At 48.8% G+C, this 71,077-nt stretch overlaps 1 protein-coding gene and 1 long non-coding RNA gene across 3 annotated transcripts; one reads left to right on the top strand and one right to left on the bottom strand.

The window, feature by feature from the left end:
• Positions 1-15,423: 15,423 nt before the first annotated feature.
• LOC112410827 (uncharacterized) lies at positions 15,424-22,281 on the top strand. The gene is made up of 5 exons (XR_003005506.1): positions 15,424-15,480; positions 17,154-17,236; positions 18,287-18,585; positions 18,888-18,959; positions 20,492-22,281. It is a non-coding gene; the product is annotated as an uncharacterized LOC112410827 (long non-coding RNA).
• Positions 22,282-27,626: 5,345 nt separating this feature from the next.
• Positions 27,627-45,954, bottom strand: NCF4 (neutrophil cytosolic factor 4). Of its 2 annotated transcripts, XR_003005502.1 has the most exons (11): positions 45,741-45,951; positions 39,916-40,000; positions 39,363-39,516; positions 37,098-37,168; positions 33,722-33,849; positions 32,618-32,675; positions 31,847-31,945; positions 29,533-29,663; positions 29,188-29,253; positions 28,398-28,522; positions 27,873-28,009 (listed from the first exon to the last, which is right to left on the bottom strand). XR_003005502.1 is itself a non-coding variant. In XM_024761517.1 (10 exons), the coding sequence occupies exons 1-10, from the start codon at positions 45,770-45,772 to the stop codon at positions 27,814-27,816; spliced, it is 1,020 nt and encodes a 339-aa protein (XP_024617285.1). In that variant the 5' UTR covers positions 45,773-45,954; the 3' UTR covers positions 27,627-27,813. The 2 variants fall into 2 exon arrangements, 1 of the variants encoding a protein (XP_024617285.1); XM_024761517.1 differs by lacking the exon at positions 28,398-28,522 and having other exon boundaries at positions 27,627-28,009; positions 45,741-45,954.
• Between the last annotated feature and the right edge of the window lie 25,123 nt (positions 45,955-71,077).

The following is a 71,077-nucleotide window of genomic DNA, read 5'->3' as shown; positions in this document are numbered from 1 at the left end:
CCACCCTCCCTATCCCACCCCTCCAGGCGGTCACAAAGCACCGAGCTGATCTCCCTGTGCCATGCGGCTGCTTCCCACTAGCTATCTACCTTACGTCAGAATTCCTTTTTTTTCAAGGCTGAATAACTTTCCATAGTATGGACAGACTATGTATGTTTTGTTTATCCAATCATCTGTCAGTGGACATCTGGGTTGTTTCTACCTTTCAGATTACTGTAAATAATGTTGCTATGAACACTGATGCATGCACACCTGTTCAAGTCCCTGCTTTCATCTCTTTCGAGAATATTCCCAGAAGTGGAATTGATGAGCGTAGAGTACTTTTGTTTAAATGATTGAGGAGCTACCATTCTGAATTGTGCCTGTTTTTGAACTTCACTTGTATGGGATCACTTTATACTTAGTTGCATCTTACTTGCTTCAATTAAACAAAGTGACAGGCAAAAGCTTTCTGACTCCAGACTCGTCCACAGCCTGCTCTGTTCTGTTATTCATTCTAACTCGCTCCTGCCATGGGTAACCCCTGACTCTCAAATTCTGGTCTAAAGACCACCTGCAACTTCTGAGGTGCTGTGGAAAATGTAGATATCAGACCTCCAGATAAAATGAGAGTGAAGCAAAATCACAGATTATATCTCCCAGATACTAATCAAAATGAACATGAAAATCAGACGGAAATGTACCAGTAGCAACCAGTCTAGGATGTGGAAGTGACCTTCTGCTCTCGATTTTATGACGCAGAAGCAAGGAAATCTCGAAGAGGCCAGCAAGCCAGCACAGGAAGCTCCTCTGGCCCTTCAGTCAGAAGCAATACTGAGAAAGAGGGTGAATCAGCAAATCTGAACAGAAAAGCCCTTCAAAGTGGAGAGGAGCTGGTCAAGGGACAAAGTAGACACCCTGCAAAAATCTGGGGAACGGCCCGCAAGGCTCCTGCATACCACCTGCACTGGATCAGAAACAATCAGGCCAGCCTCTGCTGCTCCCCTGTGGCATTCCACAGTGAATCAAGCAGACAAAGACAGCACAACATCTATGACTTCAGTTGGTGTGATGCTCTAGGTACGACGAGGGTCCCTTTCACGACGAAACCCCTAGATCCTGGCTCCACTTAGTCTTTAAGCGCACTGCTGGACTCCTGAGGGGAGAAGGACTTCTCTAAGGCACCCCTTCTTTTCAAACAAAAACCAAAACAGCAACAAAAATCAACAAAAATAGTGAGCTGAAACCCGAGTACTGAGCAAACTGGAAACGTGGTGTCGAATTTGCGATCAGTGCAAATGCTGACTAACTGCTCTGACCATTTGGAATGGATGCCTTGGGCTCCCAACAACAGGGGAGGCTGAACTCAAGAGTCTCACCTTGAACTCAGAGCCCAGGAGGAGACCGCACTCGATTCTAGGGTAGGATAGCCTCTGCCTCCTGGCGGGAACAAATGTAAATCCCCCTGGAGGAAAGCATTCTTGGTTTCCCATCTATAAGCTCACAATCTCACCAAACTCATCAAAAGAAGCTGCAGAAAGTCAGCAGAAACAACAACCGTAGATATAGACCCCCTAAGAAACAAAGGCTTTGGAATAATCAGATATTGGACATAAGATATATGTGTAAGAAAGACAGAGAGAAAATCTGTAGTCACACACGCTCTCTCCTAACTTCCCTCCCTCTCTCTTTTCTTTCTTTTCTCATTATCCTTATTTGCTCACCGGCCCATGTGTAGCCCACCTCTGTGCTGGGCTGTTACCCTGCTCTGACATCCACTGATACAGGGTAGAACTGGGCCCTTCAAAAAAGATATGTTGCTGCCTTAACCCCTAGTACTTCAGAATGTGACCTTCCTTGGAAATAGGGTCTTTAGAGAAGTAGTCAAGTGAAAATGAGGTCATTAGGGTGGACTCTCATCCAACACGACTGGCTTGCTTATAAAAGGGAAATGTGGAGACAGAGATACGCACAGAGGGAAGATGTATAGACACACGGGGAGCAGAAGGCCGTGGGACTGTAATGATGCATCTCCAAGCAAAGGAACATCAAGGATTGTCAGCCAACACTGGAAATTTGGACGAGGCAAGGAAGCATTCTCCCCTGAGTAAGCTCTGCCCCGCTGACACCTTGATTTTGGACTTCAAGTCTCCAGAACTGTGAGACAATAAATGTCTGTTGTTTTGAGCTACCCAGTTTTGGTACTCCGTTACCGCAGCCCTAAGAAAGGAATTCACCCTCCTTGCATGAGTCCTGGCTGCCTTCCGGCCCTCATCAGTAACTCTGACTGAAAAGGAAGGAAGGGAGGGAAGGAGTCTGGAATCAGAATTTGAATACAGGCCCATCTGTCTCCAGAGGCCATGTTCTTAATTATTCCACTCTTTTTGTGCTCCAGTAGGAAAGCTAAGTAGCTGAAACAGAGATTGTGTGGCCTGTAAAGCCATATTTACTATCTGGTCCTTTATTAAAAAAAAAACTTTGCCAACCCCTGTTCTGTAGTAGATAATCAAAGAGCATCTGATGATAGTATGAGGAATGGAGGGGCGACTACTGCCCAGCGACTCAAGGGAAGGCTTCCAGGGGCAGGGACAACCGAGCGAAGGAGGATGTAAAATTTTGACATTCACTCACATATCCATCCATTCAAATAGCACTGAGCACCTGCCATGGGCTAGGTGTTGAAGACGAGTAAAAGCTGTTGCTTAGCCCCATGGAGTTCATAATCCAGGGAGGGTCATGGGCAAACCTCTCCCTCCTATGCCTGTGAGGACCTCCCACTCACAGTGGAAGCACGTGGAAACCGGAGATGCATCTCCTAAGAGATCAGAAAAGGCTCCACAGAGGAGGTGTTCGCAGAGCTAGATCTTGGAGTTTATGGAGGCTCTTGCCAGGCAGGCTTCTTGGAGGTGAAGGCTTTTACTGATCGTCTCTGGGGTCTACTCACTGACCTGGCTCACTTAGGAGGGCACCAAGCAGTCAAAAGGGCTTCCACACACACTTCCAGGCTCCCCGGCAATGAGTGGCACCCCAAGGTCAGAGCTAGTTAGAGGTTGAGTGGAGGCCAACACTACCTCTGATGACTCTGAGGAGAGTCAGGGATCCCAGGAGCAAACGTGAAATCCCGAACCTTCTATACCCTTTCCTCCTGCTGCACACTCCAGCTCCCGGGGCCTCGGGAAGAAAGATGACCAAGGAAAACTCAACATCGCCCCATCCCTTCACTAGGAAACTCAGTGACAGGAGGAACCATAATGGTCCCGACCTTCTCCTGCCTCTGCCTCCCCAATCCCTGCAGAGTTTTCATTTTAGCATATTGCCCACGGTCTACAGCAGTTGCTTGCATTTCTGTCTTCCTTGGAAGCCTGACAACCAGTCAGGAGCAGGGACCATACCGTTTATATTTCTTATTCTGATGCCAAGGATTGGTCGATACCCAATTAATGTCTGTTGAATGGACTAGAATGTAGTTAATTCAGCAGAGGGGACAGGATGGGATGGAATCAAATAAGCACAGTAAAGGCATCAAAAGACGAGCTCAGTAGCTCACAGGTGGCCTCCCTACATCAATCTCAAAGGTCACAGGCTCCTCCAATCGTCCTTTTTTGGGTAAGTTCTAAATTCCCTTTGTAGGTTTTGACTGGGAATTTATCTACCATCATACTTTTGACAAAACATTTTATGGTATCTAAGTGACTTCCTTCTTCTTTCTTAAGCAACTGCAACCACCAGAACCTCAGCTCATTATCTCCTCGGTCCAGCCAGCCCCTGTCCTGAAGGTCTTTCCATACAATTTACATTCAGTACCTCTGACCCTCTTGCCTTCCCACCTGCTAATAGATCTGAATTTGTGTTGATTCTGCTCTGGCAAAAACTCAGCCTTCTAGAACTTTCTACCTGCCTCTCTGCCACACCCTAGTCAGGCCTTATTATGTCTCCAAGAGTTTCCCATCAGACGGTCCTGCCTTGCGCCACTCTCAGTGCCAGCCCTTCTTCACAGGGCTGCCGTGTTGCACAACTCCAGAAGACACCATTCACTTGTGCTGTATGGGATTTGGAATGGTATGTCCTGAGACATTGCAACACTGTGACCCCGAGTGGTCACCAGAGGGCTCTGTCAACCTCGTTGCTCAAAAAAAGCATCAACCCTGGGATTTTCATTACCCAGGGCATTAACTCTGAGTCCATCGGAGTAATTTAAAACACGCCATGGATCTACCCTTCCAGACTTACATGTCACCACTTGCAACTTCCCCCCAACCGGACCGTCCTCTCTAAGTGTACTCTGAAACCCATCATTTCTAAGACCTTGAGTCATTATTTTCCACTTCTCTCTTTTGTGTTTTCAAACTGGTCCTCTAAGCCATAAACATAAACAGGCTTCTGTCAGCTTTAAAAACAACCCCCTCCTTTGCCCCAGCATTCCTCTCAATCACCATCCTCCTCCTCCTCATTCACTTAACCAATATTTTTGAACACCCACTGGGTGCCAACCCTTTGTTCTAGGCGCTTAGGATGTATCAGTGGACACAGCTGACAAGGGTCTCTGTCTTCGGGACCGTTTTTGTCTCACGAGGGAGAGACACACTCACCAAAGATCATAAGTTAGTGAAGGATAAATGCACGTAATATTTTTGAAGGGGATGAATGCTACCATGGGAAAGACAGGTGGAGCAGGGTAAGGGGATTGGGTGGGTGAGGGAAGAGCAGTTTGCAGCATTAAATGGGATGGCCGGGTCCACCTCCTTGGGCAGAAGAGACACTTGCCACTTCTAAAAATTCCTACCCCCAACATCTTCTTAAAAAAATAAAATAAAATAAAGTCAGTCTCCCCAGCTGTAAACCAGGGACAATAGCGCCTACCTCATAAAGTTTCTAAACTCAATAAAAAAAAAAAAAAAAAAAAAAAAAAATCTTGGCTACAGTCACCACCATCCCTTCTCACCTCCCACTTACTCCTCAGCCCAGGGAAGTCTGCTCCATATACACTGCCTCTGACAAGGCCAGCAAGGCCCTCCACGTTGCCAAATCCATGGTCACCTCACTGTGGAAATAGAGCTTAGACACTGTTGAACACTCGGTATCTGATGCATGTTTGTGCCTTGGCCTTGGAACACTACGCTTTCCTATTTTCTTCGATTTCTCCTTCATCATCTCTTCTTTCTCTGCCCACCCCTTAAGTGACAGCGTTTCCAAGGCCCATCCCTGCCCTCGGCTCAGCTCAAGCTTCTCTCCCAAGAAAGTTTCATCCATATAACATGCTGAGAAACCCAGATCTGTTTTATCCCCGAACCCTGGAGAAATCTACAGGATCCTTTCTGCTTAGGAAAGGTGACGCCCTTGCTCTCTAGCCAGAAACTTGCTCCTCATAACTAAGTTGCAGGAATCTGAAGGGTCCCTGGCAGAGCAGGAAGAAGGAAGTGGAGGATTTAGGTTAGAGCCCATGGTCTAAGGTAAGAGGAGTAATAGGAGAAGGATTGTGGTGGGCTGCAGAGACCCTGTAATTACGGTCACAAGTGAAGCCCAAGTAGAGAGACCACCAGCGAGAGCTCCTTGGGGTGTGAATGGCCATTTCCATTGGTGTGTGTTCTGTTCCAACACATCCAACAGAATGGTGTGTTCTGTTCCAACCCTGCAGTCATGGTAAAGGCAGGTTGCCTAGATTGCTATGAACCCCGGCACAGGGTGTTAGAAGAGAGAACATCCTTCTCTGTCTGCGCTGGGTTTTTGCTTTCTGTGGTTTCCCTCCAGGCGGCCATAATGAAAGAGGGAGCAGGTGTGTCAGTGTGGCTACGGAACCATGTGACTTATGACAATACCAACTCGACCAGAAGGAGCAATGGGACAGCTGAACCCCCAGTGCCTCTCAGGCACTAAGATCTAGTTGTCTTCTAGTAGAAGACACCATTTTTTTGGCCAAACCGTGTTGCCTTTCCACCTCACCACATAAGCCTGTGATGAGCAATTACCATATTGACAAGGAAATGAGGCAGAAACAACAAACAGTAGATACTGACCCTCAAGAAGCAAAGATATTGGAATAATCAGATCTTGGATATGACATATTCTTGTCCCAAGTCCCAAGGAGGCAGAACTTGATCAGCCTGAGCTATGTATGGTAATTCTCCTCTTGCCAGGGATTGGCTTAAGGAAGAGACATGTGCACTCAATCTGGCCAAAGAGTCATGAAGGCTAACCTTGGTTTCCAATGGAAGACATCGTTCCTACCTCCTGACATTGTCCTCTGCCTGTGACGTCTGGAGCCACGCCAGCCATCATCCCCCACATTCTGAGCTGTTGGAGCAGAAGGAGGGAAAGCACATGGGTTCCTGATGAGGTCGAGACCCTGCACTGACTCACACGGTACTGTCCCCCCTCCAGGCACCATGTCTTACTGCTCAGCTACTTTCAGTGGTTTTCTGGTTGCTTGCAGCTGAGGGGGCCCTCTTTGCTGCACCCTTTTATATACTATATATTCTTCCCCCATTCATGGCATCCTTCTCTGCTCCACAAAACCTCCCAGATCTTCCCCCAAAGTGACGCCAACCAAGTCCTTGTGACTCAAAATGTGGCCCCTCGATCACCAGCAGCAGCATCACCTGGCATCTTATCAGAAAAGCAGAATCTCAAGCCTCACTGTAGATCCAGCGAACCAGAATCCATATTTTAACAAGATTCTCCGGGTGATGTGTAAGCGCATCAAAGCTTGAGGAGTAAAGAATGACTCCAGATGGTGCCTCACCTTGACTACTTGTCTCTTTCGTGTGTATTAAACTTTTCTTGTTGTAATGCCGTTGTTACCAATGGCAGGGCAGCCAGAGTGGAGCGTGTGCAGGGTGGCCCTGAGTTCCTTGACTCTACCAGGCTAGGCTGGAGCTCTGCTCCAGGGCCCCTCACTCCTGAGGGTAGAAGAATGTAAGCTGATCCTCAGTGATTGCTTGTCTTCTGGCCTCATTTTGGGTTTTTTTTTTCCACACAAGATCTGACCGCAGAGCAAAGGCATGACTTAAACTCCTTAACTTAAAGGTGCTTAACTTACACCACTCAATTTACCTATTTAACTTGATGCTTTTCCTTGCTTTCTATCACAGACAGCTCCATTTGATCAATACCCCATGCATCCCCCTAACATTTTGGTATTTCGTGTCTGGTGCTCAGATGCACCCCCATCTGTGAGCCTCAGACCTCCAGCAACTCAGCCTCCCACACAGCCTTGTGCAAAGGTGCCGTGGGGCATGACTACAGGCCAGTGTCTACCCAAGGGACACCATTTTTTAAAAACTCCCTTGTTTTGAAAACGTTCCCCTGAAATTCTGTGTATGAATTTGATATTCCTGAAGAGATTCTGGTATCTGAAGCTTCTCATGCATTCAGCTCTTTTGCGTGATGTCTGAGCTGATCGGTGGTAAACATTGCCATGAAGTAGCAGCTATGATCATAATTTCCTTACAATCTGAAAACAACCGGAGGGACCTCCCAGGCGGTCCAGTGGTCAGGACTCCGTGCTTCCACTGCAGGGGGCATGGGTTCAATTCCTGGTCGGGGAACTAAGATCCTGCATGCCTCGAGGTGTGGCCAGAAAATATAATGAACAAAAGAAAACAAAGCCAAAGAAAAGAAAATAACAGGAAATTTTGCTTCTGTACAGGCAGCCAAGAAGTTATGAGGAAGTAACTGTGTGTCTGCAAGGAATTGGGGGTATCCTCCTTGATCACTTAGTATGTCCGGCCGAGAAACTTTGACAGGACTGCACAAGATGGGCAGCGTCATAAGCCTGCCATTCACTTTGATATGATCCCAGATATCCACTCTTTTCCATGCTTTCTTCCCCTGAAGGACAAAGCACTACATTGCAAATGGCTTTCTGAACCTTAGGACCCAGCATGGCCTCGTGACCGTGGCAGTGTCGTGTGGAGGCATGGACAGTGGTCCTGGGTTCCCACGTCTCCAGAGAAGAAACAAACTCTCTCTTCCCTCCAAGGAGAAATGGAATGGGGAGGTACTTAGACAGGTAGAAAGATATACACTAGATGGACTTTTCCAAGTTTTTCTGTGGGGATATACTACTCTTAAAATCATTTAAAAATTACAATAAAACTCAATTTTTAAATATCACCTCGGGTGGGAAGGAGATTGTTATGAGATCAAGTGGGAACCTTCACTAAATATAATTTTAATTTTTGATTGTATTACCTATTCAAAATATTTACAAAAAATATAAATTCTATTCATCCTTAAAGCTCATTTCAAACCCATTTCAAACTCATTCCATTTCTCCATGAAACTTTCCTTAATTCCCCACCCAGACAGGTTTCCCCATCTTTAACCCTCACAGAAACATGGATTCTTTGTTTGTTTGGGTTTTTTTATTGAAGTATAGTTGATTCACAATGTTGTGTTAATTTCTGCTGTACAGCGAAGTGATTCAGTTATACATATATATACGTTCTCTTAAAAATTATTTTCCATTATGGTGTATTACAGGATATTGAATATAGTTCCCTGTGCTATACAGTAGGACCTTGTTGCTTATCCATTCTATGTACAATGGTTTGCATCTGCTAACCCCAAACTCCCAATCCATCCGTCCCTCTTGGCAATCACAAGTCTGTTCTCTAAGGACATGGATTCCTTGAATAAGATGTTGTCAGACCCTTGACATCTGCCCTACATTGTGCTCTACCTCAGACGTCTAGACTTTGCAAAGTTACACACCGGTATAAAGCTTCCCATCCCAGTTTTCCCCAAATGATTACAGTGGCCACCGTAGGGTTGCCAGTATTTGGGTGCAAGGGCGGTGCTAGGTACGGACATTTTCAAAAGCAACCACGGGTCAGTCAGTTCCCTTTTTGTTCAAGGCTGCTTGTGTAGCTTGCCATCAATTCCTGATTCTTACATTGGGGATGTTCATCTTTTTTCTAGTTCCCTTCCTGGAATGTTATGTAAATAAAAGAAACTATGGAATTAAAAAAGTCAAAACCAGTCACCACACCACCTACCACTGTTGATTTCACTAGAGAAAGAATGTTTTCTGTTTTGGGTTTTTTTTTTTTTTTTTTTTTTTTAAGGAAAGGATATAATCTCAGAATAAATAGTCATAAATTTTAAATACAATTGTTTTAATTTTCCCCATTACACTTCAGACAGGTGAAAGCTTGATCGGGGCCACAAATTTGGGAACAGTTTTGTTTGTTGCTCTTCCTGTGAGGGTATCTCTGCAGGTAAGCTTTGTTCTATTCCTGGATTCTAAGTTTCTCAAAGCTGCCTCATCTGGTAGAAACAGAGCTTGGGAGAGGCCCACATTGCTTCTGCTTACTTCCACAGATGGGGCTTTGTCTCATGGCCAAACTCAGCTGCAAGGGAAACTGGGAAACTCAGTCTTTATTCATGGCAATTATGTATGTTAGTTTCCTAGGGTTGTGGTTACAAATGAGCACAAACTCTGTGGCTTACAATAACAGAAATCTTTTCTCTTTCAATTTCAGAGCCCAAAGGTCCAAAATTGTTGTGTCATAGGGCTGTGCTCCATCTGGAGGCTCTAGGGAGGAGCCATCCTTGCCTCTTCCAGCTCCAGGCGTTCCATGGCTTGTGGCTCTAAAACTCCAATCTCTGCCTCTGTCTTCGTATGGTCTTCCCTTCTCTCTGTGTCTGTCCTCTGCCTTCTTCTTTTTTTAATTTATTTTTATTTTTTTTTTATTTTTTTTTGCCTTTTTTTAAAAATTTTTTTTTTTTGCCTTCTTCTTATAAAGACACTTGTCATTGGATCTAGTGGCCACTTGGATATTCCAGGATGGTCTCATCTCAAGATCTTTAACTTAATTACGTTTGCAAAGACTCCTTTTCCAAATAAGGTCACATTCACGTGTTTTGGGGGTTGGGATGCAGACATATCTTTTGGGGAACCCGCTACACTCTGTATCCAGCACAAATTATTTTATTAGGAAAAGGGAAATACAGACACTGGGGAGCAATGAGCAGTCTGTGCCCTCTGCAGGGTGATGGGAATCCTCGGGAGCCCATAGAGCCAAGCTTTGCAGAACTGGGAGAGTAGATGGGGACTTGCGTGCGGCTGAGAATTTGAGACAGCTCTAGGGACTGGTTACACTGTCAGCTGTCCAGCAGTAGCACCTACCACCACTGTGACGACTCCCCTCTATTTCTGCCCCCTCCGTCCTGTCCCTGCCTGTTTGCACCCTCAGCCCGACTCCCTGTATTACTCATGGCTCCCACGGGCTCTTCCATCGCAGGGTCTCTCTCACCTGCTCTCTCTCTCTGTGTCCTAGGCTGGGATCCTGTTAGGCAGACGCTGAGCTGGTGTTTAGCGTGTTGTGGGGTGTTTATTAAGATGTGTCCTTGGGATCAAAACCTGTAAGAGGGAAGGACAGGAAGCAAGACTAACAGCAGAAGTTGAGCTCCACTGCTGACACAACCACAGCCTACACATGAGTCTATATTTACTCTAACCCTGGGCCACTTCTCTTTCCATACTAAGTAGATAGCCAAATGCTCTGCTCAAAAATGCCCATTGGGAGGATTTTTCATTGGTTTTTCAAGACCACTCCTCAATGGGACTGCAGTGCAACTGCCATGCCCTTTCTGCCCCTCCTGCATCAGAGTGGACTTTAGTCACTAGTGATGAACCTACACTGACACCTCATGATCACCCAAAGTCCGTGGTGTTGTACATTCTGGGTTTGGACAAATGTCTAAAGATGTGTATCCATCACTACAGTATCTCACAGAACGGCTGCACTGCCCGAAGGATCGTCTGAGCTCCACTCATTCATCCCTCTCCTAGCCCCTGGCCATCACTGATCTTTTGACCGTCTCCGTAATTTTTCCTTTTCCAATATGTCATATAGTTGGAATCACACAGTATGTAGCCTTTTCAGATCGGCTTCTTTCATTTAGTAATATGCATTTAAGTTTCTTCCATGTCTTTTCACATCTTGATAGCTCGTTTTTTCTTTTAGTACTGAATGGTACTCCATTGTCTGGATGAATCCCAGTTTACTTATTCATTCCCTTACTGGAGAGCATCTTGATTGCTTTCAAGTTTTGGCAGCTCTAAATGAAGCTGCTATAAACATCTATATGCAGGTTTCTGTGTAAATGTAAGGTTTCAACTCCTTTGGAAGAAGTGGCTCCCTAAGTGACTGTACCATTTTGCACTCCCGTTAGCAATGAATAAGCATTCTTACTGTTCCGCATTTTCACCAGCATTTGGTGTTGTCAGTGTTCTGGATTCTGGCCATTCTAATAGGTGTGTAATAATGTCTCATTGCTGTTTTGTTTTTTTTTGCGGTACACGGGCCTCTCACTGTTGTGGCCTCTCCCGTTGCGGAGCACAGGCTCCGGACGCGCAGGCTCAGCGGCCATGGCTCACGGGCTCAGCCGCTCCGCGGCATGTGGGATCTTCCCGGACCGGGGCACGAACCCGCGTCCCCTGCATCGGCAGGCGGACTCTCGACCACTGCGCCACCAGGGAAACCCTCTCATTGTTTTTTAAATTTGCATTTCCCTGACGACGTATTATTTGATGTCCGTATATCTTCTTTGATGAGGTGTCTGTTAAGGTCTTTGACCCATTTTTTAATCAGGTTGTTCGTTTCCTTATTGTTGAGTTTGAAGGGTTCTTTGTATAATAGTCCTTTATCAGGTGTGTCTTTTGCAAATATTTTCTCCCACTCTGTGGCTTGTCTTTTCATCCTCTTGACACTGTCTTTCCCAGAGCAGATTTTTAAAAATTTTCCAGCTTATCGATTTTTTCGTTTATGGATTGTGCCTTTGGTGGCATCACCAAACCCAAGGTCATCTAGAATTTCTCCTGTGTTACCTTCCAGGGATTTTATAGTTTTGCATTTTATATTTAGGTTTATGATCCACTTTGAGGCAACTTTTGTGAAGGATGTAAGGTCTGTGTCTAGATTTAATTTGTGCAGCTCCATTTGTGAAAAGACTATCTTTGCTCCATTGTATTGCATTTACTCCTTTGTCAGAGATCAATTGACTATATTTCCGTGGATCTATTTCTATGCTCTCTATTCTGTTGCATTAATCTATTTGTCTGTTGTTTCAGCAGTGCCGTGCTGTCTTGATTACTGTAGTTTTTACAGTGATTTGAGGTTGGGTAGTGTCAATCCTCCAATTTGTTCTTCTCCTTCAATATTGTGCTGAGTATTCTGGGTCTTTTGCTTCTCCACATTAGCTTTAGAATCAGTTTGTTGATATCCACAAGATAACTTCCTGGGATTTTGATTGGGATTGCACTGACTCTATAGATCAAGTTGGGAAGAATTGACATCTTGACAATATTGAGTCTTTCTATCCATGAGCATCTCTCTGTTTACTTTGTTCTTTGATTTTATTAATCAGAGTTTTCCTCATAAAGATCTTGTGCATATTTTGTTAGATTTGTATCTAAGTATTTCATTTTGGGGGTGCTAATGTAAACGATAGTGTGTTTTTAATTTCAAAGTCCACATTTTCATTGCTGATATACAGGAGAGTGATTGACTTTCAACTTTTGTATATTAACCTTGTATCTTGCAACCTTGTTGTAATTGCTTATTATTTTCAGGAGATTTTTTTTGGTCAGTTCTTTTGATTTTCTACATAGACGATAACGCCATTTGCGAACAAAGACGGTTTTATTTCTTCCTTCCCAAGCTGTATACCTTTCTATTTCCTTTTCTTGTCTTATTGCATAACCTAGAACTTCCGGTGCAATGTTGGAAAGAAGTAGTGAGAGGGTATATCCTTTCCTTGTACCTGATCTTAGTGGGAAAGCTTTGAATTTGTCACCATTAGTGTGATGCTAGTGGTAGGCTTTTGGTAGATATTCTTTAACAAGTTGAGGATCATCTTGAGCTTTCTAGGTTAGAGACTCTGTCATGGGGAGGAACGTAGGAATTCAGCTGTCAGGCATAAGAGAGCCCCGGCTTTCAGAAACAAGGCTGGACCCAGAGGTGAGAACAGAGCCTCAAGGAGGGGTGGGGAAGAGCTGTGACCCTGTTTGTTCCTCCTCTTGTGGGTTAGGAATGGTTCTAGGGCTGAGGATGGATCTGAGCCTCCAGCTGGGGAGTGAGGAGGTTCAGCCTTGGGGAAAGGAGGAACTGGGACTATCTCTGAGACCACTGACCTGTGAGGTTAAAGGGCATGCTCCAGGTGAGAATGCAGGGACCCCTGGGAGGCATCTTGGGGAGAGGCCTAGACAAACAGATCCTGTGAGTGTGACACGAGGCATGAAGCTCCCTCTGATCGAGGGCATTCTGAAGGCAGAAGTCTGATAGAACAGTCAGGAGAGGTGGGTGTGGACTGATGGCAGCCTAGGCTGGGATCCCGCACAGCCTTGGGGAACATGGGGCACTGGCACTGGTTGAGGGAGCCAACAGAGAGATGGGAGGGAGTTCAAGGCTCACGTGGCCTCCTTTTCCCATCCTGGGGACCGCCATCCAACCCCACCATTGGCAGGGACCTGCCCAAGACTCAGGGAGTGCTTAGACTCTGTTCCTAGATTCAGACACATCTTCCCCGGGGTTCTGCATGAGATTCTGCTTCTCTCTAGACTGTGGTTTTAGTCTTATCTCTAGGCTGCTCTCTCTGTTGCATAATTTGATTCTGTTGAATTGATGGTTTCTTGAGTATGACAGAGGAAATGGCAAGCATGTGTTTTGGGGTGATTAGCATGGGAATGGGGGAGCTGACGGGACACATGGGTCCTCTCACACCAGGCTGTCTCAGGTAAGGGGGGAGCTTTGGAGTTTGGTGGGAAGGCAGATGAGGAGAGCTGAGTAGATTCAGACTGCATGGGCTCATCAGCCCTGGGGTACAAGGCCATCAGGGCCTCTCCCATCTGGGTGCTGCCCAAGACCTGACCCCCAGCTCTGATCCTTCCCCCCAGCCTGGCCGATGGGGTGGCTTTCCATGCAGTTAGTTCTCCTGTAGGCTTCAGAGATTCTCTGCATCACTGTCTCTCTTCAAGGGGCCACTCCCTCTGCAGCCTCCTTCTCCCTCAACACCCACTAAGGCAAGAGGCCTCAAAACTGTCATAAGGGCGTTCCACATTCTTAGGATTTTGTTTCCCTGCTGATTACGAGATAAAACTTGACAGGGGTAATGAATCTGGCTCATTGAGAGAAGTCACAAAGGTTCTGGAAATTCCACGGACATTCCTCTGCACAGAATTGTCAGTGGTGCTCAGTGATGTTATCTCAACTTTGATGGCCTTGCGGAAGGTCCCTTGTCCTTTTGTTTTTAGGAGGAGAAACCACACCCAGCCTCAACGCTGCCTGAGAGAGGGCCCTGAGGAGGCCTTCATTCCCAACTTGGCCCTGAACTATCAAGAATGGAAGAAAGGTCAGCTGTCTGGTGGCCCCAGGCCAGCTGGAACTGGTTACCATCTTCCCCAAGAGACCATCAGGGCCAGATGCAGCACATTGACTTTCTGATTCATCCCAGTCACTGCCAGAATTCCAGGCTCCCAAGGCTTCCCCTGTGACCCAGAAATTCATTCCCAAGTTCTCTGTATGCTTCCTAATTGGACCCCTTGTCTGATCCCTCAGCCTTTCCAAACCCTACCCTGCACTCCTGGGAACTCCTGGTCTAGCAACAGCTCAGGCTCTCTTCTCTGACTGTTCCCTTAATTCCTGTTAAGGGTTGAATTGCAACCCCGCCCCCACCCCATTCATATGCTGAAGTCCTAACCACCAGGACCTCAGAATGTGCCCTTATTTGGAGATAGGGTCTTTACAGAGGTAATCAAGTTCAACTGAGGTCATTAGGGGTCAAATGAGGTCAAAATGGACCCCTAAGGCAATAGAACTGGTAACCTCATAAAAAGAGGAAATTTGGAAAGAGGCATGCATACAGAAAGAACAGTCTGTGAATATAGACACTGCCATCTGCAAGCCAAGGAGAGAGGCCCCGGACAGACCCTTCCTTCACAGTCCTTAGAAGGAACCAGCCCTGCCAATAACTTGACTTCAGGCTTCTGGCCTCCAGAGCTAAGACAGATTTTGTTGGTTGAGCCACTCAGTCTATGCTACTGTGTTAAGGCAGTCCCAAAAATGATGATACCCGTCCAGCTCTGACTCAAGCCTGCCCTCCCCTGAGGACATTTGCTTCCTCTCCAACTCTCTCCAGCAGAGGACTTTTTCTCCCATTCCTGTCTTCTAAAATCCCCAGCTCATTTGAAGTTCACGGCATCAGACTCTACCCAGCTTCCTTCCATGTTGCTGGCATCTGCTGATGCTACAGTCGACCCCTGTCAATCACTGATGGCTTGAGGACCTGGTTTGCTGTCTCCTTCCCTCCACTCCTTAGGGCATCATTTCCAAGATCCAATCCATCCAGTACCTCAGCCTCTTGGTCACTCATCACATGAGTGGCAGAGCTGTGGTTCAGAGCCTGTTTCTTTCTACAATCCCACAGCCAACAGGTGAAGTACCTGGATTCTGGAGTCCATCTACCTGGGATTGATTTCCGTCCCTGCCACCTAGAGCTGTGAGTCCTTGAGCGCTGCCATCTTCTAACCTCTCTGTGTATCAATGTCTTTGTTTATAAAGTAAAGATAAGACTAGTGTCTTCTTTATGAAGCTGTTTTGAGGACTAAATTAGAACATTCAACTAAGAAACTATGTGGCACATAAAAAACTCATAGTAAATGAGTAGTATTAGTATTTATTAATATAGCCTGGAAATAAGAGCAGTCTAGTAGGTAGAACTTTGTATCCCAAGAGGATGACAGCAGAGTGAGAGGACAAGCGGAGGAATTGTTTACTTAATTACTTTATATGCTATGTACTTTATATACTAGCTACTTTATATACTAATGGTAGAATCAGGTCTGGAATACAGACTTTCTGAGTCCCAGAAAATGACAATGCAATAAATAAAATTAATTTATATTTATTGTATAAGTCAAGGTCCGATCCAGAGACAGAAATTACATATTTAACTTTGCTGTGTAGCAGAAACGAACACAACATTGTAAATCAACTATACGTTGATAAAATAAACTTTATTTTGATTCATTTGTCTTACTTTTTAATTAATTTTTATTGGAGTATAGTTGCTTTACAATGTTTAAAATAAATTTAAAAAAAAGAAATCACACGATTTATTTGACCAGAGAGAATCTGACATAAATAATTGTTAAGTATAAAATTGTTAACCTGGTAACCAAGAGGTTAAAAAGAGAGAGCGAGAACTTTACGGTATCATGGAGGTAGCAACTGCAGAATGTAGCTACCAGCCCAAGTGCTTGGGGAAAAAAGGGAAGAGCTTGGAATTATAAAAACATAGGAACTGAGAGAAGGGACCCCATTCAGGTGAAGCTCAGACACCTGAAGAAGGGACACTGTTCAGCTGGTGCCAGTGTCTTGGGAGGTCGGGGGCAGAGTTGCCCAATGAATCTGGTCCTGCCAGTGCTGGAAAAACCACAAAATGGAGAGGAAACAATTGCCACGGCTGGGGTGAGGTAGAGTCCCCAGAGTGAGGCTCATGAGAACAGCTAGGAGGCAGGAAGGGGCAAGTCCTTTCTTCCTCCTCCAGCCTCAAAGCATCTCTCTTGGGTCCCCGTTAACAGACACTAAGAGGGTACCAGCTGAAAAAGCAGAAATGTGGTTGGGGAGTCCCAGGCTCAAAATGGCAACAAAGCAGAGGACAGAAGGACCGATTTGGAGCTGAGAGACAACAGCTTAATAACCAGCACAGGCAGGTCATCGATACGGGAGGAAAATAAGGAAATGTGTGTGGCAGGGTGGGTTGGGAAGGGACTGGGTTGTCCAATCAAAAGATGAATTTCATATTAATGTCAATAATTTGTGCACTTATAATGGCAAGTTATATCCTATATATTTTATATATTTATTGTATATTTGAAGGAGATACAATTTTTAAAAATCTTGCCTTCTTCCCCCCCCCCAAAAAAAAAACCATCACTGAATTCCTATGGCTAAGGGAATCCTTAGCCTAAACAAGGAATCCTAAACAGGGAATCCCTTGTTTTTTTATTTTTTTTTTAATTTTTTAAAATTTTATTTATTTAAAAAATTTTTATTTTATATTGGAGTAGAGGTGATTAACAATGTTGTGTTAGTTTCAGGTGTACAGCAAAGTGATTCAGTTATACATATACATGTATCTATTCTTTTTCAAATTCTTTTCCCATTTAGGTTATTACAGAATATTGTGCAAAGTTCCCTGTCAATCAATTATGGGGCATACTCATGAATAAAAATATGTTCTCGATGTACTGGTAAGTGAAAATGCTGGTTGAAAAATAATACTTTTTGTCCTCAAATTATAAATCATGTATTTTTGCAAATATAAGAGGAAATGTAAAAATATAAAAGGAAAAGACTGGAAGGGCATACATCAAAAAATGTCAAAAGTTTTTTTCTCTGGCTAGGACTATGGGTGATTTTTGTTTACCTCTTTTGCTTAGCTGTGGTTTCTAATTTTTTTTTTTTTTTTTTTGCGGTACGCGGGCCTCACTGTTGTGGCCTCTCCCGTTGCGGAGCACAGGCTCCGGACGCGCAGGCTCAGCGGCCACGGCTCACGGGCCCAGCTGCTCCGCGGCATGTGGGATCTTCCCGGATCGGGGCACGAACCCGCGTCCCCTGCATCGGCAGGCAGACTCTCAACCACTGCGCCACCAGGGAAGCCCCTGTAGTTTCTCATTTTTCAACATGTATTATTTTTTTAATTATTTATTTTTGGCTGCATTGGGTCTTTGTTGCTGCACACGGGCTTTCTCTAAGTGCGGCGAGCGGGGGCTACCCTTCCTTGCAGTGCACGGGCTTCTCATTGCGGTGGCCTCTCTTGTTGCAGAGCACAGGCGAGAGGCAGGCGGGCTTCAGTGGTTGTGGCTCGAGGGCTCTAGAGCACAGGCTCTGCCATCGTGGCACACGGGCTTAGTTGCCCCACAGCATGCAGGATCTTCCCTGACCAGGGCTCGAACCCATGTCCCCTGCATTGGCAGGCAGATTCTTAACCACTGCGCCACCAGGGAAGCCCTCAACATGTATTATTTATGAACAGGGCAAGAAAGGAGAACCAAAAGCTTCCTGGTCACTGAAACTGCTAATGTATCTAAAGACAGCTGGGCCCATCAGGAAGGAGGCGTAGAGCCCTTGGCAGGGCAGACAGACAAGGGCAGCTATGGAGTCCAAAGCCATCTAAGTCCTATTCAGAGGATTGGACCCTGGGAAAACTAAGGCACAGATCTCTCCTGTGAGATGAACACCATCAACCATCACGCTAAATAATTAAACATGCTAATCACCCACTTATCTCCCCATTCCAGGCCTTGAGGATTAGAATTCATCTCCCCAGGATGGCTCGGAGAGAATACTGGATAGAGATTGCAAGTGTTTCGTGTCCCTGCAATTATATTTCTTGCTGTAAATTGATAAGCCGAGGTGACGAGGAGGGGGAAGGGAGCGTGGTCTGGCCTGGAGCTTCTGGCTCTCAGGGCCACTGCTCTCTACCCTGACCCGTGAGGCCACCACTTGGGCTAGTTAATGGAAGACCTCGGGCCCCTAGGAAGCAACGAGTTCCAGCCACTGCCTGGAGTTGTCATCAAAGACAAGTTTATTCCCCAAGGTAATGTAACCTCATCCTCTATGCAAAAGAACAAATTCTCAGAACTCTAAGACAGAAAGAAACACTGGATCACAAAGGAGAAATGTTCTTCCCCTGGAGCCATTTGCTCCCCAGCTTGAGACTGGGGGCAAAACTCCTAACAGACCCCTATATCTCCAATTCTTGAACTTCACTGGGTGTCACAAAGAGGGAAGGTGCTGATGGATGGTAAGCGCTTAGATCAGTGTCAGGCACATGATAAAAGTTCAAGAAATACTCATCGTGATCATTATTTCTCTGGTTTATTTCTGTTCCTACAACAGACCCACGTGCCACCAGAAGGGCCACCCGGCTTCTGGGTGTCTGCATGCAGAGACCAGGATAAGTATTTGGAGGTAGGTTTATCCTCTGACACGCTACTGAAAGCCCAAGGGTCAAGATATTCTTTAAATTTCATGATCTTCAAATGCAACAACTCCAAGGAACAGTTGGAGGAAGCCCTTTTGCGATGCCATTCCCCACGAGAGCACATTTGGTGTGGATTTGAAGCCAGTAGCCTCCTCTGCCTAACCAAGGAGATTCTGACACTAGACCAGAGGTAAAAATAAGATCTCGAACTTGGTCCAAACATGGCAAGCATCCACAACTCAACGTTATAGGAATTACAGTGGACCTCTCTCTAACCCCATCACGATGTCAAGAAACCCAGGAATGGTGCAGTCCTCGAGTTTGACAGGAGAAAATATGATGTTTCAAAAATTAAGGGAAAATATTGGAAGGAACTGAAGCATTCAAAGAATTGGATTCCAAAAACAAAGGCAGATGCTCTCGTGGTACGATCAGGAGTGTTTAAAAGAAAGAGACAGACTGCCTGGGTCCAAATGCTGCTGTCAGCGGGACTTCAAACGGCTTACTCAGTCTCTCCATACCTCCGTCTCCTCATTTCCAAACTGGGGGTGCTATTTTCCTTTTTACACGGGACCACTTGGAAAGTTCAGTGCGGTGATCCATGGAATGTGCTTAGAGCTGGCCCTGGGCAGAAGGACGTGCTCAATATATGATCCTGGATGTTTTTGTTTCGGTTTTATTTTATTTTTTGTTTTTCTGTCTTTTTTCTTCCTTCCTTTTCTGTAGGTCACATTCTAGAATTTTCTCTAATTTAATTTTGATTTGTCTATACAGTTTTTGAGTGTATATCTCAGTACAGCCTTTTTAAAATTGAAGTATAGTTGATCTACAACGTTGTTTTAGTTTCTGGTGTACAGTCAAGTTACATATATATATATATATATACACACACACACACACATATATATTCTTTTCCATTGTGGTGTATTACAGGATACTGAATATAGTTCCCTGTGCTATACAGTAGGACCTTGTTGTTTATCTATTTTATATACAGTAGTTTGTATCTGCTAGTCCGAAACTCCTAATTTATCTCTCCCCCACTCCCTTTTCCCTTTGGTAACCATAAATTTGTTTTCTATGTCTGTGAGTCTGTTTCTGTTTTGTAAGTAAGTTCATATTTTAGATTCCACATATACGTGATATCGAATGGTATTTGTCTTTCTCTGTCTGATTTACTTCACTTAGTGTGATAATCTCTAGGTCCATATCCTGGATGTTTTTGACTGGGAGCAAATTTACCTTTTCCATACGGTCAGATTAAGTCAAGCAAATCATTTGCTATTCCTCAAGTATATTTTAATCTTTGAACCATTCACCTGATAGAAGTGGATGCTTTCAGTGCATAGAAAAAATATTTTACTTATTTTTATTTACTTATTACCAAAAAAATTATATTTTTCCAAAAGAACTTTACTTTTCCCCTTTGGCAAGAGATCTTAACACTTTCCAGCTGTTGATCTTTTCTGACTTGCAGACTTTCCATTGACTTCCTTCGCATCTTTCCTTAACTCTGCAGGACAGGTGCCAACAGCCTTGACGAGATATTCAGAGGAAAGTCTGGTTCATCTGGCTTCATCCTTTGGCCACCCATTCCCAGAAGGCTGGCAGCAGTGGCCCCTACCAGATGACCTCTGCTTTCCCTGGGACAAGGGGGCAGGTAGCACCACTGATGGGACATCACCAGGTATCTTTTGGCTTCAGGTTGCAGAAATGTTTTGTCCTTTTTGTACGACTTTCATCTCATCCGTCCCACGTTGGTTTGTTGTTTGGGAAGCCTCTGCCCCACCCGCCTCTTCCAAACACCAACCTGATCTTCAGACGTTCTGTGACTCAGTCATGGGGATTCCAGGATTCCAGTCGCCCAGGTTTCTGAGGTTATAAGACTTCAGCATCCACAGGAGCTAATGTTCCTTCTCAAAGCCCCCAATTTCCAAACAGGAAGGACATAAGCCCCGGACCAACGCCACCAAACATCCCAACGGGTGTTATTTGGGTCCAAGTGTACACTGTTTAATGTCAAATGGGTGAAAAAGTCAAACCAGCCTTACCGGAAACCTCCTGATGTATTCTGGACAGGCAGGAGAGGAAAAGGACATGGCTCATAAAAGTCCACTTAACAGTAATAACCGCGTCTCCAGCACAGTGCTTGGGCGGTTTCATGTTTATAAGGGCATCTTTCTTCCTTGAGGGAATTGTCGTAGGACGGGGTGGGTGGAGTGGGGTGGGAAAATATGATCACAGTGTCTGCGATTCCCTCCAGACTCCAGCCAACCTGCACTGCACCCCATTCCCCGCTGGACCATGGGCCCCAGCTCAAATGCTCAGAGTTTGTGTTAAGGCTTAGTGACTTCTTTTTAGGTGGTCTTCTTTTTATTAAGTCTGCATTTTTTGGGTGCGTGCTGTATGCCAGGGAATGTACAAAATATATTTCCTTATTTTCACAAACCCTATGACAAAGGGAGGTACTATTATCGTGAGTCCATTTTATACAGGAGGAAACTGAGTCTTTTACCCAAGTTACCCAGCTAGGAAGTGATGGAGACAGGAGCCATGTTTTCACTCACTGCGCCAGGCGCCTCCCCTGCTTTCACTCTCTTCACAGCCTCCCCCCAGCTTGTCACCGGCTTCACTTTCCTCCCCCTCCCCCTTTTCCCTTCCCGGTTGGCCCCCCTTCCTTCCTTTTGTCCATTCCTTGTTGCTCCTAAAGACAAACCTCCAAACCAGGACTATTGTGCGGGTTTACTGCACCAGCTTCTGGGGAAATGGAACATTAGGCAGAATTTCAAAGGAGGAAAGTCCCAAAGTTTACAGGTTGGGAAGAGGGTTCCAAGTCTCTCGCCACAACAGCGCTTACTTGGATTCCTGCCTTGGTCTTTCTTCTCCCAGGCCAGGCTCACCAATCCACAACCTCATCCCGGAAAACCCCATTTCTATCACGTCCGTCAGCCAGAAGAGTCGAGAAAACATATTAAGGTCACATTCACGGACTGCAGCCTTGGGCACTGCAAAGCATAGAAGTCACTCCCTCTCAGAAAATCCTCCTCCTCCAATTATTATGGAGACAGGAAATGTCAGCCCTCAGTCCTGCCATGGCCATTCTGGAGCCGGGAGACTCTCTTCATTTCCAAAAATGTACAAATTGACCCAAGGGAGGGTGCCAATGCTCTCTTAGCATAATAGATCAAATAATTAACACAAAATGAACACAAAGTTCTGAAGACTGGAGAATATGAATCTCCCGTGGAAACTGACTTTTAAACTTTTTAAAATTGAAGTATAGTTGATTTACAATGTTGTGTGAGTTTCAGGTGTACAGCAAAGTTTCAGGTGAATATATATATTCTTTTTCAGATTTGTTTCCCTTAGAGGTTATTACAAAATATTGAATATCGTTCCTTGTCCTATACAGTAGGTCCTTGTTGGTTCCCTATTTTATATATAGTAGTGTGTATATGTTAATCCCAACCTCCTAATTTATCCCTCCCCCTCTTACATTTTTAACCTCTAATATACCCTTAATGTCTTAGTGGTACATAGAAAAGAACATGTGTAACATGTATGTAAGCTACAAAGTATAACAAACAGCTGTGAACCTACCACTCACACCCTGAGTACTACAACACATTACCCACCATCTGTGTCCAGCTGTCTTCCTCCCCTACGTATTCCCTGCCTCCCTCCCAGAAGCAACTTCTATCCTGAATTTTGTGTTTGCTATTTTTTCTTCATAGTTTTTGAGCTTTATAAAAATAGAATCCTATCTTCTGAGACTTGATGTTTTTCATTCAGTTATGTTTCTAAAAATCATTTGTGTTGCTGTGTGTTTCACCATTGTGCTCTAATCAATGAACGAACCTACTATTCTCTGGACGAGAGTTTAGATGGATAACCTCTGTTGGCGGTTATTGCAAAGAGAGCTGCCGTCTCCTGGTCCCATGCAAGAGTTCACTCTTGGATCATAAAATACACAAATGTTCAACTCTCCAAAATAATGGAAAATGGTTTTCCAAAGAAACTGAATTAATTTACATTCCTCTTATTATTACTGAGCATCTTTTCATATATTAATTTGCCCTTTATTTTCTCCTCCCTGGTGGAATACATATTCATGTTTGTTGCTCACTTTAAATATTATAGAATTGTTTGTATTTTTCTTTTCAAGATGGGGGAATTCTTTAATATTTTAGACACTAATCTTTTGTCATTTATATATCTTGCAAATATCTTTTAGTTTTTGGCTTATCTTTTCCCATGCATCTTTTGATGAACAGAACTTTGTATGTTTGACAGAATGTAGTCAAATGTATTAATATTTATTTAAGAATTTCTTCCCTACTCCAAGATTAGGTAGGTAGTATTCTATATATCTTCTCAAAGCATTGCTTTTCTTTCCTACAACCTAATATATCTAAAACTGCCTTTGGGAATTGTTTGACTTAGGGATTCAGTCTCATTTGTTTGGGGTTCCGTACGGTTGAGCAATTTGCCCAAGTACCATTCTTTGATTTTCTTCCTCCTTTCCCCTACAGATCTGTAAAGCTACTTCTATCATATATCAAATATTATGTATGCATGGTATTCCTGGGCTGTCTGTTTTGCTCCGTTGCTAGATTGTCAATCCTTGTCCCAATATCACACCATTTTCGTTTCCATTGCTTTACAATGTCTTTTTTTTTTTGCGGTACGCGGGCCTCTCACTGTTGTGGCCTCTCCCGTTGCGGAGCACAGGCTCTGGACGCGCAGGCTCAGCGGCCATGGCTCACGGGCCCAGCCGCTCCGCGGCATGTGGGATCTTCCCGGACCGGGGCACGAACCCGTGTCCCCTGAATCAGCAGGCGGACTCTCAACCACCGCGCCACCAGGGAAGCCCTCATTGTAGTTTTGATTTGCATTTCTCTAATGATTAATAATGTTGAGCATTCTTTCATGTGAAACACTGCTTTTCATTAGAAGGTCAGGAAGGGGGCGTGCATAGCATTTTTCCAGGAAGGATGGTAACATCTCACCAGTGTTTTTGTTTGTTTGTTTGTTTGTTTTCCGCCCGTCCCTGCACTGAATATGCACCCCGGGCACAAGCAGTTACTAATTGTCAGGAGATATTTCTCTGGTTATCCATGCTGTCTGGTTTGTCTGGACAGCACTTCTTATTTGAACTGAAAAGGGCTGCTGCTTCACATTTGCTTTCTAAAAGTCTCTTGCAAAATGTCTCTTCTGGCCCACGCTAACCTGGATCCATGCAGGGAAGGAAGTTCTTGGAAATATAGTTCCAGCTTAGCTAAGTCAACACAAGTCCAAAAGTTATGTTCACCTTTTTGTTTATCATTTGTTCTTGCATCTCAGACTATCCCTCTACGGCCATTTTCCTTCTTCTCGAAGCATGTACTTTAACGATACTTTTAGTTCAGGTATCTTTTCTTCTTTTTTATTGAAGTATAGTTGATTTACAATGTTGTGTTAACTTCTGACGTACAGCGTAGTTCAGGTATCTCGATGGCAGATTCTCAGTTTGTATCCACACTTGACTTCATTTCACCTTCATTACTGAAAGAGAGTTTTACTGAGCATAGAATTCTAGTTTGAAAGTTATTTTGTCTCAAAAATCTGAAGATACAATTATATTGGCTTTGGCTTCCATTGATGCTGTTGAAAAGTCCACTTCTCATTCTAATTGTTGTTATTTTGTAGTGATCGCCGCTTTCTCTGACTGCTTTTAAGATCTTCCCTTGCACTTCCATGTTCTGTAGTTTTGAAATATTGCAGCCAGTTGTGACCACTTTTAATTTACCCAGCTTATCCAGACAAGCTTCATGTATCCATAGGTTTCAGTTTTTCATCAGTTTTGAAACAGTGCCTCTGCCGTCTATTTAAATGTTGCCTCTTTGCCATTCTCTGTATTTTCTCTTTCTGAGATTCTGTTGCGGAACACAGGCTCTAGGCACTCGGGCTTCAGTAGTTGTGGCACATGGACTCAGTGTTGTGGCTCGTGGGGTCTAGAGCACAGGCTCAGTAGTTGTGGCGCACGGGCTTAGTTGTTCCGCGGCATGTGGGATCTTCCCTGACCAGAGTTTGAACCCGTGTCCCCTGCATTGGCAGGCAGATTCTTAATCACTGCGCCACCAGGGAAGTCCCCATCTTTTTAAGAAAATTATTATTTACTTATATATTTATTTAGTTTGGCTGTGCCAGGTCTTAATTGCAGCATGCAGGATCTTTAGTCGTGGTGCGCGGAATCCTCTGTAGTTGTGGTGCGGGGAATTCTTAGTTGCGGTACGCAGACTCTTAGTTGCGGCACACATGCAGGATCTAGTTCCCTGACCAGGGATCGAACCCGGGCCCCCTGCATTGGGAGCATGGAGTCTTACCCATTGGACCACCAGGGAAGTCCCCTTTTTGCTTCATGTGAATCTGAGTGACTCCTGTTAACCTCAACTGGGGACACTTTACTCCAGAGGGGGGACTTTCTTCTGCTTCTGCTTGGAGACGGGGACACCACTCTCTCAGGGTCACTTCAGCCCTTATCCACAGACCTTGACCAACGCCAAAGCCCCTGGTCCAGGTTCCCCATGTAACGGCCTCCCCTGGGGCTCAGCATTCTAACAGCAGCACTGCCTTTGCATATTCCGGAACAATCTCCCAGATGCTGTGGGTTCTGGCCCCAGCTCTCATCATGGGATTTTTTTTCAGTGGGGGTGGGTGGTGGGGTGGGAGGGTCATTGGAGAACCACTACTTCTTATCGGGCTCGTGATTCTTTGAAGAGTGTGTGCTATCTAGGGTCTCCATGCTTTGCAGCAGCAGGGTCCCTCAGCGAGTCTGGTCAGGCAACATGTTAGAAGTCAAACAATGGAATTTGCCAGTACATAGTTTGCATGGTCTGTTTAATGATTCTTTTTTTTTTTCCCGGTACGTGGGCCTCTCACTGTTGTGGCCTCTCCCGTTGCGGAGCACAGGCTCCGGACGCGCAGACTCAGCGGCCATGGCTCACGGGCCCAGCCGCTCTGCGGCATGTGGGATCTTCCCGGACCGGGGCACGAACCCGTGTCCCCTGCACCGGCAGGCGGACTCTCAACCGCTGTGCCACCAGGGAAGCCCTGTTTAATGATTCTTAAACAGATGTTTCTAGTGCATTCTTACGGTTGAATTGTACTCCCCCAAAAGATATGAACCCCCAGTGACTCAGAATGTGACCTTACATGGAGATAGGGTCTGGACAGAGGTTATTAAGTCAAAATAAAATGATCAGGGTAGGCTGTAATCCAATATGACTGGTGTCCTTATAAAAAGGGGAAATTTGGACACCGAGACAGACACTCAAAGAGGGAAGAAAAATGCGAAGACACACATGAAGATGGAGGATTAGAGTGAGGTGTGTACACGCTAAGGGATGGCAAAGGATGCCAGAAAAGTACCAGCAGCTAAGAAGAGGCAGAGAAGGATTTCCCAGCAGGCTTCATGGGAAGCATGGCCCTGCAGACACCTTGATTTCAGTCTTCTAGCCTCTAGAACTGTGAGACAATAAATTTCTGTTGTGAAAGCCATCAGTTTGTGGTTATTTTTTTCTTTTTAATTTTATTTTTGGCCTCGCTGGGCGGCATGTGGTACCTTAGTTCCCTGACCAGGGATCAAACCTGTGTCCCCTGCAGTGGAAGCGTGGAGTCTTAACCACTGGACTGCCAGGGACATCCCTGTGGTACTTCGTTACGGCGGCCCCAGCACACAGATGTAGGGGGCCGTGATGGCCTGGAATAGCGCTTCCACAACACAGGGCTGTGGGGATGAGAGGCACTGGCCGCCTGCCCTTTCTGGGGCTGAAATGGCAAAAGGCGGGGAGCTGAGGGGAGAGGGGTCCCCCATCTTCTCGGCTGCATTCACTCAGGATAGAGCATCTGGAGCAGAGTTTCCATCACATGGAGCAGGGGATGGGGAAGGGAGGGGAGCACATGGAGGCTCAAATGCCACAGACTCATTGTTCTTACTGAGATTTAGTAGGCTTTTCTAGAATAAATGCTTCTCCACTTCCTGTATGCCCTCAGAACAATTTCCAGAAACTTTCAATGGTTGGTTTTTAGGATCTTTCATCAGTTAAGTGGTTGTGTCACTGGGGAGGGGCGTCCGCCAAGCTCCTCCTGCCGCCCTTCTGGAGGTGACAGCTATTGCCATTTTAGCTGCTTAGGAGAGAAAAAGCTTCAGCTCACAGAGGAAGATCCCGTCATTCTGCTTCCTCTTCCTCCCCAGGGGGGCCAGAGTCTTCCCTCAGCTCACCCCTACTTACAATGGAGACCACCAACACCACGACCCAGGTCTCTGCCCCTCTACAGAGCAGCAGCAATAAGGCAGAGGAAGCCCTCAACCCTGGTCATGCAGAGGGCTTGGTGTTGGCCTGACCCAGAGGGCTCCCGGGGGAGTATGACTTCCATCCGTGAGGCAGGCGGCCACTCCTGGGAAAGGGCGTAAAAGGGAGTGACCAGAAGGGACGTGAGTGTCGCTGGGTTTCACCACACATGGGGACAGGGCGAGGGAACAGGGCAGCTGGATTAGCGGCCCAAAGCCAGGGCCCCCTTCCGTATATAAATGACCCCTCAGTGATGCTCATTAATGGGTATTTTCCTCTCTCACCTCTCTTTCTTCAAAAGACACTACCTTCCTCAGTCCAGCACTTTGAGATGAAATGGTTTATTTAACTCAGAGACCAAACGTAGAGATGGTACAAGCCAAGGCCAGTAGGTCCATCTGGTGCAGAACCAGGAAGTGTGTCCCGTGCTCCCAGCCTTTCTTGGTCCTAATCCTCTCCGAGGGCTCTTTGCTAGGTGTCCCCTCACTGCCCCAGGGATGCCGCTGGCTCAGGGGACCGTGTTGTAGACCTTGTAGTTGTCCTCCTGGGTGATATGCAGCTTCCAGGGGAAGAGGTGCTTCTGGGAGGGGAGGCCTTGGGTCCACTTCACCATGAGCCTCACATCCTCGTCTGATAGCAGCCGAACCAGATCCCCCTCGGCATCCTGATAATTGAGGGCGATGTCCTCCCTCTGGAACTCCCGCCTGGGTGGGAGAGATCAGGGTTCAGGAAAGGTCCAGTGGCCTTAGGCCTAAGCGTGGGGGCAGGGAGAGGGGACAGAAGGAGTTTTAGGGCCGGGATCTAAAAATCAGAAAAGGTCAGAGCTGGACACCAGCCCTGTCATCCGAGTGGTCCAACCTCCTACTATACAGATGGGGAAACTGAGACCTCCAGGGGACAACGGGACTTTCACAACAAATTAGTGGCGCAGCTTGAAATGTCTTGTGCATAAATGGGCTGAAGACTTAAGAACTGTCATAGGGAAGAAGAGTGGGTGTTGCCGGGCGCAGAGTAGAGCAGAAAAAAGCCCCTGCGACAGCCCCTGTGTGTGGCTATGGAGAAGAACCCTTTTAAGGATTGGAACCGTCCCACCTGGGGTGCAGGTAGATGGGCGAAAAGCCATCCAATTTTCCATAGGTAATCTGACAAAATGGGTCAGAAGTCTCATCAGACTTGCAAACACCTTGATCCCCAAATCTCACTTCTAGAAAATCGTCCTAAGGAAAGAATCAGGCCAGTCACCAAATATGCGAATCCCAGCGCTATTCACAGTAGTAAAGAAGTGGGAGGCAACTTAAATGGCCAACAGAAGGGGCGGCTACATTGGTTACGGTTCGTCCGCAGGACGGTGCTGTGTAGCCGATTAAAGGACATTTAAGGGGGAGTCGGGCGCAGGTGGGGTGGGTGCTGAAGAAATCCGAATGCGTATCAGATAACGAGAGGAGCAAAATATGAGGGGATTTCACCGCTTTATGTTTTCTGTGATTTCTGACATTCTTTTTAAAAAAGAATGAATAGATATCGCTTTTGCAGCCAGGAATATAACGATGCTATTTCCATTCTGTAAAATAACTGTTCATAACTCAACTGGATCTTGGGAGGTGGTGGTTCCCTGAGGGCGGAGGGTCCAAGTCCAAGGTTTTGAACCTAGAGAGACTTTAGCAAATCCAGGCCCACAAACTGTAAGCCCCTTTACCTCTCTGCAGACCCCCGCTCATCTCTAATGTGGAGAGGCGATACCCGCCCCTCAGGGCTGGGCTGTGGCTAAAACAAGAAGGTGAAATAGATGCAGAACGCCCAGCCCCTGAATGCACTGTTTCCCCTTCTGTTCTCTCCTCCAGGGTGTCTGACGCCCCCAGCGCCTCCCACCCCAGCCCCTCACCTCATGAGCTCCAGCAAGTCCTTGAAGAGTGGGGTGCTTTTGAGGTCTTCCTCCACTGCAATGTCCCTAAGGGGACAAGGGGCAGGGGTGAGGAGGCAGCAGGCTGGAAGGGGGAGAGGCGGATGAGGCTGGCCGGGTCATGCTGGACCTTGACACCCCGTGACAGCCTTTTGGCTTATCTGGAGGGCGCTGGGAGCCCCTGCGGGCTTTTAAGTGTGTGTGTTTGGTGGGGGGACATGCGATCTGGTTTGGGTCTTAGAGCCCAGAGTGTGATATGGAGGTGGGGGAGGGGTGGGGAGGGGCAGGGAGGCTGGACAGGCCCCTCCCTCCCAGCAGGCCACTAACTTGATGGTACTGATGGTGTCCTCATAGTAGTAGCAGCGTAGCCAGTTGGTGGGGTCCTCCTCCTCCGGGAAGTCCTTGAGGATCTTCACAAAGGACACCGGGAAGATGCCTGTGGTTCCCCGGACAGTGCCCTGCGGGGGCGGGAGGGGGAGAAGGCACTGCCCTGCCTGGTATCAGCAGAGGCAGCGGGGCCATGCCCCGGGGACCCGCCCCTTTATAATGACAGGACAGGCGGATGAGCTCTGGGTCCCCTCAGGCAGAGGGAGGAGAAAAAGTGGGCAAGGTCACCAAGCTGTTCACCCCAAGGCGTCCATTTTAGAACAAGACCTGAATTTATCTGGAAAGCTGCTTTCACCTCATTCATTTATTCACTCAGTCATTCATTCAAAGGCTTCTTGAGTGCCAGCTACGGAGCAGGCTCTGGGCACTCAGAAGGGATGAAAATCCCTGCCCTCCCTCCTGGAGCTTCCAGTGTGATGGAGGGCGACAGACAATGCACAGGTAAACAGGTGGCCCTCACGGGGACTCAGGTGGTGGTAGGCACTCAGGAAGAAAATTGTGGGGGGAGGGAGGAGGGAGGGGTGGGGCCAATTCACTCATTTGTCCACGGATTCCATCTGCTCTAGACCAGACAGCCAGAAATCTCCCTCCAGCCAGGCCTCTCTCCTAAACTCCATCCAAGACCCAGCCACTGCCTGTGCTTTGTCACCTGTTCTCTTAATCTTTGTAATACTATGGAAGACATATTGTTTCCCCCCCTTTTACAGACATATAAACTGAGGCTGAAGTACTACCCTCGCTCCTCCCCAACCCTCCCTTCCATCTGAGGCCAGAAGTCGGCCAGCATACTGACTCATAGAACTTTCTAGAAAACAAGAAGTCAACAAACATTTCCTGTTTCTGGAGAATGACCCAGCAATACCCCTCAGCTGTAACAGCTTGTAGACTGCCTGAGACAGAACTCCAGGACTGGCGTAAAATCAAAACCGCCAAGTTGCGAGACCAACGGTTGGTCCACACTCCTCTCCAGCCCCTGGATGCCAGGGACCCTCCCCTTCCCTCAATGATTCCAGGACCCCCGGGGGCTGGCCCTGCCTCCTGTGCCATGACCTCCTTCACACCCCACTCCCCAGGAGCCCCGAGAAAAGAGAGTCTTTCATAACTATAGGACTTAATCCAAAAAGCTGGCACCAGGCCAAGGCCTCCCACCCGGTGACCCCCATCCCCCATCTCCAGTCATGCTATGAACCCTTGTATGGATCACGCTTGCCGCGTGCAGGGACAAAGCATGGCCAAGATGCCACACACCCAGGCTCCCTATGGGCCGAGCCCTGAACAGCGGCGCCTCCTTCAACCCTTCCCGGAAGCCTGTGAAGAAACGGCCACTGTTAGTTAACTCCATTTATGGGAAAGGAAACCACGGGGTTGAGTAAGTTTCCCAAAGTTGCAAAGCTAGTTAAAAACAGAGCTAGGATGTCACGCCAGACTCTGGAGCTCAAGTCTCCCTCATCACCTTCACTCGCTCCCTGCGTAGTGAGTAACGTTACCCCAGATTACGGGCAGTGCGTCTCAACTGGGTGTGATTCTGCCCCCCAGGGCCAGAGGTCTGGGGACACATTTGATTGTTGCAGCTGGAGGGGTGCTACTGGCATCTAGTGGATGGAGGCCAAGGATGCCGCTAAACACCCCGCAGTGCACAGGTCAGCCCCCCAACAGAGAACTGCCTGGCCCCAAATGCCAATAGTGAACAGGCTGAGACACCCTGTTATAGACCAAGAAATTCAACACAGAAGGTTAACTGACTTGCCTAAAGCGACCGTTGGTTGGGGTCAGTACCAAAAGCAAGTGTAGGCTCAGAATCTGCTGCTCCAGACACACACAGCTGTATTTCCTCAGGCTTCCCCGATCCACCTGCCCAGATCTCCAGGACTATCCTTGGACAGCATCTCTTCCCTGGGGCCTTCTCAGATACCTCCATGTTCTCTGATCCCCTCACAGACTCGAAGTGACTTCACCTCCAACTTAACTTCCACCTCACCTCCATCCTCACCTCCATCCTCATCTCCATCCTCACCTCCAACCTCATCTCCATCCTCACCTCCAACCTCACTTCCATCCTCACCTCCATCCTCATCTCCATCCTCACCTCCAACCTCACCTCAATCCTCACCTCCATCCTCATCTCCATCCTCACCTCCACCCTCATCTCCATCCTCACCTCCACCCTCATCTCCATCCTCACCTCCATCCTCACCTCCATCCTCACCTCCAACCTCACCTCCATCCTCACCTCCATCCTCACTTCCAACCTTACCTCCAGCCAGTCTTTGTTGATCCGACTGAGAAGAAAGATCACATCTCCAACTTTGAAATTCAGCTCCAGTTTGCTGTTCCCAGTGAAGTCAAACAGGGCCTGGGGAGAAGGTGGAGTAAGGAGGGAGGGAGGAAACATTCACTGAGTTCCTACTAAAGTGCTTTACATACTTGAGCATCCCATTTAACAGACGAGGAAACAGGCTCAGAGAGGATAAGTGACTAGTCCGAGGCCACTCTATTTGTTAGTGGAGGAGCCGGGTTTAGAACCCATGTCTCCCTGACTCCAGAATGGTGCTCCTTCCAGGCCTGCCAGGATAAGCATGAGAGGGAAGGGGCCAGACTCCACGGACTGGGCAACTCCCCATCCCCCAGGCCTCACTGGGGACTCCAATGCCCCCATAACCCCTAGGGCATTGACCACACTGGTTTTGAAATGCCCATTTCTAAGGGTGCATCCCTGGGGAGCTGTGTGAGCCCCTTGAGGACAGGGCCTGGTCTGAGTCACCTCTGAAGCTTCAGTCCCCAAGGCAGGGCTGACCCAGAAGAGCTTGCTGAATGAATGATGGATAGGTGGATTCCCCTTTGCCTCTGTGTGCTCCTCACATGCCCTCCCCTCAGCTGGCTGGGAGTCCTCAGGCGTCCAAGGCCACGGTTGTGGGTCCTTCCAACCCCCCAGTACCCAGCCGCATCCTGGGCACACAATGGGCGCCAGCAGGACGGGCTCAGTGGCTGAAGGGTGGAGCTAGGCTGCTGCCCAGTGGTGAGGTACCTCCGCTCGTGGAGCTGCCATGCGGTCAAAGCCGGCGCCTTGTGGGGACGTGCTCTTTCTGTGGAGAGAGAAGAGGGGCTTGTCACCTCTCCTGCTTCTGTGCCCGGAGGAGACCCTCAGCAGAGGCAGGAAAGGCAGGGGAGGGAGAGGGTGTTAAAGATGCAGCTACAATTGCTCCTCTGGACCAGCACACTCCCCACAGCTTTCACCGCCCTGGAGGAGATTGCATCCCCTTCTGTGGACCAGGAGGCATAGGCTCAGATATACATTTGCTTAGTGCCATAGCTTGCCAGCCCTTTCACATTACTCCCACACTCAACCCCTAATTTTTCAGCTGAGGAAATGGGCTTCAAGAAGTGCTGAGCTCCACTCCAGGACACAGGGCTGCCTGGGTGCACAGGGGAGATGGCCAGGCACCACACGGAGAGAACACTCAGAGATACTGGCCAGAGGGAGGACGGAGGAGTTGTGTGGGAGGGCGGGGCTCAGGAGCCCTGTCCTGGAACTCTTAGCAGCGGTAACCTCTTGTTTGGAGGCCCAGCCCTATTTCGGTGGCTTGGATTTTTGAAGACTTTTTCCAGCTTAGGAGGGGCTGGAGGGAGCTGCGGGCCCTTTGGAATAAGGGAGTGAGTAGCAGCGCCCCCTGGGGACCAGTGTGATACACCGAGGAGCCACAGCCGGCCCCATGGAACAAAAACTAACCAGGGACAAGGCATCCCAGGAGATGCTGGAAGGAGTGTTTGCAGACAGAATGATTCCTCCTCCCTCCCCTCCTCCCTACTCCCCCCAGGCACCCAAAGCCCTCGGACCATCCCCAGTGGTTGCTGAGGCACCAAGCTCTCCCCCGTCAATGGCCCAGCCCCTGTCCTCCAGCCCTTACTGTCAAACACACTTTCTGTCCTCTAGGCCCGACGCTTGATTTCCCAAGCTCACCTAACAAGCCAAACCACCCTGGAGTGCTTAGGTAGAGACCTGGTCTCTACTCCTTGCTTCTTTCAGGGAAAATAAGTGCCTTTGCAGCAGAGGCCTCTGGGACAGAGCGCCTGGTTAAGAGCAGGTGGCCCAGGGCTCTAGCTGATGGGGGCGCAGGGACCGGTCACTTACACTTTCCGGGTGCGCGGGCGGAGCCGTCGGAGAGCCTGGGGCACCTGCTCCGCGTCATAGGACGACTGGTAGAAGAAGATCCGGACGTCCTCATCCATCAGCACCCAGATGGGCAGGCTGAGGAGGTGCTGCGTTGGGGGAGCATGCAGGACAGGTGGGGTGGTCAGCAGAAAGCTCTCGACATCGCAGCCCAGCTGCTGCATCCCCGTCCCCCATGCTGGGCCCGCCTCTCTCCACTAATGGTCCTCTGTCTGATAACAAGTAAGACATATTTAAAATCTCAGTAGGCTGAGGGTAACGCGTCACAAGATTTGCCCCTGGGTTCAAGGTCAGGAGGGGGCCAACTTGCTTGAGAACAGTTCATTTGGAAAAGACCCAAAGGCCTTCAGACATGACGATAATGGTGACGACAGGTAACGTGATGTGGTGGTGACTGTCCAGGCACTGCACTGAGTGCCCCACGGTGTGACCTCGCTCCATCTAACAATAACCTGGGAGTGAGGGCCAGAAAGGTGAAGGGACCTGCCCAGGGCCACACAGCCTAGCGAGTGACACCCGGAGCCATCTGCCACCAAGGCTCATCCCTTAGATCAAAACGAGACAATGGTGGGGGAAGTATTCCCCAAATAACCCAAATTAACAACAGCTAGTGGAATTACAGCCTAAAAACGTGCTTCCTGTTACTTCATCTCATATCACAGTTGGGGAAACTGAGGCTCAGAGTGAGAAAGTGCCCGGGCCGATGGGCACAGCTAGGAAGTGGTGGGGTCGGGCCTCTCAATCAGGTGCTGGTTACACCCACCACAACGCAACGACCCTCAGGCTGTGAGGATGCAGAGCGCCCAGGACCTGCCAGGGTCATCCCCCCAAGCTGCCCACTGCACGGGTCCCCAGGAGCACTGTGATTGGCTTTGAGCGCTACAGCTCCAGAGGCACCCAGACCCCCTCAGAGAATTCCACGGGGGCAGCAGCACGGGGAGGAGCCGGGAACTCCTCTCCAGAGGAACTGGGAACGCAGAGCCTGGAAAAGACATGGCTGTCCCATAGGGAGGGCAGGGAGCCAGCCCAGAGATGGGCTCAAGGGTATAGAGAGAGCCAGGCGATGCCCGGGGTAGCATCCCAGCTCTGCCGCCCATCTGGGTGACCTGGAGCAGGGGTGCCTCTGTATGTTCATTAATACAATGGAGGTGATATTATTTCCCCTGTGGAATTGTGTAAAGATTAAATAAGTGAATACGTGCAGAACACTTAGAACAGCATCGGGCATGTAGCAAGGGCCCTATCCAAGCTGGGTATTATCATTGTTGCTGTTACTTTTATTACAATACAGCACAGTGGGTGAGAGCACAACCCTGGAGTCACAGAGATGTGGGTTCAAATCCCATCCTACCACATATATACACTACCAGACGTAAGGTCGATACCTAGTGGGAAGCAGCCGCATAGCACAGGGAGATCAGCTCGGTGCTTTGTGACCGCCTGGAGGGGTGGGATAGGGAGGGTAGGAGGGAGGAAGACGCAAGAGGGAAGAGACATGGGAACATATGTATATGTATAACTGATTCACTTTGTTATAAAGCAGAAACTAACACACCATTGTAAAGCAATTATACTCCAATAAAGATGTAAAAAAAAAAATCCCATCCTACCTACCTAACTGCTCTGTGACACTGAGTGAGTGACTCTACCTCTCTGTGCCTCCATTTCCTCACTTTAAAATAGGGATAAGAGTATTGAACTCACAGGTTATTGAGGGAATTAAATAAGCCTATTTATTTATCCAATAAATGTATATCAAGAGCCTCCTTGTTGCCAGTCAGAGCACTCCACATAGTTCTAGGCAATTGTCATTGTCACGTGAGCCCTATTCTTCATGAGCACAGAGGTGAGACCGGTGGGTAGAAGTCACAGGGAGTCGGGCTTTTCTAATAGCTGTCTGACAATGGACAAGCAGCCTGGGTGAGGGGAGAGTGGTAGTGAGCTCCCCGTCTCTGAATATTTCAAGCCCAGGGTGAGGTTACCATAGTACTGATTGACCTCTGAGCTTCGAGGAACCCACTCAGACACAGACAGGCAGAGATGAGATCCTTCAGGCTGTTGGTTGCCAAGACCAGGTGTGGATGGAAGAGTTCCAGCTCCACAGCCCCTGCTCCCTCCTTCCAGCCCCGCTGGAGGAGAGTGGAGCCGCCGGCTGCCCAGAAGGAGCAGCTGTCACAGCGCCCCCTGGAGGGGAGATGCCTCCAGTACTGGAGCCCGTGGGCTTTCCCACCCTACCTCTCCTCTGCCCAGAGCCCAGGATTCCTGCAGCCACTGGGGAGGGCAGGCGGCCACCTCCTCCCTCCCCCACCCCCTTTATACTCCTGGGGTCCCCTCATTCCACTAGGAGTCATGCTCTCTCACATTCTGGAAGCAGGTTCACAGTTTACAAAGCACCTTCCTGTCCTTTTCTCGATAGCTCCCAACATCACTCCCCTCCTGTGAGACAGGAGAGCTGGGGGTATGGCTCCATTTCATAGGTGAGAAAATCAAGTCCTAGAAATAATGAGCAAATAGCCCTAAATCACCCACTCAGTGTCAGAGCAAAGACCAGAGCACTTAGCTCGGTGCTCTTTTCCCGTAAGAGTAGAACAGGGAGGCCTCACTGTCTGTGACGATGCCTCTGGGTTATGAAGAGGGCTTCTCTCCCCAGTTTCCTAAGGTTGTCATCAAGCCAAGGTTTGCATGCCTCTAGTGATAGGGTGCTCACTACCTCACAAGGAAAACTATCCTTCTCTTACCCAGCTCTAATTGGTGGAAGGTCTTTCTTGACCAGCCTGGCTCTCTGCCTTTAAGATGTTCCTTCCTCTGTGTTCCCATCTTCTGAGGAGGTAGACAGTTTACAGGTTGGGGAATACACAAGGGCATCCATCCAAGGCCCATGGATGCAACTAAAATCCAGCCTGTGGCCTGTTCATACAAAGGTGCTATGTGAGAAAGCCGGGGCCTTGGTCTGCCGTGCCCTTGTTATACAGACCGTATCCCTTTATGGTTTCATGACCCACCTGTCTGTATTCCCCCTCGACAGCGGGGACCTTGGGGCAGGCACTGGATCCTATTCTCCTCTGTACCAGGACACCCGGCACAGCCATTAGATTTGTCAGTTCAAAGTGTGGCTCTCTGAACTTTCTCCATTGCTCCTGTCCCATCCCCCAGAACCCTGAGAACACATCCTGTTTCTCTCCCTAGGCTTGGCCTTTAAGGATTGAAGATGGGGACCATCAGAGCAGAAGAGCCAGCCCTAGTCCCCAAAGCCATGCCCAGGGATGGTACCTGGGCCCCGCCCATCCTCAGCATCCTGGGCCCTCCCAGGGGCCCCCTGGCCTGGCCCCTCTGTTACCTTCATATAGGCGTTGAGGGCGGGTATCCGCATCTCGGCAATCTCCTGTTTCACACCCACATAGACTTTGGCTGAGGAGACACAAAGAGCTGTCCTGGGAATCTGACCCAAGAGTGTGGTCTCTGGGCCCGGAGCTGCCCACCCGGGCCAGGAACCCTCCACACTGGCTCAGCGCTTTTCCCTTTCCTCTTCCCACAGCGCTGCGGTGGCCACCATCCAACGTGCATTTTCTGAGTTGTACTATCAGCAGCTGATATTTTTCTTGTTTTAATTGTTTATGTATTGCCTGTCCCTACACACACACACACACACACACACACACACAATTCTGCGCTCTGAGAGAACAGGACCTTTGCAATGCTCACAGCTGTGTTCTCATCACCCCGGCTGCACATTCGTGTCACCTGAGAAGCATTTAAAATCTCATTGCATAGGTCTCACCCCAGAACAATTAAATCAGAATCTCTGGGAGTGGGACTCGGGCATCAGGATTCTTCTTCTTTTTTTTTTTTTTTTTTTTTTTTTGTGGTATGCGGGCCTCTCACTGTTGTGGCCTCTCCCGTTGCGGAGCACAGGCTCCAGACGCGCAGGCTCAGCGGCCATGGCTCACGGGCACAGCCTCTCCGCCGCATGTGGGGTCTTCCCGGACCGGGGCACGAACTCCGCGTCCCCTGCATCGGCAGGCGGACTCTCAACCACTGCGCCACCAGGGAAGCCCATCAGGATTCTTTAAATCTCAAGGTACTTCCAACATGTCACCAAGGTTAAGAACCATGGTATAGAATAACGCCCAAATTAATAAATATTTGTGCAGTGGATGGGTGAATCATTCTTCACAAGCAAGGCAGAGTGTTTGTGGGGAAAGGGAAAGCGATGACGGCTGACCAAAGACAAATGTCCTCTCCAGGAGCCTCAGGTGCAGGTCCTGGGAGAACTGCCCACCCAGAGAGCCCCCCAGAAAGCGAATGTGAGACGGGTCGGCTTCCTGCTGCCCGCTGCCTGGGAGACACACTGGCTGGTGTCTGGCGGTGTAAGGAGGGTAGCGTCTGAGGTCTGGGGTAGGGAGAGACATTGGGGAATTAGTAGCCAGAAAAGGGCGGTTAAAATCACAGGCACGGGTCAGATTGCCTGTGGGGGAGTGAGAAGACAAAACTGAGGATGACGGTACAGAGGATGCCCGCCTTCCAAGGAGCACCAGAGGAGGCAGAGATCTTTGAGGGTCCTCGGGGCTCAAGGAGGCTTGTGGCCAGAATGCCCACTTAGGGCACGTGCTTGTTTAAAGACAGAAGAGAACCGAGCCCTCCCGTGGTGAGGCTTGGCAGAGAATCAGAAGATAAAGGAGAAGGTGAGTCTACAGGGAACGCATGGGACAAGCTGTTAGGGAGGAGAGGTCAGCTGAGATCAAGAGGGACCCCTCCTCCCTGCTGCTCAGAGAGGGGGAGGGGGCGGGGCGGGGCCAGGGAATGGGCGAACCCCTGGGAGACAGTTTCCTCCCTGGGGCTGGATGCTGGACCCTGGAGGCAGGGAACCTCGGGCACTGGCTGAGGCAGAGAGGAAAGCAAGCTGGAAGCAGGGTTTGGAGTTTGAGGAAGGGAAGGTCAGGAAGGATCTTTGCTGTTTAGGGGAACGGTGCTTGGATGCAGCCTGCAGCGTGTGAAGGGCACAGTCAAGACCACTCCGCGTACCCGAACCCCCACTCTGGTGGAGTTTTCTCCTGCTGGGCTCATGCAGGCTGGCCTTGAGAAGCCAGAGGTTTGGGCCTGTCCAAGGTGAGGACTGAGCGGGGGAGGCAGGTCAGGAGACATGGGGTGAGGGGACTGTCCAAAAGCAGAGGTGCGCACCCACAGCGTCCCAGCAGAGCAGGGAAGCAGGGGGATCCACGGGGACCTGGGGAGCTAGAGGGCAGTTCCCCCACAGGGGACAGAGGGAGGGCTGGAAGATGAGTCTGTGTTTAACGTGGGAGACACGGGGATTCCTATCTCGAAGAGGAGAGGCCCGGGCTGATGCGCTCCGAAGCTGGCGGTGGATCGCTGAAGCAGGGCGGCCGTAACGCTCATTGGAGAGCAGGGGGTCAAGGGCTGTAAGTCCGGAGAGCCAGAGGTGGCAGCCCATGGCTGGCAGGAGGGGGGCCGTGGACTAAATGAACGGTTTTCACTAAAATAGAAGGGTTTGTGCTAAAATAGAAGCACCGAACAGCGCCCGCAGAGCTGGGAGGAGAGGCTGGCGGGCGCCGCTCCATCCTCGGGCAGCCCGTTGGTGGCCTACCTGGGAGCGTGGGAAGGATGCAGGTGTAGGGGCTGGCCTTGTTCTCCGGCCCGAAGCGCTCCTCCAGCTTGCTCTGCAAGGCGTAGAACTGGCGGTAGCGGCGGTAGATGAGGTACTTAGACCCCCCTTTCGTCTTCACCTCGATGACAAAAACCTAAGGAGGACAGAGGCCTTAGGGCCTCGTAGGCCAGGGGGTGGGCCTTTGCAGACCAGGGGGTGGGGCATCGCAGGCCAGGGCCAGAGCAGGGGAGAGGTCCACAGGTCCTAGGGTCAGAGCAGAATTTCTCGACCTCGGTATCACATGTGAGGCCAGGTAATTCTTTGTCGTGGGGACTGTCCGGTGCACCGCACTGCGTGAAGCAGCATCCCCGGACTCCAGGCAGTAGATGCTCTGCCCCAAGCTGTGAGAGTCAAACCTGTCTCAAGATATCCACTGCCAAGCGTCCTTTGGACGGCACAATCGCCCTGTTGAGAACCCCTGGGATAGAAGTGAAGAGAGGAGAGCGCTGGAGGCTCAGAGGTCAGAGGGTGAAGGTCCAGGGGTCTCTCTTACAAAGTGGCTGGTGAAGCCTTTCTTCTCCTCGATGTCGGCGATGTTGGCTGAGGTGGCAATGTCGTCGGGAAGCTGGTTGAAGTCGCTGAGGGAGGCGGGAGGAGAAGAAACCCTGGTCATCACCCTGCTGTGTTGGGTGGCCCCTGGGTGTGAGGCCCCGTGCAAAGTGAACCCGTGTACCTGCATTCCCCCGTTCAACACCCCTCTCGTGCCAGGCAGCAACACAGACCAGACCCTGACAGTGAAGGCACTTGGAATCATAGCCATATATCAACAGCCATAGTAGAGTCTAGCAAATCGCTTTGGGGCTGTGTTATTCATCCGGGAACAGGGAATCAAGCACCCCTGCCTATCAGACCCTGTTCTAGGCTCTGGATCACAGGGGTAAACAAAGTCAACACACACCTCCCAGAGAGAATGGCTCATTATACCCAGGTTGGGAAAATCCTCACAGAGGAGGTGACATTGGAGCCAGGTCTAGAAGGCTGAATAAGAGTCCACCAGGTAGGACTGGGGAGGGGGAAGGGCCTTCCGGCAGAAGCAACAGCACGTGCTAAGGCTCTGAAGCCCCAGGAGTGGTTCCAGGTCTAGTGTGGCTGGAGTCTGGTGTGATCAGAGACTGAACAGGCGGATGAGGCCAGGTTGAGGAGGGTCTCCAGTGCTGAGCTGAGGAGTTTTATAGGCAACGGGGAGCCACGTAGAGCTTCAGAAGAGAGTGAAAACACAAAGGACCCCGGCTTTAGGAGGCCAACTGGGGTAGCTGCATGGAGAGGAAAAGGAGGGCAGAGACTGAAGGGACAGAGTGCCCCTGGGATGCCCTGAAGTGGTCCAGCTGAGAGAAGATGTGGCCCTGAGCCAGACAGTGGGGACGGGAGGAGAGGACACACACAAGGGACACCACCCTTAGCAGACACTCTTCCTTTTTTGTGTCCCCTGCTTCTTCCTGCTAATCAAGCTCCAATTTTTTTCAGGGTGGCAATGCCTAGCCCCAAGGTGATAGATGACTATTGGTCTGAGCCAAACATACTAATCCCGTTGCTGTTTCCCAGACCCCCCTGCAGCTAGGAGCAGCCATACGAGCAGTTCTGGCCAATGAAACCTAAGAGGAAACCTAGAGGCTGTAGCAGCCTCTAGGAGAGTGTTCACTTCAAGATCCAGAGGATTGGACAAGGCTAGCATGGTCTCCTGCCCTTTCCCCTTCTGCCTGCCTGGAAAGCAGGTGAGACATCTGGACCTGCAGCAGCCACATTGCATCCATGAGGCAAAACCATGAGACTGATCACAGGAATCTCTGGAACGCTGGTCCTGAAGTCACTGAGCTGCAGAACCAGCTGTGGCCTCTACGTCTGGACTTCTCATTATGTGATCCCTGTTTGTTTCAGCCACTATCAGTTCCTCTGTTCTCTGCAGCCTTATGCATATCTGACAGACACACTACTACTTTGTGAGTCATTCCAGAGTTACGACCAGCAGGGTTTGGAGACGGTTTGGACGTGGAGATGAAAGAAAGGGCAGTGTCAGGAATGACACCCACGTGTCACCCGTACTCTGACTAGGATGGGTGGGTGGGGGGTCCTGCAGCAGCCACATTGCATCCATGAGGCAAAACCATGAGACTGATCACAGGAATCTCTGGAACGCTGGTCCTGAAGTCACTGAGCTGCAGAACCAGCTGTGGCCTCTACGTCTGGACTTCTCATTATGTGAAAACATAAATCCCTGTTTGTTTCAGCCACTATCAGTTCCTCTGTTCTCTGCAGCCTTATGCATATCTGACAGACACACTACTACTTTGTGAGTCATTCCAGAGTTACGACCAGCAGGGTTTGGAGACGGTTTGGACGTGGAGATGAAAGAAAGGGCAGTGTCAGGAATGACACCCACGTGTCACCCGTACTCTGACTAGGATGGGTGGGTGGGGGGAGCCTGGTTGATGGGCTCAGTTTGGGGCAAGCTAATCTGAGAGGTTCCTTGGACACACAGGTCGAGGTCTGGCAAAAGGTGGTGTGTGGCTCTGGAGTTCAGCGGGGATGGGGCTGAACCCCACTGGAGTGGGAGTGGTAAAAACCATCTGCCCTGTGACTGGTGGTTAAGACCCCCAGGGAAGAGCAATCACTGCGCAGAGGAGGGGACTGAGAGGGACAGATGGAGGAAGAGGAAAGGGACCGCCAAGGAGATGGAGAAGGAACAGCTAGGGGTCTCTGAGTCCAGCCGATTGTGGACAGATGAGGAAATGAGAAGCAATTAGCAATCCTGTTACTGTTGCAGCGATTGGGAAACAGAGTGGGAGTGGGGGGCAGGGCTGCCCCGTCCGAGCCTCAGAGCTGGCTGGGACCTCAGTCGATATTGGTTTCAAAGTCTACACACCCAGTCCCAGCCCTTGCTGGTCCCCACGTGACCTGGGCTGCTTGGGATCTCAGGCTACCTCAGGACTCTGGAGGCTGGCGGGGACGTGACTCAGGGTGCCAGAGGGCGGGACGAGGAAATCCCCAGCACTTCCAGAGCAATTTGGTGGCGGCTGGCAACCTCCCCACTCACTTTCCACACATGGTCCTGTGGTAACACCCATGGGAGAAGCTTCCTCCTCCACTTTCTCCCCTGAGACTGTGCATTTCCTGGGTATTTCACCTGCAGTAGGATGAGGGTGGGGCAGGAAGAAACCAGAGAGGTAGAAATGGCCCCTTCCGCGGAATCAGGAGGGTTGGGTAATAGTAACTACAGCTAATGATTTCCTGAGCACACGCCGAACACCAGGTGCCCTTCTAAGACAGCGTCACCTTCTTCCAGACAAGGAAACTGGGACACACAGAGGTTAACAAACTTGCCCAAGTAAGTAAAGAAGCTGGAATTTGGCTCCAGAATTTTGTTCCCAAACACTGCTGCACTGGCCCTGGCCTGAAAGCTCCCAACAGCTTGCTGTGTGAACTCAGATAAACCGCAGCCCCTCCCAGCCTCAGTCACCCCATCCAGAATAATAATAATAAAGTTGCTAGTACTACTGTAGTTCAGACCCTGTTCTAAGAACACTAGGACGTGGCCTCTGCCTTCCTGGGTCTCATAGTTGAGCGGAGGAGTTGGACAAATAATTACATAATTTCAGTGGTCCTAGAAGCTGTGAAGCAAAAGCCCACAATGTTTCGAGCTGCAGCAGGAGTCTGGCCATTATTGTATTCCCTCAACGAATTGGTAGTCGTGGGCAAAAAAGCTTGGTAAGCAGAAAATTCTAAGATGAGGGTGACGTTTATCAGAGAGAGAGAATCAGGGGTCCTGTGTATATAGGACAAGGTGCGCTCCGATCGAGGATGGTCAGGGAGGGCTTCCCAGAAGAAGTGGCACCAGGTCAGGGGGAGAAGTAAAGAGGACCTGGCCCCAAGGTGACAGGCAAGTGAAAGAGCGAGTGCAAAGACCCCCAGCCATGCAAGAGGAGGCAAGTTATGAGGGACGAAGCCAGCGAGACAGGCAGGGCCTGCTCACGAAAGGCCCTTGAGCCTCACCCTTCGGTGGTGGGGTGAGGAAGGGGTTATGTCGGGAGACCTGTGTGTCATGGGGCGGGACAGCACAGGAGAAAGATGAAGACCTGAATTCCCGCTCTGCCATCACCAAGGTCAGCAGGCTTGGGGAGACTCCTCTCTGCACTCTGGCCTCTCCCCGACTCCAAAATGGGGACCATGGAAGTATTTACATCCCTGGAGGGTTCAGAGGTCACATCTGTAACAAGCACAGCTGGAGAATCCCCACGAGAGCAGGGACCCTGCTCACTGCTGCATCCCCAGGGCCCAGAACAGCCCCGGCACATAGTAGGTGCTCAGGGAGACGCAAGGCCACTCCCTGTGTCTGTCTTTCAGCAAGTCCGCTTTGGGCCACATGGAAATAGTCTGGCTGCCAGCGGGTTGGGTGCGGGGAGCTGAGCCTGGAAGTTGCTGTATCAGGGCGACGCCAGGGGTGCAACAAACCCGGCTGCAAGTCCCACTAGAATAGCTGCCCCCTAGACACCTCAGCTGGGACCCCTCTGAGCTGAAGTCAACTCAGAGCCCATAGATTCATATCGCTCATGAGAAGTGCATTTTGGGGGCCTGCACGGGAAGGGCTGAGTAAGGCATGGAAAGACCCTGAGGCAGAAGCTAGTTCAGGTTTTGTGCTGCCTGCACACAGTAGGTGCTCAAAACATGTTGGTGGGAAGCAAACTCCCTCCCCCCATGACAGTCCTTTCCATCTTTAGACGTCTCGGGTCTTAGAAAGTCCTACTGCCAGAAATCTACTGCCCTCCCATCACATCCTCCGCTTCGGCCTCAAGCATCAGGGGCTCACTTTCAGACAGGCATCCAGGTGCATGGAGGCTGAGAGACCCCAGGGCCTGGCTCTACAGCCCCATGAAGGAGGGGAGCAGGGCGCCTTTCCTCCGTGGAGGGCCAAGGACATCTGCAAAGGGACGGGGAGTGGGAGGGAGGGGACACACTGTCCGGCTGGCCAGCTCTGGGCATCCCCTCTCTGACCCACGTGCTCTGAGAAATAGGAAGTGCCACCAGCCTCAAACAGGAGCTGTTTTCTGAAGGTTTGGGTTGGCGTGCCAGGCCCAGTCTCCAGTGAGGACTCGTGGGCTGGAGGGGCTGGGATCTGGTGGGAGAACCTCACCCCAGCCCCGAGCACCACCCTCTGTGGCTCTCAAAGGCCATTCTTGAACTACACTCCAAGCATTTACTTCTGCTGCCCCTCCCGCCATACACACAAGCCTTCGGGAATTCCATCCCAGGTTCCACTTCCAGCCACAGACTCCCCCACAGGCCCTCTGCTGCCCACTTTGGCCCAGAGCAGCCTGGCCCATCTCCAGTGACCCTCGGAGCCACCTCCACACTGCTACCACACTCTGATGTCACCTGCTGTTCCAATCCAGGAGGGCAGGAGCCAAGCCCTGTGTCCTCAGGTCCCCCCAGAGCTCAGAGCACAGGCCTGGCTACTGAGGAAACTTTCAGAAAGTGCCTCCTGAGAAACGAGGCGAGGCCCTGACAAGGCTGTGCTCTGAGCCCCGGCCTCGCCATCCATTCCACGTGACCCTCAGTAAGTACTTTATTCTCCTTGGGGGCTCAGTTTTCTCACCCATACAGTGACAGGATTGGACCAGAAGGATCTAAGAACATTTTCCAGCTCGGTGGTCCATTCATTCCTTTATTCCTTCGTTCATTCACTCACCAGCGTTTACTGAGCACTTAGTCTGTACTGGCATTGTTCAAATCCTGGGGATATAGCAGTGATCAAAAGACATAAATACCCTATGGAACTTGCTTCTAATTGGGGAGCCAGTGGTAAAGAAAACCAATGAGTGAGTATAGACTATTATGCCTGTAATGTAAGGGCTACACAGGAAAAGGAAACAGGGCAAGTGTTCAGAGGCGGCTATCAAGGAAAGCTTCTCGGAGGAGGTGATATTTGAGACAAGCCCTGGAAAAGAGCCAGATTCTATGCCTCTGTCTGAACAGAAAATGAAAAGCCATTACTGAACAGCGTGGAGCAGCAAGGCCCAGCCTGGGCCCCAGGACACCTGAGTTCCCGTCCAGACTCTACCACCCACTCCTGCGTGACCCTGGGAAAGTCACTCCCCCTCTCTGAACCTCAGTGTCTTCATCCGTGCCTGAGGGAGGTGAGCCATGACTTGGAGTTTCCTGAAAACAGTTCTCAGAGTCTGCATTTCTGAGTATTTGGGTTCTGACTCAACTCCAGCCTCTCAACTTTCGACGTTGATAAGGGGCTGCAGGAGGGCAGGCCTCCATCTCCCAAGGCCTGCCGGGAAGAGTGAGGAGGCCCCGGGAGGGCAGCGCCCCTGCACTCACCTCTCAGCCCGCAGCTGCTGGGCCACGGCCATGGCTGTCAGTGGTCCAGGGGAGGGGGTGGCGGAGGTTCTCTCCCAGCCAGGCCCAGGCTGAGTTTGCCCCTCACTTCCCTCCAGCCACCCTGCGTCTCGGCTGTGGTCCCAGGAGTCGTCAGGAGCCGCCTTTAGGGAAGCCCCAGCCTTGCTTCTCTCAACTCTAGAAGAGGCTCCTCCCCCAGGCCCTCTGGGGCTGGCCTGTGGCCCACACTTCCTCTTCCTCACCTCCCAGCTCTACCACAAGCAGGGAAGTGCGCACCCGCTGACGCTGCGGAGTGCACTGATATGGGGGGTGTTGGGGACTTCCTCGATGTCAGTTCTTGGGGCCAGGCTTCAGTTGGGCATCAGAGACCCCCTCTCCATCAGAGATCGGGTCCCAGTGCTGGCTCAGCCACCATGGGGACTTATAACCTTGGGGAGTCACTTCACATCCACTGACTCATCAAATCCAGCCTGCACGCCTTCACTGTTGAGACTTAACTCAACCTATTCCCTAGGCCTGGAGTACTGGCCTCCACCTTCCCAAAAGCCCAGGTCAGAAGCCACCTCCTCCAGGAAGCCTCCCTGGTTCCCCCAACGAAGTTAGTGCTCACAAGTGCTTGTGTCATATTAGAGTGTGAAGGTTGGTTTATGCTTCCGTCTTCCCCTTTTCCTGGAGCTCTGGGCTGTACTTTCCTCATCCCCAGATCCTTGGGCCTACACGGGCCTGCCATAGCCAATCCTCCCTACAGGGCTGTCAACTAGAGTGAGCTTCACATTACAAACCTGATCACACCATTCCCTACTTAAACTTTAACTGCTTCACCCTGCACTTAGGAGAAAGTCCAAACTTCTAGTCCTGTCTGCCTCCAAAGTTCTGAACACCCTACTGGCTTCCCCAGCCCCCTCTCCCGGGCTGTTTCCTTCCCACACTGGCCTCTAGTCCATTTCTAAAATGTTCCAAGATGTTTTCTCCTCTGGGTCTTTGTGCATGCTGTTCCCCTGCTGGAATGTTCTTCCCTGTCTCCTTTAGGGCTCGACTTGGAAGTCACCTCTTTAGGGAGAACTTCCCTGAACACTCACCCTAAATATGTCACACTCTCTCTGATATTCTCTCCCATATCCCTGTACTTTTGCTTTAGAGCATTCGGAACTATTGTAACTTCATGTTTGTGTGTGTATTTATGCTTGACCACTGTCTTCCCAGCTAGCGCAGTGCCTAGCACATTGCAAGTGCTTACCCAATACTCAGGAAATGAACACAATGCTTCTAGTTGGTGATTCTGTGGCCCCTCTAACATGTCTGGCTATTGGATTCCGAGGGAGCTCTCCCTAGAAGTTCACAGCCACACCCAGGAACCCCCAACTGGTCATACACACACACACACACACACACACACAGACACACACACTCATATTCACATTCATATAAACTCATGCATCACAGATACAAAGTAGAAAGGCAGCAGGAAGAGGATATAGATGATGGAGAAACCGTGCCTTGTGCCATCACAGAATGGGCCCCTCTGACTCCCTCTGCCCCAAAGCCATGCTGAATTAAGACCCCCCAGGACTGGGACAGGATTCTGCGGGGACAAAGCTGGCTGGGTGGAGCCTGGAACCAGGACTTCCCACTGCAGTTCCTTTGTTATTTCCCAGACACAGGGACTGGGAATACGAGCCATTCTCAGGATCCCAAGGGCTGTCTGGCTCCAAGAATGAAGGACAGCTGGGAGCCTCAAGCCCTTCCTCTGAACCTCGTCCCGCTCTATCCAGCCACCCCAAGGGACCTTCTGCCCCCAATAGAGTTCAGGGTGGAGGCAGAGTCCCCAGGAGGAAATATGCTCTGGGCCCAGTACTACAGTCCTGACCCAGTGAGGATCTCCCTCCCTCTCTTCAGGGCCAAAGGATCTTCTGAAACCAAGATCCTTTATGGACTCCTTGGGAGGCAGGGACTGCTTTGGAGAAGGACAGAAGAGAAGACAAGAAAGGAGAAAAATGGAGAGAGATACCCAATCAACAACTATTTACCAAGAAAGGCATTTAGAATATAGATATAAACTAACATGGCAGGGTGAACACAAGTTGAAATTTCCCATCCTACTCCAGGCATATAAAAACTGCTAGATAATAAATTTTTAAGTATTTTAAACACAGAGAGTCCAGCTCAAAAGCAAGAAAGTGTGATTTTAAGAGAGGGGAAATCTATACCAGTGAGAGGCACGCCACACCCAATGGGAAAACCGAGGGTGGAAATGGGTTCACAGGGCTGAGATTTTAATGCCTAATCTGGGACTAGGTCCAGGCTATAGGTCCTGCTCTGTTGGCAGGAAGTCAAATCTGCGCTCCCAGTGTGAAACAGTGTCAGAACCGACGAAAGGAATAGAACGTCTCAGCTATCAGCCTGGGGTCACTGCAGAAATTGAGATACTCTCCCAGGCCATGGGTGGAATGAGAGAGACATACACCAGATCAGAGCCTCAAGCCTGAGACGTGCACTGATCTAAGATCTAAGCTGCCCACACGGTATAGAATTCCCAAGCTGAAGCATTACATCAAAATACTTTGGAGTCCATGAGCCTGCAGAGCAATAACGAAACTGCCCTGTGGGCTCACAGACCAAAATTACAAATTGTGGAAAGAGCCTCTCCACTATGAAAGCTAGCTTATAGACCGAACGTACAGAAGAATTCACACCCAAAGAGCCAGAAATAATACAAACAATGACTCCGACCCAGTCACTGGTGTCTCAGGGTTCCGCTCATCTGGAGGATGAAACAACTAAATGAGCAGTAACAGGACAGGGTTACTTGTGGCAGACGTGGCCATTGTCTGTGAGTTCCAAGAGGGGCAAGCGCTGAGCCGTGGCTGGGGTCCAGGAGGGCATTGGCCTAGAGTTGGTCAGGAAAGACAGGGAGTGACAACAATTTTAGCCAGAAAGTATGATCCGGCACTGACGTGTGATTGTGTGTATCGTCATACGTGTATTGTTAAAAACACGTATTGTATATAAACATGTTTATAAACACGCACAAGTCTGTGTAGACACGTGTGCGTGTGTTTACGCTGTGTCTATCCAAGCATGCGACGTGTACAGTAGTGACATGGTGAGTCTGAGAGGATGTATCTATTTATTTATTTATTTTAAAAAGTTTTATTGAGGTTGACTTACAATGTTGTGTTAGTTTCTGGTATACAGCAAAGTGATTCCATTTTATATATATACATACGTATTCTTTTTCAGATTCTTTTCCATTATAGGCTATTACAAGGTATTGAATAGAGTTCCCTGTGCTAGACAGCAGGTCCTTGTTGTTTATCTATTTTACCTATAGTATGCATATATGTTAATCCCAAGCTCCTAATTTGCCCTCCCCTTCCTCTTTGGTAACCATAAGTTTGTTTTCTGTATCTGTGAGTCTATTTCTGTTTTGGAAATAAGTTCATCTGTACCATTTTTTTAGATTCCACGTATAAGTGATATCACATGATATGTGTCTTTCTCTGTCTGACTTACTTCACTTAGTAGGATCATCTCTAGGTCCATCCGTGTTGCTGCAAATGGCATTATTTCATGCTTTTTATGGCTGAGTAATATTCCATTGTGTATATATCTCACATCTTCATTATCCGTTCATCTGTCGATGGACATTTAGGTTGCTGCCATGTCTTGGCTATTGTAAATAATACTGCTATGAACACTGGGGTGCATGTATCTTTTCAAGTTAGAGTTTCCATCTTTTCTGGATATATGCCCAGGAGTGGGATTGCGGGATCATACGGTAACTCTATTTTCAGTCGTTTAGGGAACCTCCATACTGTCCTCCGTAGTGGCTGCAGAGAGGATGTATTTAAATGCTGGAATCTAAGTAGGCACAAAATGACCATAAACATGAATACATTTACAGCATGTGAACCGGGGTGAGCTAACATGTCCTTTTTCATCCTTTCTTTACTCATGTGTAAAACAGGCTTACCGAATGGGGTTGTAGTAAGAATTAACAAGAAAAAATGTGTGAAAAGTGCCTAGATGTGGGAATTTCTAAATCTTATTCAAAGTTTTCAATGTGTACGTATTGCCTCTGGGGTAGGGGGTCAGGGACAAGGATGTCCAGGGAAGGGCCAGGGGCCTGCGGTGGGCCAGCTCTTTCCCGCCCCAGCTCCTTCTCTCCCTTTCTTCTGTCCCTGCCCGTGGATCTGCTGAATATGGGTATTTTCCCTGTGGCTCCTCGTATACAGAACACTGCTGCTAATTTTACGCCCAAGCTCTGATACTGTGTAATTTGAGGCCAGACACTGTCAGCAGCGGGCTTCCGTCCCACTGCCGCTGTGGTTCCCCGTGTCCCTCCGCCTCCACCACTGGTCTTCCGCTGCTGCTACTGCCGTAGGAGGAGAACGAGGCAGAGGAATAGCCAGGAAGGGAAGCCAAACCCTTCACACATTCCAGCAAAGCACATCTGTATCCAGCCTTTCTGGGTAGATACAAAGAAATGCCTGAAGTGACCTCCTGCATCTCCAGTTTTTCAGCCCCGTGAGTAAAACTCACACACAAGTCATCCAGCTGTCCGAATTGGTAGCTCCCAGTCTGGGCAGTAAAGCTCACATATTTTATTCACAGAAGCATTCACGCTGGCCCTCCCTTCCCACCAGGTTACTTTGAAGGTACACCCAAACCTAACAGCTCAGAGGTTTGAAGCACAGAATCAGGAGGAAGAAAACTGCTAGGGGCAGTCGGAAGCCAATGACAGTAAAGTGACATTCAGACAGTGGCAAAGAGGATGCAATATGAAAAATAAAGAGGCTCAAGGACCAAATGCCAGGGGCCACCCAGAGAAGGGGCATCGCTGCATTATGAAGGTTTACTAATATCCATTCATAACCACGTCTCCAAGGAAAGTTTCACTACACTCAGAACATACCTGAGGGATTGCAAGAGCCTGAATGAGGACTGGATCTAAATGTCACCAAATGCACAGCCTTTTTCAAACCTTACTCATTCGGGTGCTGTGGGTGTGTGAGATAAAATGAGAAAACCTACCTCTGAGTAGCCATTTGTTGGGGCTAAGAGCTCCAGCTGCAGGAAAGGGAGCGTGGTGATGGTCAGGGGCTGGGGAGGAGGTGAGCAGCTTCTGCAGGACCAGGAGATGCTCCCAGAAGCCCATCATGGGAACGCAGTAAAAGCCTGCTGCCTGAATCAGTGACTCTCTTAGGGAAGAGAAGGGAAATCTCAGATTAGACTGAACAAGATCCCTGGGGATCCCTCATGCCCTGAATTCCCCAGCCCTGACCCACATGTGTCTCTTTATGAGGGGAGCTTCACTGGACCTCCTCTCTGAGCCATAACGAGCCACCCTGGCAGGCCCTCAAGAGCAGTATTTGAAGACAGAGAGTGTGTGGGTAAGGCCACGTGTAGTGCCCTGCCCTCCTCTGTGACGCGCCAGCAGCAGAGCTGGGCCTGGAACTCAGGGGCCCTGGCTCTGGCACACACGAGCTCTGTGACCTCTCTGACCCTCAGTTTCCTTGTTCATTTTTCTAAATAGAGATAAAATTTGCTTCATAGGACTATTGCCTTATTCATTGAGCACCTTCTACATCCCAGACACCTACTGTGTGCTAAGTTCCAGATGAAAGTCATTGTTCTTGTGATACATACCTTCTGGAAGTGTGTTAAATAAGGTGGTTGAACGCCAAGCACTCAGTACAATGCCTGGCCCATGGAAGGTGGGCAGTAAATCATTGATGTTAATGTTATTACTGATGATCATTTCCTTAGTAGGTCTTGGTCCCTTCTTGGTCTATCTCTCCCTGCACACCTTGCTCCCCTCTGACTTAAAAGTTATCACATCAAATTCTATTGTTTTCCCCGTATATATCATCCACTATCACTGCACTTGAGTTGTGGAGACGGCTCTGCACTTAATCAAAATATTTACGGAAATAGACCACCAGGGGGCGCTGCGACCCAGAAGCCCAGTTCCCACTCTGCCTCGCTACCTAGAGGAAGAATGTCGTAAACCGCAAGAAAACCACCGGTCCGACCAGAGGGTCAAATTGTGTGAGAGAGCCTGGCAGAGCGCTGCCTGCTGGATCTCACTGCCCTCTCCAGACGGCCTCATCAGTCAGAATCTGAGCAGGATTCATGAGAAGATGCTCCCTGAGGCTTAAGGATCCTGAATCTCCTCTCCGTTGATCATAAGTATGATAACGGCCAAGATGCTCTGAGTTTACTGTTTAACTAACCCTCCACCATAAAATTGCAGGAGTGAGGCTTCCCTGGTGGTGCAGTGATTAAGAATCCCCCTGCCAATTCAGGGCACACCGGTTCGAGCCCCGGTGTGGGAGGATCCCGAGTGCCGCGAAGCGGCTAGGCCCGTGCACCACAGCTACTGAGCCTGCGCTCTAGAGCCCGCGAGCCACAACTACCTGTGCACCTGTGCACCTAGAGCACGTGCTCTGCAGCAAGAGAAGCCACGATGGTGAGAAGCCCGTGCACCCAGTGAAGAGTGGCGCCCGCTTGCCGCCACTAGAGAAAGCCCACGTGCAGCAACGAAGACCCAACACAGCCGCCCGCCCCCCCCCAAAAAAAACTTGCAGGAGTATATGAGTTAGCACTTGCAAAGCCCTTACAACAGTGTCTGGCTCGTAAAGCAGCTCAGTGCATGTTGGCTCTGATTATTGCTACTTAATCCTCACACCAACCCCATAAAGTAGGTCATATTTTTATCCCCACTCTGAAAATGAGGAAACCGAGGCTCTATGGGATTAGGAAACTGAACCAAAGTGACCTAGAGGGTGAGCTGCAAAGGAAGATTTTGACCTTAAATCTGGCTGACTCCAAACCCACACTGTTAATAACTGTGCTATACTGGCCCATTCATTCATTTATTCATTCCACAAGCATTTAGCAACCACTCTTCACAGGTAGAAAGGATAGAGAGATGAATCTGGCACAGGTGCTGCCTTCAGGGATCTCACACTCCTGCTGAAGTACACATGTAAATATGCATGCATGCATACACACCTGCACACACATACACAGACGTGTGTACACACGCACACATGGAGACATACACACACACACATGCGTGCATGCCCACACATTACACGTGCATACAGAACAAAGCACAATACGGGGAGAAACCAGGAGATACACGTTAAGAATCCGGTTTCCCTGATTCCATGCCCAATGCTGTCTTCAGCCCCCAGGGGGTTGCAAACACAAATGTCTCCAGGGACCTGGCAGGTATCCTCAGTTTCAGATGGAGCCAGGGTGGAAAGGCAAGGGGGTGGGCAAGCTGTGGCTTAGGGTCTGCCTTCCATGCCATCACCTTCTGGCACAGAACTCCAAAAGACTCCAAGATTTCTAAATTTGAACCTGGCCTTCCTGCTTGCCATGAAGGTCTGCTTGTCAAGGTAGAAGGGCAGGATTGTTTTATTTGCGGTTTGTTGGCCCGTTCTGCAGCCTTATGTATTTAGACACATGGTACACGGGCCTCCATTTGTCCTACAGCTCCAGTCCCCGTAGTGTTGGGGTCCGTAAGTAGGGCACAGTCATCCTCTGGATTTCTTTCAAAGGGGAGAGAGAATCCATGAGAGTGTTTTAAAAAAAAAGAGTGATGTAATATGATTAACTTTTTAAAAAAAATTTATGGCTGCATTCGGTCTTCGTTGCGTGCGAGGGCTCTCTCCGGCTGTGGCGAGCAGGGGCCACTCCTCCTTGAGGTGCGCGGGCCTCTCATTGCAGTGGCCTCACGGGCTCTAGGCGCGCAGGCTTCAGTAGTTGTGGCACATGGGCTCAGGAGTTGTGGCTCGCAGGCTCTGGAGCGCAGGCTCAGTAGCTGTGGCTCACGGGCTTAGTTGCCCCACGGCATGTGGGATCTTCCCCGGATCAGGGCTCGAACCCGTGTCCCCTGCATTGGCAGGCAACTCCCAACCACTGCTCCACCAGGGAAGCCGTGATTAATGTTTAAAAGATCGCTTTGTCTGCTACTTGGACGGTGGCTCACGGGAGGTGGCCTTGGAAGTAAACAGACTATGTGTCTAACACATAGTCTAACAGCATTGTTTTAAAGAATTAGCTTTATCGAGGTATAATTTGCATACGATAAAACTCACCAACTTAAAGTGTAATTCAATAGGTTTTGACAATTATGTAACCATCACATCACAATATAGGAGATTTCCATTATTCCTAATAGGTCCCCTAAAAGATCGTGCCCCTTTGCCATCAGTCCCCTGCCTTCCCCACCCCAGGCCCCGGCAACCACTGACCTGTTTTCTATCATTCTATTTTGCCTTTTCTCAAATTTCATACAAATGGAATTAATTATAGAGTACGTAGTCTTTTGTCTCTGGCTTTTTTCACATGGTATAATTCATCAGAGTTGGTGTGTACATCAGTAATTTATTCTTTTTATCGCCAAGTAGCAGTCTATTGTATGAATATACCACAATTTGGTATCTATTCACAAGTTGATGGACATCAGTGCTGTTTCCAAGTTTGGGGTTATTAAAACAAAGCTGCTACAAACATTCACGTACAAAGGCTTGTGTGGACATGAGTTTTCATCTCTCTTGGGTAAATATCTAAGAGTGAGGTGCTGGGTCGTATGGTAGGTGCATATTTAACCTTCTAAGAAAACCATTTTAGAAAGTGGTTGCAGCATTTTGCATTCCCTGCAGCCAGCCAACAGGAGGCATATATGTTCAACGTTTCAGATCCACGGTGGCTCAGAGACGGGGGCACCGGATTTGTAAAGACCAGGGGTCTAAATGCGTCCGTAGCCTGTGGACTAGTTATTATCTCCTCTGAGCTCCAAACCTACCCTTCTGTGCTCAGCTTTCTTGAGCTGGGGTTGGGTCTCCAAACCACATTTCTGCTTTGCCAACTGATTCCCAGTAATCTCTGCCACTAGGGGGCACTAGAGGGAGGCCGGAAGGATGGAGAGTAGACAGGCATTTATTCCTTTATATTCGTTCACAGTACCCAGCAGTGCTGCCCTGGAAGCCGTAGGTGGTCCCAGTAACAATCGGTTCTAGTTTCTAGTTTTTTCCACATTCCCAGTATGAGGCTCACCTCATCCCCTCCGCAGTGATCTGAAGTTCTGAGTTCCAGCTACCTAAGGCCTCTTCTCCAAGCTTCTAAGGCACCAGCAGCAGCCGGGCAAAAACACCCCCTCCACCATCTCCCTCCTCCAAGCTTCTAGGTTGTGACAACCCTACTCTCTTTCTCCTGTTCCCATGGTCGTAGGAAGCAGTTACTATCTAGTTACCTCAGTGTCCCCTTTTGCCTTGTCAGTCTTCTGAGATCTGTTCAACCAATTCCCTATATTAAATTCTCACTGCTAAAATAATTTGTCTGCTGTTTCCCCAACACCCAGCCAGCCTCGCAGGCCACAAGTCTACCTCCCAGCTAGAATGTCCCCAGGGAAGCAGGACGGTCAGGTAGGAGGAGCTTTGTGCAGGGAGCAGAAGGACGGGCCCTTGGACAACTCACCTAACCACTCTGACCATCAGTTTCTTTATCTGTAAAAAGCACCGAGCTGGAGCCTGATCTAATTGAGGGCTCAATAAATATTTGAGGAAGGAAGTGGGGGAAGGAGGCATTTTGTATTAGTTACAGACACCTGCTCAGTTTGGGCATGTTACAAATTTTATTCCAATATCTTACAGGGAATGCAAATTCCTCTCCCTCCTCACTCTGTGCTTTTGTTCTTGACTACAGAATGTTCTAGAATCCATGTTCCCCTTCTTCCTTTGGTAATAAAGTCCAAAGGAAGTTGGGCTGGACTCGTGTGTCCCCCTGGTAAGGGTACCATTTCCCAATCTACCTTGTAGCTACACGTGACCACGTGACCAAGGGCTGGTCAGTGGGATGGGAGGAGAAGCTATGGGCACGACTTCTGGGCTGTGCCCTCAAAGGAAGAAGGCGTATCCTCCACTTCCCTCCTCCCCTTCCTGCTGGCTGGAGAGGCCCAGAGTAGCGAATGGTTGAACAGCAAAGGCGAGGGAGCTTGGGTCTTTGACCCATGCTGCACAACTCATATTCAGCCTGTTCATGAGAAAGAAAGAAATCTCTGTTGTGTTCAAGCCGCTGACATTTTGACCTTCGTTTACAGCAGCTGAGCCTGTGTCCGACTTCACGCATTACAGCAGTGCTGGCAAACGTGTTTTGTGAAAGGGCCAGGTAGTAAATATTTTAAGCTTTGCAGGGCGCCGTTCTTGGTCAGTCATAACTACTGGATTCTGCTGTCACAGCGTGAAAGCAGCCATAAACAATAAATAATTGAATGGGTGTGGCCGGCTTCCAATACAACTTTATTTACAAAAATAGGCCACAGATGCGGCCCTTGGTCTGTACTTTGCAGATCCCTGCAGCAGACTTAAGAACCAAGAGTCTCCCTGATAACAGTTCACAGAGGCTCTCCTAAGAGCCGAGGAGAGCTCAGGTGGGGATGATGCCCAGCAGCTGCCCAAGTGCTTGTCCTGCCCCCACCCAAGTTCACCTCCTTCCTGGGAATCTACTTCTGTTTCTTGGTGCCACTATGATGCCACTGCCTTTCATTAAAACTCTGCCCCAGAAAAGAAGGGCTCCTCTGACTGTGGTCTGTACAGCCTGGCGATGTTGGTAATTGATGTTGTTTAATGATTCCATTGATTTTTTCACATTTTTTTGATTGAGGTAGAGTTGATTTATAATATTATATAAGTTTCAGGCATATAATATAGTGATCCGTGATTTTTAAAGGTTATCCTCCATTTATGGTTATGATAAATGATTGGCTATATTCCCTGTGCTGTACAATATACTTTTGTAGCTTGTTTATTTTATACATAGTAGTTTGTACCTCTTCATACTCTATCCGTATCTTGCCCCTCCCCCTTCCCTCTAACTTGACTTTCTTAAGGCACCAAAAGGGAAGCCTCCCTCGCCCAGGCTCTCCCTCCAGCCCCAGCACCCAGGGCATGTTCTCCTCCTGTTTCCTGCCTTTTCTGTATCCTACAGATCAACTTGGCTTCTCTCCATGCCTTCTCCCCACTTTCCTCCCACTGCTGTGACTCTAGGGCTTTACCTCATCCTTTTAATTCTCTGCATCACCTAAGCTGGTCAAAGACTTTCCCTGAAGGCTGGGCGGCCTCTCTCTCTAGCTCCTGGGAGTTGGGGGTCTCTATCAGATCGTCTTCTAGACTTTCCACCTCTTCCTGCCGAAGATTATGTACCACGAGCACATTCAGGTCAAGGACTGTGTCATATTCATCTATGAATCTCCAATGTCCAAAGCAGGACCAGCAGGAGTTGGTGGGAGAGAGGAGGTGAAGAAGGGGCACAGCAGGTGAGGGGCTTGCAGCCGGCTGGGACTGAGCTTCTGGTCCCAGGAACTCCCCTCTCCCTGGGCCAGGCTGGGACCCTGGTGACCGAGGTAGTACGTTTCCTCTGCCTCATGGCTCTGCCTTCTGTGTTAAAAGAAGCGCTTCCTCTCTCCTAGCCCACAACGTGCAAGGGCTTCCCAGAGTGCCCCGCCGCCCCGGAAATGTACACACAGGAATCGGACAGCTTTGCAACAGGAGGTCCTAGAAATTCTGTAACCGCCCTTCCATCCTCTCCCCCTTTGGCAATCTGCTCCCACCCCTGAGTCCCCGGGACCTCCTGCCAGAGTGGCCGGTACTGCCCTAGGTGCATCCACCTCAGGCCTTACATAGGGCCCCTTCTCCGGCCTTGGCCTCTTCTGATGCCCACGAAGCAGCCTTGGTTCCCTGGCACCGCCTCTCCAGCATCTCCTCCTGGTCTGGGGGCTCCATCCCAAACTCTGCAGCATCTACTTCCTCAGCCCCCTTCTCACCCTTCACACTCTCTCTGGCTGTGGGTTCCATCCACTCCCCGGCCTCATTCCCCGCCTCTCCCAACTCCAGCCCACATTGCAGGTTGGTCCCCGAGCATGTATACAGCTTCTCTGCTTGACCAACTCCCACTTCTCCTGAAAGACTCTATGTACCATCTACAGGAAAGGTGTCGCAAGGATTAGAAATGTGGTACCTCCTGGCACACAGTAGGTGCTTCAGATGACGAGGTTATGATTGTTATGTGTAGGGGACCCTAGAGCCCTGGGGGTGCTGGCAACAAGCATGGTTACTGCTTTCATCAGATCCCAGCGTGAGCTTAACCTTCATAATGACATTTGATGCTCTGACCACTCCAACCAGTGTAGTGGTGAGAGGAGGGGTCATCCTTTCCCCATTTCACTTAATGGCAGGATCTAGACCTTCTCCAGCCCCCAAGCCTGATTCTTTCCAAGAGTCCACTTCTTCTAGAAAGAGGAGGAAGAGGGGCCTTATCTCTACTACCCTGCAGCCATACCCTTCCAGCCCTACCCCGGCCCCCTTGGGCCCTGCAGTGTCCCATGTGGGGCATGGGTCTGCCCCTCATTGCCCCCCAAACCACATTTACAGTCTTCCATGGAAGGGTGGAAGGTGTGGACCTGACCAGAGGGGTGAGAGGCTCCTCGCTGGCTCTCTGTCTTGGGCCAGATGCATGGCCCACTGCAGGAATCTTCTCCCATGGATGATCCTTCCTTTCCAACTCTCCTCCCCACACAGTGGCTCTGACTGCACCTGTTACTTCTTTTCATGGACGTGTCACCGTTTGAACAAAAGATGCAGACACTTATTTCACAACAAGGAAGAAGACTTTGAGGGATGCATTGGAGGTTAATGCACTGAGTCCTTGCACACCTGAAAAGGTCTTCATTCCATCCTCATGCTTGTTTGGGCTTAGCTGGATAGAGACTTGTTTGTTGAAAATCATTTTCAACAGAATATCAAAGGCAGTTTTCCATTGTTTTCTAGCATCCTGTGTAGGTCTTGGGAAAAACAGAAATACCAACTCCATTCTTATTTTTGTTTCAATGGATTAAAACTTTTTTTTTAAATTTGGAAGCTTTGGGGACCTTCTCTTTATCTCCGGTCCGGTCTTCTGAAGTTACACGATGATGTTTGTGGTGTGGATTATTTCTTGTCCATTTTACTAGTTCCCAGTAAACCTTCTCAATCTTCAGTGTGTGGAAATTTTGTTTCTTTGATAATTTTCTTTGCTTTCTCTCTCTGTCTTTAATTCTTCTAAGTCAAATGTTAGACCTCCTGAGCTGTTTTTCTAAGTCTGTTTTTCCCCCTCATATTTTCCATCTCCATGTCTTCCTGTTATACCCAAAAGATATGTCTGTGACTTATCTTCCAAAGCTGCTACTGAAATACTTATTTTAGCTACCTTATGTTAAATTTCAAGATCTCTCTCTTGTTCTCTGATTGTTCAGTATTTTCCTATTCTTGTTTTATGAATTGTATCCATCAGCTTTTGCTGTGTAACAAACAACCACAAAAATTGCAGTGGCACATAGCAATAAGCAACTTATTTTTGCTCATACATCTGTGGCTTGACTGGAGTCATTCTGATCCAACGAATCATTCTTTTTTTTTTCACCACGCTACATGGCTTGTGGGATCTTAGTTCCTCAACCAGGGATCAAACCTGGGCCTCAGCAGTGAAAGTGTGAAGCCCCAACCACTGGACTTCCAGGGAATTCCCCAATGATTCATTCTTGAGTCCAATCTAGTGGGACAGTGCTTCTTCCAGTTTCTTTTTCTTTTATCATTTTAGTCTGGTATCTCTGTTTCACATGGGTGGTTTTCCTCACGTGTCTAATGTTCTTTGGTTATTCATTAGTATTTAAGACAAATGCACTAAGAAGGCTGATCAGAAGCTCTGCAAGGGTGGGTGATGGCATGTGCATTGACAGGTGTCTATTTGGGTGTCAGGGCAGGGAGGCAGCTATGTTGTTGGGAACCCTCACAAAGATAGCATGTATAAGTCTGTTTCTCTAGTAAATTTTCCAGTACTTATCTTGCAGCTGACCTATGATTGCAATGTAGGAGTGGGCAAGTGTGGACTGGGGGTGAGAGGATATAGGGAGGATGTTCTGACCACTCAGAATGTAAAATTCCAATTAATACCATTTTCAGCCCTGGGTCTTGTCCCTGTCCTCTGCCATGCTGGTGGCTTTGGTGTCCTGAGAGTCTCCCCTCCACCATCTCCAGAGAATAAATCTCCTGCAGGAGGCTCAAGGGTAAGCCCCTGCCTACTGGCTCTCAACTCGCCCCATCATCCCCTCCACCTGCACCCCTAAAGTCCCGGTCCTTGTTGGGGTCCTGGAGGCTCACTCGTTTTCTTCTCACTGGAGTCCCCTTCTGTGTGCTCTGGTTTCTGCTGCCTTCTAAATATGTTACCATCATTCCAAACAAATCCCTCTTCTAAAAGTGTGTTGCAATCTCTCATCTCTCAATGCACCCTCTCTATTCCCTTTGTCCTTGTGGGATTACACTGTTTATATTTTTTTCTCTATAACGACAGCTCGTGCTCAGGAGGGAGGAGAATCCAACACTGCTACCTTTTTTCTACAAAGTAGTTTATTGCTTTTTGTGTTTATAAACCTCTTTCAGCCAGACTTTGCCCAGGGGGCCTCTCTAGTAACAACACAAAAATTAATCAAGGTATTTTCCTGAACTAAGAAGTCATCATCTGTTACCAACTCCTCCAGGAATGAAGCATAACAGGCATTTAACAAATTGGCAATGCATACTGTTTTCTTTCATAGATGAGGAAACTGCAGTTTGGAGAGGGGAAAGAATTGCCCAGGTCACAGAGCTGAGCTGGGACTTGAGTTCCATCCTTCTCATTTTAGAGTGCCTGCTGCTTCCCCTACACCACATGGCCTGGACCCCAGAGCGCTCCTCGATGGAGAACTCAGATGCAGGGGCCACACACAGACCAGGTGCTTTACCTGGCTCATTCAGCACTGCCGGCCGCGACGGTCCCCGTTTATACACAAGGAAACTGAGACTCGCCAGAGTGACAAACTGCACATCCTCAAAGGGCAGTTCCCCTCCACGAAGGGCTGACTTCAACGATTTTCTGATGCTTCTTTTACAGACATTTCTAACTTTGTCACAAATTCAAAGATGATTTCCCGACAGACCCAGCTTAGGCATCCAACAAGCATCGGGTGCCATGGAGACCGTGAAGCAACAGAACCATAGGAGAGGGTTTCCCTTTGGAGACTGTCATCCGCCCTGGCCCGAGGAGACCCAGAGGCCTGGAGAGGCTGAGTACCTGGTACAAGGTCACTGGCTCCCATCAATCCAAGAGCTCTCGATTCTCACCATATGAGAGAAAACACCCTTCATTCTTAAATGTAGTGACTAAAGTGTGTCTCAAAAGCTAATCCAATTTGCAGACCTATTTGGGTGGAGGTCTCAGGTGGTGAATCATTGTTTTACATGCCCCCCTGCTGTTTGTGTAGCATGTGTTGGGGACGGGTGAGGGGAGCTGGCTGGGAGCTCCCTGGCCCCCATCCTGAGTGTGTGGCCCCCAGCCGAGGGACTTTTAGGCTAAAGAACCAGGCCAGATGGGTGTCCGCAGTGCCATGTGGGGAGGGAGGACTTCCAAGCCCTGTGGACTAACTCTGGGAAAAAAATGGGTCACCCTAATGCTGTACAGTCTTCAAAATAAAAGTCTCCAAATAGTAATGGGCTGGAGGTGGCCACAGAGCAATTGGGCAAGGAAGCTGGGGAGAGGGGAGGAAACAGGGCCAGGGATGGGGAGGGAGCTTTCCAGAGAAGCAGGCACAGCTGTGCCATTGTCAAAATATTGATATGCTTCTACACCAGTCAGTTAAAAAGCACTGCCCCTTGGTGCCTGTGCACTGCCCCCCCTTCCCAACACTCCCCCCGGAATTCTGGAGCCTCTCACAATGCGGCAACTAAAGGGTTAACACCTGGTATATCAGGTGGCCTCCAGGACACTGCTTCGGACCAGACAATTGTGGTGACAGATTTTGAAGAGGACCCCTGAAAAAATAATGACATTAACTGACACGGATGCCACGCTGGCTTAGAGCATTCGCTCTCTGCATTAGCCCATGGGCACCTCCATGGACCAAGGAGCCTCTGCCGTGTGCCAGGCCCTGTGCTGGGCCCTGGGGAGTCAGGCAGGATGGAGGTGCAGCTCAAAGTCAAGTGAGGCTCAGAGACCTGGGAGTTGGTTCATTTGGCTGCAAATAGAGCAGAAGCGGAGAGAGAGGCGAGGCGAGGCGGAGAGGTCAGCAGGGGACAGACCAAGGAGGGCTTTAAAAGCCAAACGAAGGAGACTGAACTTTATCCAGCAGCCCAGGAACACCTGGGGAGGGATCTGAGCAGGGGAGGGACCGGATGGGATTTGCGTCTTACCTAGAACATCAGGGAAGCCAAGGGAAAGATGCGGGGAGCAGGGCAAGACGAGAAGCTGGAAGACTGGGCAGTAGCCTGAGTCTGTATCTAGGGGAGGGTCTGAGGAGAAGGACAGACAGAAGGCAGGATCCCAAGATCCCTGGCTGATTCCATACAGCCACACTGTGTATGGAGCAAGGTTCAATATCATCCCCATTTGAAACGTTGAGAATGTTGGGGCTGCAGAACAATGAAAGTAGCCCACCTATATGGCGTGCTTGCTGTGTGTTCTAGCACTGCTCTAGGGGCTTTACACGTAAAGTACCAATAAGGTATCTATTCCTATGATTCCCGTTTTACAGATGAGGAAGCCAAGGCAAAGGGTCAGTAACTGGTTCAAGGTCATGCTGCTAGGAGGCAATGTGAGAAGAGGAGAAAACTCAGAGACTCATGCTGGCTTTGAAGAGATGTGAATTCATTCTGTGTGTCGTTAAAAGGAAATTCCAGATAGAAGAAAAGGAAATGCCAGCTCCATATAAAGCATGTTCTAACAGGACAGGCTGCCTTGTGAAGCAGTAAGCTTTTGGTCAAGTGCAGTGAGGGGGTCCCTGGAGGGTGAGCCACCTGGAGCAGAGGGACATCCTGAGAGGGGGCTCTGGATCCAGATGAACTGGGTTCAAATCCTAGCACGCTACCTTCCAGCTGAGTGACGTTAGAAAGTTACTTAGCCTCATTGTGACTCAGTTTCGTCATCTATAAAATGGGGCTAAGAGTAGTGTCTGTCTCCTAGGGTGGTTAAATGAGTTAATACATGAATTAGCCCACCATTACCAGCAGCCTCATCACCTGAAACCGAGCCCCTCTAAAACCAACTTCCCTTCCCGAGTTTATGATTGCTGTCTCTACCCAAACCCTTTCTTGCTCCCTCTGACCTCAATCTTGTGCGAACTGAACGCTAATCAACCGGAGTCAGATGACTAAAATTGCTGTTGTTGATAACACCGTCGATGTACCAAAATTGCTGTTGTAGACATCATCATTAACACACAAACTCAGGTTGTTTGTCCAGGGAAAGATGGGTTAACAGGCCCTGAGCCATGGACCACCTGGCCAGAGAATCGTAAACCGGAGACATCCTGACTCCTGAGACTATGATTAAGAAATGTCAGAAGATGACGATTCTCCCAGCTTCTTTGTTCTTCTCCTTTAAAAATACCCCCAACTCAAAGACCAAGTTGGAGGGGATCTGAGACTTGTCTCCTGCTCCTTTGCTTGGCACCCTGCAATAAACACTTACTTTGCTGCAAACACCCACTGTCAGTGTTTGTCTTTTTGCATCTCGGGCACAAGAGCCCTTGCTTGGTATCAACATCGCAGGGTTGCAGGGTGGCAAATGGCACTGAGCCCAGGAAAGTAGGCCAAGAGCTAGTTAGTGAGGGACCCAAGAAAAGCAGGCTTTCTCTGGATTCTCTTGTGTGACAGGCTGTGAGCAGGTTCCAAACACCGGGTGATGAGCTGAGCAAAAGACATGCCTAAATTCATGTCCTCTTTGTGTGTACTTCTCAGCTGCTCTCCCTTGGGGTTCAGTGAAGTCTTTTGACAGTTTCAGGATGATTCTGCCTGAATTCCAAGGATAAATGTAGGAAGGAGTTTGTGTCCCTGGTTGTGCTGGAACATTAAGGGATCACAGTATCCCCTTCCCGGCTCTTGAGGCCAGAGTAAAGGTGATGACGGATCCAGACTCCAGGGAAGACCCTGGCCAATGCCTGTGAGGAAATTGCACTTTCTGTGCTCCACCTTCGTCTCGCTATGCTCGCACTCTTCCTGTCAGGGTTGTAAAAAAAAAAACCAGGAGGAAGGAGACAGCTCAGTAAGTCATATGAGAAGATCTGTCTCATCTCTTCATTGTGAAGAGTTCTTTCTGATGCAAAATGGACAAAAACGCAAAAAAGAGGGCTTCACCGGGTGGCGTGGTGGTTGAGAGTCCACCTGCCGATGCAGGGGACGCGGGTTCGTGTTTTCCCTTCTGCTGGCTGTTCTCCTGAGCGTCACCTGGCCTCACATCTGCACCCTAGCAATGGCCCTTCATCTCCGCGGCATCACTTGTTACCATCTCCGGGTTTTCCCAGCACCCAAAACTAGCCCTACTGTATTTCCTTTAGATCCCAGAGCCAGCGGGCGAGTGTCCCTTCTCAGGGGTTCAGATCTCAGTTCTCCAGGGTCCCGTCTATGAACCTCTAGGTTGTAAGACCTGTCTAAACAATTCCCTCTAGTAAATTCTCTCTATTAAAACAACTGTGCTTTCTCCTTTTTGGCTGGACCCTGGGTGAGGCACTAGGTAGATTTGATTTGGGGCAGTAACCATTCTTTAGACCCCAGTCTTGGGAAAAAAAGAAGAAGAAGAGAAGGGGAAGGAGAAGAAGGAGGAGGAGCAAGAGGATCAAGCTGCCTTTTTTGCAATTTTTTTTCGTTTTTTTTTTTTGCGGTACGCGGGCCTCTCACTGCTGTGGCCTCTCCCGACGCGGAGCACAGGCTCCAGACGCGCAGGCTCAGCGGCCATGGCTCACGGGCCCAGCCGCTCCGTGGCGTGTGGGATCTTCCCGGACCCTGGCACGAACCCGTGTCCCCTGCATCTGCAGGCGGACTCTCAACCACTGCGCCACCAGGGAAGCCCAGTGCATTTTTAATTTGGATAGAAATCACCAAATTTCCCTCCGAAAAGGGAAATTTACATTTCCTCTCCTCATTGCCATTGCTGGATAGGATCATACTTTAAAGTTCTTGCCAATCTGATAAAAAAAAAAAAAGCATTTCATTTTGATTTGTGTTTCCTTTATGGCCAATGAGACTGTGCAGAACTTAATACATTTATTAGCTGCCTGTATTTCTTTCCCTTTTACCCTCCTGTGTGTGCTCAGGACCCTTTGCTCCTATCAGATTGTTCATCATTTTCTCATTGGTTATGAGCTCTTTGTAAAGCAGCACCAATCAGCTCCTTTTCTATTGTGCGTGTTGCAAATATTTTTCTGTCCATTTTGTTGTTTGCTTTTTGATTGTATATATATACAATTTTTTTTTTTTTTTTTTTTTTTTGCCTCGCAGAAGTTCTACATTTTCCTCCAGTCACATTTTTCCATCCATTTATTTATGGTTTCTGGGCCGCCTGGTGGTTTTAGAGCTGTCCTTCTCCTTGTTAGCAGGTTGCTCTGGGTTGCTCAGTGACTCAGTGACTGGCTCCATCCCTGTGCTCACCCTCCACCACCCCTACGCAGGGATGCTCCCCCTGAGAAGATTCAGCAAATGCAGCCCCTTGGCCTGCTTTACTCGGGGAGGCCCCCTGCCTCCACCTTCACGGTGAACTTCGGGATGCATCGGCTTTGCTTCTCCCCTGACATCCAGCTCCTTTTAAGGAGCTGTGCCTCTTATATGTTCCTTAATCCGCCAACTAAATTTACCAGCTCTTGCTTACAGCCAAGGCATCAGCTAAATTAAACTTTGGAGTCGTGAACACAGTGTGTCAGATGCACCCCAGTGAGGAGTGATGAGAGTAGCCACGCCCCATCTGTCCTGAGGGCTGAGGGTCAAGCCCTGCCTCCTGGCACCTCTCTTCATTCAGAAATGCCACTGTGGTCGGGCTCCCCCCCACCTTGAGCATCCCTAGTGCAACCATGACCACGCCCTGACCAATTTCAGATACTTAGACTCCACCTTTACTTTCACCTATGTTGGTGGCCCCAAAAGATGGGCATGTGTAAAATATCTTGAGGAGGACCTTCAAGATGGCAGAGGAGTAAGATGTGGAGATCACCTTCCTCCCCACAAATACATCAAAAATACATATACATGTGGGACAACTCCTGTAGAACACCTACTGAACACTGGCAGAAGACCTCAGACTTCCCAAAAGCTGTGTGGCTGACAGGGTCTTTGTGCTCCGGCCAGGTATCAGACCTGAGCCTCTGAGGTGGGAGAGCCGAGTTCAGGACTTTGGACCACCAGAGACTTCCTGGCGCTACGTAATATCAATCGGCAAGAGCTCTCCCAGAGATCTCCGTCTCAACGCTAAGACCCAGCTCCACTCAACCACTAACAAGCTACAGTGCTGGACCCCCGTGCCAAACAACTAGCAAGACAGGAACACAACCCCACCCATTAGTAGAGAGGCTGCCTAAAATCAGAATAACATACCACCCCAAAACATACCACCGGACGTGGTCCTGCCCACCAGAAAGACAAGATCCAGCCTAATCCATCAGAACACAGGCACCAGTCCCCTCCACCAGGAAGCCTACACAAGCCATGGAACCAAACTTACCCACTGGGGGCAGACACCAAAAACAACAGGAACTACGAACCTGCAGCCTGCAAAAAGGAGACCCCAAACACAGTAAGTTATAAAAACAAAAATAAACAAATGGGACCTAATGAAACTTAAAATCTTTTGTGCAACAAAGAAAACCATAAAAAAGATGAAAAGACAATGGGAGAAAATATTTGCAAATGAAGCAAATGACAAAGGATTAACCTCCAAAATATACAAGCAGCTCATGCAACTCAATATTAATAAAATAAACAACCCAGTCCAAAAATGGGCAGAAGACCTAAATAGACATTTCTCCAAAGAAGATATACAGATTGGCAACAAACACATGAAAGGATGCTCGACATCACTAATCATTAGAGAAATGCAAATCAAAACTACAATGAGGTATCACCTCACACCAGTCAGAATGGCTATCATCAAAAAATCTACAAACAATAAATGCAGGAGAGGGTGTGGAGAAAAGGGAACCCTCTTGCACTGTTGGTGGGAATGTAAATTGATACAGCCACTATGGAGAACAGTATGCAGGTTCCTTAAAAAACTAAAAATAGAACTGCCATATGACCCAGCAATCCCACTACTGGGCATATACCCTGAGAAAACCATAATTCAAAAAGAGTCATGTACCACAATGTTCATTGCAGCACTATTTACAATAGCCAGGACATGGAAGCAACCTAAGTGTCCATCGACAGATGAATGGATAAAGAAGATGTGGCACATATATACAATGGAATATTACTCAGCCATAAAAAGAAAAGAAACTGAGTTATTTGTAGTGAGGTGGATGGACCTAGAGTCTGTCGTACAGAGTGAAGTAAGTCAGAAAGAGAAAAACAAATACCATATGCTAACACATATATATGGAATCTGAAAAAAAAAAGGTTCTGAAGAACCTAGGAGCAGGACAGAAATAAAGTAGCAGACATAGAGAATGGACTTGAGGACACAGGGTGGGGGAAGAGTAAGCTGGGACAAAGTGAGAGAGTGGCATGGACATATATACACTACCAAATGTAAAACAGATAGCTAGTGGGAAGCAACCGCATAGCACAGGGAGATCAGCTCAGTGCTTTGTGACCACCTAGAGGGGTGGGATAGGGAGGGTGGGAGGAAGACGCAGAGGGAGGGTATATGGGGATATATGTATATGTACAGCTGATTCACTTTGTTATACAGCAGAAACTAACACAGCACTGTAAAGCAATTATACTCCAATAAAGATGTTAAAAAAATTTTTTTTCACTAAATATAAAAAAAAAGAAAGAAACGCCATTGTCCCGCCACCAGGACATCATTTATACTGAGTTACCTCCTCTCTTTCAAGGATCCATCCATTCATTCAATACATATTTATCGAGTGCTTCATTTTGCCAGGCGTCAGTTCTGGGGAAACCCCTGAGGTTTTCTTTCTAGTGGGGGAGACAAATGATGGAGAAATGAATAGGCAATCCCCAGGCAAGCAGCCAAAGAGCCTTGAAGAAACAAAAGCAAGTGAACAGAGGGAAGTGGAGGGGAAGGTTGGATGCCGCCGTAGACTTGGTGGCCAGGGATGGCCTCTCGCATGAAGCAACATTTGCGCAGAGACCCTGATGAGGCTCTAGAGAGTGCCATGAGGGTAGGGTATCTGGGGGAAGAAGGTTCCAGGAGGAGGGAGGAGCTAGGGTAAAGGCCCCAAGGTAAGAACACACGTGGCATTGTGTTCCGAGACCAGCAGGGTCACCAGAGTCCCTGGAATACACAGTGAAGAAGGAAGGGCAGGGTGGGAGGTGAAGTCTGAGGGAGGGTGGGTGGAAACACCCAGAGCTTGCAGGTCCTGGGTCCTGGGAAGGAGTTGGGATTTCCTTCCACATGTGATGGGGGTGTCACGGGAGGGATGAGCGTTGGGAGTCAAGGGATCTAATTTCCATCTTTACTGGATTTGGTTTACATTTCCCCTCTGTGGCAGCCTACATGGTGGAAAGGCCAGACATGGATTCCCACTAAGAGAGGCCTGCCTGGTAGCTACATTTGAGCTCTAATGGCGGTGTTTCTGGTACCACCACCACTCCTGTTCCATCTTGGGGATGTGCACGAGGCCCTTCCTGCTCTGGGCAGGGTCCCAGGCAGCGAGGTCCACCTGGCCCAAAGCAGCATCCTTCCCGCCTGGAGGGAAGAGGCCCCTCCATCACTGGAGACTCAGGCCCAGCAAGTTTTGTACGTGGGCCCAGCTGTGATGCCGCATTCCAGCGCCAGGCACCAGCTGCTCAGCCTGGTCTCTGAGGATGGGGAGGGAGTGGCAGGGGGCTGACCGTCCTGCACAGACGCCACAGGCTGGGTCTGGCCCTCGGTGTTGAAGGCTCCAGAGTTGAATTGACCAATGCAGCCAGAGCTGAGTCAAACGTGCAGCCCTGTGCCAGCTTGTTAGGCTCCTAGGAGGAACAGTTATAAAGCACCATAGCACACCTGGTGGACAGCAAGGCCTGGATAAATCCGGCTCCCTCCCTGGCTCCCTCTCCAATCTTGGCCAGTGAGATGCAAGGTCACCTCCAGGGGGTGGCTGAGTTAGGAGTGTCAGGACCAGCCCGGGAGGAGCCCAACCACAGGTTCCTGACTTGATATCAACCATACACACACACACACACACACACACACACTCACACACACACACTCACACATATACACACACATACACACACACATACACCCAATCACACATATACACACACTCACACATATACACACACTCACACATACACACATATACACACACTCACACACATACACACACACATACTCACACATATACACACACTCACACATATATACACACACACTCACACATATACACACACATATACACACTCACACATATATACACACATACACACACACTCACACATATACACACACATACACACACTCACACATACACACATATACACACACTCACACATACACACACATATACACACACATACACACACACTCACACATATACACACATACTCACACATATACACACATACACACACATATACACACACTCACACATATACACACATACTCACACACACACATATACACACTCACACATATACACACTCACACATATACACACATACTCACACATATACACACATACACACACATATACACACTCACACATATACACACACACACTCACACTCATAGTGTCAGCTGCATATGAATAGGCTCCCTCATCTATATTTGCAGAGCGAGGGCTCCCAGGTCCAAGAATCACCCCCATGACTCCATTGTTAAGCCCCAAATTCCATTAAATTCCACCTGGACCACCAAACGCTGCACATATGTAGCTATGGCCAAGAAAGACTCACTTAATTTTTAAAAAAATTTTTATTGGAGTATAGTTGATTTACAATGTTGTGTTAGTTTCAGGTGTACAGCAAAGTGAATCAGTTATACATATACATTTAGCCACTCTTTTTAAGGTTCTTTTCCCACACAGGCCATCACAGAGTATTGAGTAGAGCTCCCTGTGCTATACAGCATGCTCTTATTAGTTATCTATTTTATATATAGTTGTGTGTATATGTCAGTCCTAATCTCCCAATTTATCCCTCCCCCCCCACATCCCCTGGTAAAGCCTCACTTAATTTGACTTCCATTGAACATATAGAGCAGTGTATGTCACTCAAAATGCCTCTTGGTTGTTCAGTATTCCAATAAATTTTATGGAAATTTTATGCCAATCAAAGAAAAGATTGCCGTTTGGGGATAAATCATCAAAGCTTTATGTGTCTAGGTCCTACTATTGGAGCATCTGCAAATGTCATATGTGCAAATGCGGCTGAAAATAAACACAGTCACGGCTTCTTTTTTAACATATTCTCTAATCTTCCTGCATAAATCTTCCTCCAGACCAAAATTAGCTTTACAAAGAGAAGAGAGCATTCCTCTACAATTTCCACTGCAAGTTAATTCTTTTGGAGTTCCTGGGATGATGGCAAACAGAGAGAAAAGCTCTTAGGAGCTGAAATGATGGCTCAGCATTGTCGGGGCCTTTTGAATGTAATCAAAGGAAGAAGCTGGAAGGTAAAACATCCCTTGACAGAGGAGCCCATCATGTCAGGGGGATGTGCAGCAAGCCAGAGCAGATTAATTTCCTCCTGGCACAAAATATTCCTTCTGATCATAAAGAAATTTGTTCAGAAGTAACTCCAGCAAAATGCAGAACCGTTACAGGAGGGGTGCTGGATGACAAATCACAACTTTGATGGCGACGAAAAATAGAAAAAGTGAGCATCTCTGGATTCAACTTTGTCCTCCCCTGTCATCCTTCAAAGGTGAAATCTCCAACCCCAGCCTCCCCGCCACTAGAGAACATTAAGCCTCTCATACCCTGGTATGCCTCTGATCAAGAAGGGCAGGCAGCCAGTTAACCCTAGGGAGGAAAGAGAGCAAAATGGTTAAGACGAAGACACAGGATCAAGAATTCAGCCTGGCTCCTTGGCACTTTTCTGAACGTCCACCATCTTTTGCATCGGGAAACTGGAGTTCTCAAAGTGTGTCACGTGGAATACAAATCACATAAGATCCTCCAGTGGAAACGTTTCCAGAATATTTAGGAAAACAGCATAACAACATACTATAGGCCTCTTTTTGCCCCCTTGGAGAGAAGGCTGCAATGAAAGAACCTTATTTACATTTTGTTTTTTCCACTGTGCATTTCTCAAGTTTATTTGGCCATCAAATGCTCTATTTGTCAAACACCTGAAACAGTG

Source organism: Neophocaena asiaeorientalis, unplaced genomic scaffold (genome assembly GCF_003031525.2).
Source record: "Neophocaena asiaeorientalis asiaeorientalis breed wild unplaced genomic scaffold, Neophocaena_asiaeorientalis_V1.1 scaffold473, whole genome shotgun sequence".
In the NCBI taxonomy this organism is placed as follows: Eukaryota; Metazoa; Chordata; class Mammalia; order Artiodactyla; family Phocoenidae; genus Neophocaena; species Neophocaena asiaeorientalis.
This window is presented reverse-complemented; position numbering and strand designations above follow the sequence as displayed.

Coding starts and splice junctions, on each gene's coding strand:
- NCF4 (XM_024761517.1), bottom strand. CDS start 45,772: ATGGCCGTGGCCCAGCAGCTGCGGGCTGAGAG. Junction 37,169..39,362: donor CATCCTTCCCACGCTCCCAG/GTAGGCCACCAA, acceptor GTGTCTCCTCAG/CCAAAGTCTATGTGGGTGTG. Junction 33,850..37,097: donor CCCTCAACGCCTATATGAAG/GTAACAGAGGGG, acceptor CCCCCAACGCAG/CACCTCCTCAGCCTGCCCAT.